Consider the following 72,089-nt stretch of genomic DNA (forward strand, 5'->3'; position numbering starts at 1 on the left):
ATGAAGGTAATTGGCTATTTATATAAGAGTAAAGCTAGATTTTCACTTTACAGAATTCATAAAAGCTAGTTTCAAATAAATTACATAAATATGGAGAAAATTACAAAATATTTAAAGTAAATGTTGAAGAATATTTAATCCTTCAGGATATGATAGATCTTTTGAAATCAAACACAAAAATCTCATGAAGGAAAAAACTAACAAATCTGGTAACATCCAAACTAAAATATTCTGCAAAAGTGAGGATACTACAAATAAATCAAAAATAAGTAATTCACCAAAGGAAATATTTGCACCTTGTTTAAAAGAAAAAAGATTAGTAATCATAAAATAACATCCATAAAACAAAATAAGATTATAGTTTAAAGGAAAAAATAGGTAATTTACAGATGACATGCAAATAGTCAATTTACATATAAAACTTGTTTGATCAGATATAATATATACTCTAGGCATAATATTGAGAAATACAACCAACTTATAGAAAAACATTGACAGGTCATGATCCCACGGTTGTGGGATCAAGCCCTAAATCAGATTCTGAGTTTAGCCTGGAGTCTGCTTAGATTATCTCTCTCTCCCTCTGCCTTTCCCCTCCCCCAATAAATAAATAAATCTTTTAAATAATAATAATAACAAAATACTTAGGAACAAATTTAACAAAACAAAGGCCAAAATTATGTTCTGAAAAACTTACAAAATGTTGTTGAAAGAAATTAAAGACCTATGTAAAGACATCCCAATTTCATGGATCAGAAGACCAAATATTGTTAAGATGGAACATTCCTTAGATCTTTTGATCTATAGAGTTAATACAATATCAAAAGCCCAGCTAACATCTTTGCAGAAATTGATAAGCTGATCCTAAGATTCATCTGGATATACCTACCAGAATAATCTTAGAAATAAAAGTTGGAAGACTCATATTCCTGATTTCAAAATGAACTGCAAAACTACAATTTTCAAGACTGCATGGTACTGACATAAAAAACAGACACACAGATCAATGAAATTGAATTAAGAGCCCATAAATAAACCCATATTCCTATGATCAAATGATTTTTGACAAGAGGGCCAGGACCATACAATAGGAAAAGAAGAGTCTTTTCAACAAATGGCACTGGGACAACTGGATAGCCACATGCAAAAGAATGAGGTTGGACCCCTATCTCACACCATATACAAAAACTAACCCAGAATGAGTCAAAGGCCTAAATGTAAGAGTTAAAACTACAGACTCTTAAAAGAAACACAGGTGCTTATCCTCATACCTTTGGGTTTGGCACTGGTCTCTTAGATACATCCTAAATGCACAAAAAACTAAACATAAGTAAATTGGACTTTATTAAAATTAAACATTTTTGAGGGTTAAAAAATGTTATGAAGAAAATGGAAAGACAACCCATAACCCATAGAATGTGAAATTTGATATGCAAATCACATATATGATAAAAGACTTATATCTAGACTATATAAAGGACTCTTAAGAATCAATAGTAACAAGACAATCAAACTTTAAATGGGCAAAGGTAAGAATAGACACTTCTCAAACAGATATATAAATGACCAATAAGCAACTAAAAAGATGCTTAACTTCATAAGCCATGATATTAATGCTAACTAAAACCACAATGAGATACTACTTTACACCCACTAGGCTATAATCATAGGGACAGATAAAAACAAATGTTGGTGAGGATCTGAAAAAAATCTAACACTCATACCTTGCTGGTAGAAATGTAAAATTGTACAGCCTCTTTGAAAACCACTCTGGTTAAACAGAGTTTCCAAATGACCTAGGAATTGCACTCTTGGGTATAAATCCTAGAGAAATGGAAACATGTTCACATAAAAATTTGTACATAAATGTTCATAGTAGCATTATTTACAATAGTCAAAATATGGAGACCCAAATATCCATCAACTGATGAATGGATGAAATGTGCTATATTCAGACAATTAAAAGTTATTCATCCATAAAAAGGAATGAGGTTATGATTTATGTTACAAGAGAAAAGAATCTTGAAAACATTATGCTAAATAATAGAAGCTAGACACAGAAAGCCACATATTGTATGATTCCATTTATATGAAGTGTCCAGAATGGGCAAATATATAGAAACAGAAAGTTGACTGATGATTATTTAGGGCTTTCAGAGATGGGAAGAAGTAGGGAATGACTACTATTGCATATGAGATTTCTCTTAGAGATGATAAAATATTCTAAAATTGATTATAATGATGGCTTCACGATTCTGTGAATATACCATAATCACTAGGTTGTACACTTTATTTTTTTTTGGATTGTACACTTTAAATGAGTAAATTGTATTATACATGAATTAGAGCTCAATAAAGCTGTTTATAAAGAGATGATAAGAACTGCACGATATACCATACCTCCCCCTCTTTATTACAGTTAGGTGCAACTAGCTTTGAAGCAATTCTCGGGATCCCTGGGTGGCGCAGCGGTTTAGCGCCTGCCTTTGGCCCAGGGCGCGATCCTGGAGACCCGGGATCGAGTCCCACGTCGGGCTCCCGGTGCATGGAGCCTGCTTCTCCCTCTGCCTGTGTCTCTGCCTTTCTCTCTCTCTCTCTCTCTCTCTCTCTCTCTCACTATCATAAATAAATAATAAAAAAAAAATAAAGCAATTCTCTACCATACTTCCTTTGTGATCTGTTGAATATCTGTATCTTCTGCTTATATGTAAAAACTTAGAGTTTTCATGTGCCTATTTACTCATCAAATGACCCGAATTCTTTGTATATTTGATTAGGAAAGAAAAAGAGAATTAGAAAAATATATGGCTATTACTAGAACTAGAAGTTCTGCTCTTCAGTTCCACTGAGATTATTCCAGGGGGGAAAAATGGGCAAGAACAGGAGAAATAGGCTGAAATCTGAATAGGTTACTGCTTCCAAGGACAAAGAAGGGACCATCTGTAACATGCATCTTTATTTAGCAATAACGAGCTTGTTCCTAAGAGGAAAATACCTCTTGAGCTAACCCAAATAGGCCCCTCCACGAGGAGAGGGGATTCGGCCTCCCACTTGACTCTCCAGAAGTGGATTTCACAAGTCTACATGCAACCCAGAATTGAGCCACATTATCTACTCACAATAAAATTGTGGGCCTTAAGTACCCCATTTTTATTCCTTCATCTTGCCTGCCAGAGATTCTATTGATGAACCAAATAATAGAGGAAAATGTGGACGGCTTATGGCTGCTTCCTTGTCAAAAACAGAAAAAAAAAAAAAAAAAAAAAGAAAAGAAAGAAAGAAAAGGTCTCCAATTATACACATTAGCCTTAATTTTGGCCTTTGGATGATCAGATAATGTTTCTGCCCATGGAATGAATTCTTGTGGCAAGTCCATGCTTTTCAGTGTCAAAAATAAAAGCTTCCAATTAACTGTCAAAAGCTTTTCCAGCATCTGGAGACAGGAGTAAATTGGAATCTTTTATATTGGTAGCTTTTGACATTATATTAAACAATCTTCTAGGGTTGTCATAGTCCATTTTTTGTATATATCCCAACTGGTTTGTGTTTATCTATTGTTTTATTAGGAATCTAATATTTTAGCTTCATCTCTACATTTCTTATATTTGAGTGAAGTCGAGGGACACTTTTGCTACCATGCAATAATCTTCATGTTTTCAGGAGTACAAGACCAGGGATATTTTATAGAGTATAAGAGGGGGTTTAGATGTGCTTTTTGTTGTCGCATAGGGGTTTTTTTGGCCTTTTCTTCCTTTAAAAGTCACTCCTGCATAGGGTTACTTGCTGCTGTCTCAGCTTTGGCAACTATAGAATGTGATCTAGACAACGAATCGGATATTGTAGATTGCTGTAATCTTTTCCACAAGGAAAGGTAAATATCAGAGCTATTGATCCATGCTTACGTACTTCTTTTCGAGCCTGAGATATTCTTTTGAAAATAGAAAATGCTGCATGGAAACTTCCCATTTCCTAGTATCTTCTCTACTCTCAAAGATTTTCTTTGTTTTACATTTGAAAAGGTAATCAAGTCACATAAATGAGCTCCGGATTTTTCGTTTGCTCTTAACTCCAAAACTTTTCAAGAAAAGTTGGAAGCAAAGAAGCATCTTTTTTATTTCTTCATATGTTAATATCTGGGGCTCTTTTCTCATTTGACTTCTGTTTTCTTTGTTCCTCTTTTATAAGAATGTCTGCATTTACCAAATTTAACTTGTGTTCCTTTTGGATTCATAAACGCATATATTTTTCTTTAATCAAACTCTGTGTTCCCTAGGAAGCTAAAAATTATTCCAGGCTGAGCGTATTATGTATTAACAAAAAAATACAGTGAAATCATTTGTATTCATTTTTCAAAATACTTCTCAGCCCAGTTTAGAAAGCCTTTACTTTATTGGATTTGTTCATTCAAATTTTTTTTTTCACAAATGTAATTCAAACACACAGATGACCAACCATATAGTCGTGAAAAGAACTGGAGCTAGAAAAGAATTGTACCTAGAGGAGAGGCGGGGGTGATCCGCTTGGAGCAAATTATCAGAGAAAAGCAGTGTGCTGGCATAAACTGCCTGATGCCCTTCCTCCCAGTCTCCGAGCACTTTCCGGAGGAAATAGATGAATAGTTTGCACCTGTCCTGGTCCTTCTCGTGGGGCCAGAACAAACCCTAAAGGTGTATCAGTCAGTTGTTTACACAAAGTCACCAGGTGCCCCAGCAACCAGGGTGAACAAAAACATGTATGGACTGAGGAGGTGACAATCTGTAGCCAAAAGGAGTTACTGGTCCAAGAGCAAAGAAAAGTCATAAGTACTTACCAGATAATGTAACCAAAACTGGAGAAGAGTGGAAAGTGTTCAGAAATGGAGTGCAAAATGGGTCAGAGTCAGATTAGGGAAGAGGCCATGAAAACATTGAGATGATAGCTGATTTGCCCCTGGCTCTGGCTGCATGTCGTCAGGGGAGATTTGAGGGTTTAAAGGCACCAGGCTGAGGCAGCTACCACCCACTCCTGGACTTCTCAGTCCTGACAGGCAAGGGATGCTCTCTGCACACCAGGGCTCTGAAGGTGAAGTGCCAAGTGCTGTGGCTTCTTCTCACTGTTCCTGTCTTGCTCCGCCAAAGATCCCTCTTCACACACTTCTGGAGCCAGTGTTCGAGGGCTCTAACCCCTACCTCGAAACACCCCTCAGCATTCTCATCATTAGCACACGGAGATCCGCGTGATACTGCCCCTAGACCACCTGCACTTCACATTCCTTCTGACTGTGCTCTCTCGCTCTGGGATTTTCCTTCCCTCCCACCTTTGTGGAGACTAAGTGGGTTGAAGGTCTTCTATAAAACTCTCCCTTCATCATCCTCCAAATCCCCGGCCACCAGAGATTCAACCTCCTTTCTCCTTTAAAAGAAAAACAAAGGTGAGAATGTTGAGGATGGGCAAAGTGGAAATGAACTAATGTCTCAATAATTATAGTTCCCCCTTGAGCCTTTTTCTGTAGCATTTTAGGTTATGTTTCAGAAGGCTCGTTAATTTCCTACCAGCCTATGTTCCTAAATTATTCTTAACCGCAAAGTCTGTGATGAGGAACAAGAACCCCATCTTTCTCTATATTTTTTTCTACATAACCAGCTCTTTGGGAACATCTTTATGCATATTACTATTTTTCACTTATGCCAGAGTACGACTCATTTCTTCTCCATGGACCATGGGGCGGGGCAGTTGAAAATGAAGATGATGTCGCAGCTAACATCTATGGGGTACTTACTATGTGGGTCAAACGCTATAGTAAGTACTGTAATGCATGGGCTATCTCAATTAATCCCCACAACTATTATCCTCATTTTATACATGAGGAAACTAAGGCCAACAGAAATTCATTAACCTACCCAAGAGAGTGGGATAGCCAAAATTCAGGGGGGAAAATATTAAGGGAAAATGAAGAGAAGAAACAATGCTTTTGAGAGAGAATTACTACTAATAATGATAATATGCTCCAGGGCCTCATGTTAGCAAAGTGGTGGCCTGGAAGCCTCTCTGCACTGACGTAAGGGTATTTCCCTTGATTTAGCAATGTCACAATACTGGGTCAAGGCGTTGGCAAGCTTCCTTCCGGATGGAGTCAATGAATGAGACCTGGAGAGCTTCTGGCAGCAGGCGCAACTTTTGAGAATAGAAATGTGGTTTTCTGCAAGACCCATTTCCACCCCTGAATGCTCCATGACCTGGATGTGGACCATACACTCAAAGGAATTGTAGCTGCAGTCAGCAGCACTGGCCTGGTTTAATTGTTTAATACAAGAGTGGAGGCCCTGCTGAAAGAATTCATGTGATCAAGCTGTCAATACTTGATCAGTCAAGTGGAGAGTTCATGTATGGCCTTCAGCACAGGGTATAACAGAGAAAGCCCACAATATTTGTCCTTAATACCATCATTAATACTTTCCTTAATACTGTCATTATCATTATGGAACAGTGGATTAGAATAGGACGCTGGAGTCAGACTGCCTAAGGAAGCTCTACTTACTACAGTATATTCTTAAGTAAATTATTTAACATTTTTCTGCCTCCAGTTGTTTGAAAAATACAGGCAATAATAGCATCAAATTTACGAGATTTCTCTGAGGAGCCAATGTGAGTAAACGAATACTTTTTCTTGGCACATAGTTAGCACTCCATAAATAACTAGTATCATCATGATCATCATCACTATTGACAGCATCTCTGTCCCAGGATTTGGAGATGACAGGAAGTGACTGGGTGAGAGCATGCAGAGCTCCAGCAGCAAAGATGGCCATGGATAGCCATGTAAGCTAAACTGTCACAAACCAGACCCCCATGCTCAGACTATGACCCAAGGGGCTCAACCACTTCCCTTTGCCACCATTCTAGCGCAGGCACTCATTACTTCCTACCTGTGTTATTGCAAAATCCTCTTGACTGGTCTCCCCAACTCCGGTCTTTCTTCTCTATCAACCTTGCTAGTATATCAATCTTTCTGCTCAAAGTCGAGAGTTTCTATCTTACAGCCTATCTTCCTCAGCCCCAGACCCCTTGTATTAGACCACACACAGTGGAGATGCCAAGTGAAGGTTTTCTGAGATCACTGTGCGAGTTCCCTTCCCAGGGTGGGAAATGCAAGAAATAATACAAGAAAAAGAGGGACTCTGGTCATAGTTGTGGTGACTTGTTAGTTGTGATAAATTCCACTGTGTCTGTTTCACACTTTCACATGCTCTCAGAGGGAGTCAAAGCAGGTGAAAACCCCATTTTATAGGGAAGAAAACTAAAGATTGATTACAGACACAACTCAGCTAAGGTAGGACTTCATTTGGTAATGCAAATGGGGTCCCAAAACTTCTCAGCTAGAGTCACTTTGTCTCTTTTCAATAACTATTCAGAAAGGACCATGTTACATTTCCTGGTGAATTGTGCCCAGTGTGATGAGAATGATAATAGTAACCATTTATTGAGTAATATCTAAGTGTCAAGAACCATGCTAAGCATTCTGTATGGGTTATATAATTTGATTCTCTTAACTGCAGTTGCCTATTTTTCAAATGAATAAACATGAAATTTGCAGCTATTAAATCACCAGCCCAGGGGAACTCAGCAATATCAAGTGAACAGAGAATGGCTGCCAGTACCTGTGCTCTCACCTGCACCCCTCTTGCCTCCTTGGCACTTGGATTCTCTGGGTTTCTGGCTGTGCCTTAAGCCAGTAAGCAGAGATTACCCTAGAAAATAATTTGGGCTTTTCCCACATCAGATATACCTAACACGAAAATTATGTAATAATTTAGAAATGCCTCTAAATATGCTTTATCGTTTAGAGTCTATCATCTTAACCAAACTCTTTTTCATTACTCAGATTTTTCTTTGTATTTTTTCACCTGTGAATTCCTTATCCCAAAATATTAAATATAATTTCACTCCCCCCAAAATTTTGTGATGAGTGTTTTTGTCCTGTTTTGCTCATGAAACTAATTATTTCTTATTTTAGGTTTGATGTTGTGGTTTCGGGACATTCTTGCCTAGACCATAGCTTTTCTGCTTAGTACAAAAGCTACCAAGTATATCTTCATAGCACTTTATCAATTGTATTTCTTCTTTAATTTGTATATTTTTCCATTTGAATATATTTTATACATCAAGGAGATTAACCCAGTCTCTTATTTGTGGCAACTTTTAAAAAAGTTGGTTGCTTGACACTGATACTGATGGGTTTGTTTATACAAAAAAAATTAACATTTATGGAGTTAAATCAAGGCAGGTTTTTCTTTGTGCTTTTCACCATTGCTTTTATACTTATCCCTCAGAGAGATAATCTTCCCACACTATCTTTAGTTATTTCTATGTTCTTTCTAGATATCCTTGCTTTACTGTCCATTCCTCCAGTTACTTTCTCTCTATTCATCCATTTTTCTTTCTCACTTCCTCTCTCCTTCCCTTACTTTCTTATTCTTTTATCATTTAACTTTTATCTGATTTTGACATAAATCATGAGAGAAGGATCAACATTTCTAAATTGCCAAATAGTCAACCAGTAGTGTGCACTATTCCTTGAATGACTCCTATACTCCCCTTCTGGTTTCTTTTATCACTTTGTTGTATTTCAAATTCTTGTATATTTTCAGATTTGTTTCAGGGTCATAATTCTGAGGTCATTATTCTTATGTTAGACAACAATGTATTTTTTATATTCTTATAACCAGTTTCATTTGGTCATAATCTATTATTCTTTTATACATATCTGTATATGATTTGCTAGTGATTTAGGTAGGCCTTTTGTTTTGTGTTTATTCATGAGTGAAATTATGTATAGTTCAGTGTGTTTACGTGGGAAGAGAGTACCTTTATCAAACTGAATTATTAGTGACAAAGAATAGGCAAACAGCAAAGTTTTTCTGTCTTCTAACATAGTACAAAAACATGGAGATTACATGGTCCTTAAAAGTCAGAATTTCTATTTGTTCATAAAACTGTGGCCAAATGATTTTTTTCTCCCATTTGCTCATGTATTTTTTATGAACTCAACTTTGCTACCTCTTCTGCCGTCATTTTGATAATTCACAATTTCTCTGAAAATGGTTGATATTTGTGCTTTTATACTCTTACTTGGTCCTAGTTTTACATTCACTCTTTGTTTTTTGTCTCATTTGTTTTTTTTTTATGGAAATGTTATTTATGCATTAAACTGTTTAAAAGATGAATTTCTTTCCCAAAGGACCAGATTTTGAAATCATTAATAAGTCCTACTGTTTTGTATTCCCCAATTTATTGACTTCTGACTTTACTTTTATAATTCTCTTATTTTCCATGGACTTATTTCGTGGTTTTTCAGATTTCTCCATTTATTGCTTATCTATTTATTTTCGTGGTTTTTTTTTTTTTTTTAAGATTTTATTTATTCATGATAGTCACATAGAGAGAGAGAGAGGCAGAGACACACGCAGAGGGAGAAGCAGGCTCCATGCACCGGGAGCCCGACGTGGGATTCGATCCAGAGTCTTCAAGATCGCGCCCTGGGCCAAAGGCAGGCGCCAAACCGCTGCGCCACCCAGGGATCCCTATTTTCGTTTTTAATTAATCATGATAGCATAAAAATATTTAAGTACAGATATGAACATACCCTCAAGTTTTGGTATATATTATTTTTAATAATCTATAAGGATAGGGTTTTGTTTAAAGATTTTATTTATTTATTTGAGAGAGAGAAAGCACAAGTCAGGGGAGAAACAGGCTCTCCAATGAGCAGGGAGCCCGGCCCGGGGCTTGACCTGAGCTGAAGGTAGACAATTTAACCTAGTGAGCTACCCACGTGCCCTTTTATAAGAATAGTTTTTATCTCCCTTTTAATCCGATAGTACATAGAAAAGCTCTCCTTTTGTAATTTCTAGTAGAATTGTTTTCCCTTAACTGTTATAGTCAGAGAATTTGACCAGTGAACTTTAACATTTGAAATGAACTTAAAAAAAATTTTCTATGGTACATGAAAGCTGCTAAATTTGATACAAATACCAATCTTAGGATAGTGTCCAAATTCTCTATATTCATATGGATTCACTCCTTTTGCCCACCTAATATGTGAATGCCCATAGGGATCTAACAGATCTAACAACATTTTGTACCACATTTGTGTCACTGATAATTTCTTTTGCTTTCAACACATTTTGCATTGTACACTAATACATTTCACCACTGACTTTTATCAATGTTAAATTATCTTTTTTCTACTAAGTGCTTTTTACTCTGTTTCTGTGTTGACGTATATGCCTTTGCCTTTCCTGCTTCTTTTATGTTTTCTTGGCAGGGTCAGTTCTTGCCCATATGGTTATTTTTTACCTTTCCAAGTTCATTTATTTTAGGTATATCACCAACATCGTGTAATTGCTCTTGTAGTAGGATCTTTTGCCACTGTGTAGAATAAATACGTTTGGCACTTCTGCATTACCTTATTAATTTCCTTTTTTCCCTTTTCTTGCTAAGTTCACTATTTTCTGTCATCTGTTGAATAAGCAGTGTAAAATATATGAAATTTGCTAGATCTACCAAAGATTAATTACGAATCTATTTTTTATAATAAAATTCAAGATCGACATGCTAGCTTCAACTCCTCTCTGTGTAAGAGGAGCTTGAAACTTCCCCCTTACTACTAACCACATATTTTCCCCAATCTTTATCGGAGCTAATTCTTTGCTATTATTTCTATATTAGTTAACTTATATCTCAAAAGTTGTTTTTGATATTCTCCTTCAACCTTGTAAATAAAAAAAGTTTGTCTCTTAAGTAACAACCATACTCATTGATGTTTTTAAAAAGACTTTATTTTATTTAGAGAGAGAGAGTGCACATATGGGAGGAGGGGCAGAAGGGGAGGGAGAAGTAGATTCCTCACTGAGCATGGAGCCCTAAGTCAGGCTTGACCTCACGACCCTGAGATCCTGACCTGAGTTGAAACCAAGAGTCAGATGCTTAACCAACTGAGTCACCCAGGTGCCCCAATGTTTTTCTTTTTTTTTTCCCCCAATGCTTTTCCTTTTGTTTTTCCTGTCACACTACCACTTCCCAAATATCTATAGTGTGCCAGGGTCTGTGCTACCCATTTTACAGACTGTAGCTAATCCTTACAATCACCTATGGGATAGATATTATTCTCCTGCTTCATAGATGAGGAAAGTGAGGCTCAGATAGTATGTTTCTAGTAAGTTGCCATGTAACATGTGACTGACATACAAAGCAGTGATTTTGTTGCAAATAACTAAGTATTGCAATAGAAGAAGGAAGAGGGCACACAAGAGGGTCAGAGAAAGGAGGGACTTCCTACAGGGGATGAGCCAGGAGGTAATGAAGAAATGCTTCACCGAAGAGAAGACACTTCAGCTGAGTCATAATGTATGAATCATACCCCAGGAGAACAAGAAGGAAAAGCCATTCTCAGCCCAGGAACGAGCACCTGTAAATGCTAGGAGTAAAAATGGTGCTGGTTTGAGAAACCTGCAAGTATGTGGCTGGAGGCAGGTAGTTTATGGCAATGGCGGAAGTGAATCTGGAAGTAAGAAGCAGGGGTCATATTTTGAAGGAGATTTTGTATCATGTTGAAGAGACTGAAACTCATCCTGTCAACGGTGGAAAGCTACCAAAGGATATTAAGCAGGAAAATGATAATTCAGCTTGATTGTTGAAAGATTATTCTCTTCAATAAATATAAAGTTGGACTTGGGATGGACTCTCACTGAAGACAAAGAGGTATATGATGAGATTATTGCACACAGAAACCCATTAAAGCAATTGTCACAGGAATGTTTGGAGGTCTCCTAAATAAAACTGTCACCTACTGTTTCCTTTTCTGCCTTGACTGTTGAGTTCAAAGCCATATTTAATCTTCATTTACTATAGCTGTATTAGTCCTCTGAAATCAGTATGGTCTTTTCAACTCCATTCCATGGTGTATTTGTTTTCTTGTTGCTGTAACAAATTACAACCTATTCGGCAGCTTAAAACAACATAAATGTATTATCTCACAGTTTCCATGTGTATGAAATCTGTCACAGGTCTCACTGAGCTTAAACCAAGGTGTTTCAGGGCTGTGTTCATCACTAGACACTCTGGGGAATGATCTGCTTCCAAAATCATTCAGTTACCACGTGATAGTAGAAGTGAGGTCCCAGTTTCCTTGCTGTGAGCCAAGGGTTGTTCTCAGCTGTTGAATCCTTACCTGCGCTTCTTGAAGTGTGGTCCCCTTCCTCCGACTTCTAAGCCATCAAGGCTGGCTGCAGGTCTTTCTTGCGCTTTGAGTATCTCTGACCATCTCCCCACTTTCTGCCACATCTCTGACTCTTCTTTCTGCCTCTCCTACTTTTAAGGGCTCACGTGATTTCACCAAGCCATGCTGAAAACCCAGGATACTCACTTGATTTACAAGTCAGCAGATTCAGAACTTTAATTCTATCTTCAGAATCCTCTTACAGCACACTCCAATTAGTGTTTAATTAAATGTCAGGTAATCGGGATTTTGGAGGGCCATCTTTAGAACTTTGCCCACCTACTTAAAAAAAAAAAAAAAAAAAAGAACTTTGCCCACCTAACTCGGTTTTAATTTTTTTAAATTCAATTAATTAACATATGGTGTATTATTAGTTTGAGGTGGAGTTCAGTGATTCACCAGTCTTATATAACACCCAGTGCTCATTCCGTCATGTGCCTTCCTTAATGCCCATCACTCAGTTACCCTATCCCACCTCCTTCCCCTCCAGCAACCTTCAGGTTGTTTCTTATGGTTAAGAGTCTCTTACAGTTTGTCTCCCTCTCTGATTTTGTCTTGTTTTCTTTTTCTCTCCCTTCCCCCATGGTCCTGTTTTGTTTCTTAAATTCTACATATGAGTGAGATCATATGACCTCTATCTTTCTCTGATTAACTTATTTCGCTTAGCATAATACCCTCTAGCTCCATCCATGTCATTGCAAATGGCAAGTTTTTATTCTTTCTAATGGTTGAATAATATTCTATTGAGTGTATATATACCACATCTTCTACAGTTTTAATTTTTGATTTCCATTTCAACAGTTTTCTTCTTCATTATTTACTGTTTGGACATGAAAGTAAATGGTGTTATACAGAAAATTTGGAAAATAAAAATGGAAAAAATCAATCATAACCAACCATAAACCCATCACTTATATACAGCCACTGTAAGTGGTCATATTTTTTCTCTCATTTTTCTCCTTACATATTCATAAAAGCTGAAGTTCAAACCATATGTGCAGTATTATGTTCTACTTCTTAAATTAATGTCAGGTTGGGAGCAATTTCTACCATTTACTATTTACATAACTGCCACATAATATTATAGTAAGTGTATATGCTGTACTTTATAAAAGTGTATGGGATGTTGCAAATTTATCATTATAAATAACACTGAATCACACATTTTTACTGTTGGAATTTTGGATTTCTTTCTGGATGTATACTGAAGTGTTGAGTTGGGGTATCATGTCAGTCTTTTTTTAAGTATTCCTTATATTCTTCAATATGCTTGTAAACTAAGAGGCTTTTAAAATATGAAGTCAGAATAAACAGCTGATTTTGACCATATGTGTCTATCACTTACAATTCCATTGCAAATATGCAAAAAAATACTTCAGCAGAGTCATCTTTTCTCATAGCATGGCTCCCATTTTTGAATATACTTGCAGCCTACTATAATAAACCTCAATTTACAAAAGTCAGTAAAGGATGGGGTAGTCATTATTTCTGTTCACCAAATATCTGCTGTTCTCTTTACAGATGTATCATAAGATTTCATTTCTCTGTTCCCTTGAGTTTGATGTAGCGAGTTATTTGATTTGGCCAATTACAGGTAACGTAACTGAACATTTGTGTCGCTTATTGGTGGAAGCCTATAAGCTAGTATGTGGTTAGCCATACACTCTTTCCCTGTCCCTTAGAGACTGGTAATCTTCCAGATTGTAGATATTCCACTAGTTTAGGATTTGGAGATGGCACAAGGTAGCAGAGCCCGTAGGAAAGACATAGTGTGAATGAGAAATAAACCTTTCTTCTTTAAGCCACAAGATTTTATTTTATTTTATTTTATTTTTTTTTTTTTATTGGTGTTCAATTTACTAACATACAGAATAACACCCAGTGCCCGTCACCCATTCACTCCCACCCCCCGCCCTCCTCCCCTTCTACCACCCCTAGTTCGTTTCCCAGAGTTAGCAGTCTTTATGTTCTGTCTCCCTTTCTGATATTTCCCACACATTTCTTCTCCCTTCCCTTATTTTCCCTTTCACTATTATTTATATTCCCCAAATGAATGAGAACATATAATGTTTGTCCTTCTCCGACTGACTTACTTCACTCAGCATAATACCCTCCAGTTCCATCCACGTTGAAGCAAATGGTGGGTATTTGTCATTTCTAATAGCTGAGTAATATTTCATTGTATACATAAACCACATCTTCTTTATCCATTCATCTTTCGTTGGACACCGAGGCTCCTTCCACAGTTTGGCTATCGTGGCCATTGCTGCTAGAAACATCGGGGTGCAGGTGTCCCAGCGTTTCATTGCATTTGTATCTTTGGGGTAAATCCCCAACAGTGCAATTGCTGGGTCATAGGGCAGGTATATTTTTAACTGTTTGAGGATAAGCCACAAGATTTTAGAATTATTTGTTGAATAGGGTAATCTCTCCTCATAATCTCCATCATGAGTAGATCGGACACAGCTTCTAACCAACAGAAGTTAGTACACAGAAATGAGCACCCGCCATAACAAAAATGTAGCATTAATTAGAAACTGTGTGAAGAAAACCATCTGTGGAGATGGAAGAATGGTGATCCATGTTATACAGGAAATTTGGTAAAATTTCATGTGCAATATCTTAGAAAGCATACTATATACCTAATACAATTGGACAAGTAGGGGAGTGAGCCAGAAAACAGAATGTTAGTAATGTGCTGGCTGCTATCAGCTCTATATGACACAGGGAGATAAGCTTACAGTAGAGATAAGCTGAAAAACGAACTGGTTAGTTTATGAGCTAGAATAAAAAAAGAAAAAGAAAGTTCCCTAATTCAAGGGCTGGTAGTGTTACAAGAAACGACTACTCTTCATACTTAAACAGTAAAATATGTAATTGAGAAAGAGTTTTAAGCAACAAAGTCTGATTAAAACTCTGCCTAGTAGCTAAAACTAAATTAAGGATATGGCAATAGTGTTAAAAGCTAGTGCTAAAAGCTCTGAGCAGACTTAACATGTGTATTCATTTCCTGTTGCTTCTGTGACAAATTACTACAATCTTGATGGCTTAAAATAATGCAGATTTACTTTTCTAGTTCAGATCATCTTAAACGGCTTTTTCTAGGCTAAAATCAAAGTGTTGGCAGGACTGTGTTCTTTCTAGAGACCCAAGGAGATAATCCACTTTCTTATCTTCTGCAGCTTCTAAATGCTGCCCAACATTCCTTGGATCCTGGTCTCTTTCCACTTTCAAAGCCCGCCATGGCTGGTCAACTATTTCTCATATTGTGTGAGTTTCTGTTAAATTTCCAGAGCTTCCTGACCAACAGGACAAATAGTATGAGGAATAAATACATTTGTTATGACAAGGGAGATATTTGTTACTGTAGCATAGTCTATCGTGACTGATACAGAATACAAAGACTTTTTTTTTTTTTAAGGATTTTATTTATTCATGAGAGACACACAAAGAGAGTCAGACATATAGGCAGAAAGAGAACCAGGCTCCTCCTGGGGAGCCTGATGTGGGACTCAATCCTAGGACCCCGGGATCCCGACGTGAGCCAAAGGCAGACATTCAACTACTGAACCATCCAGGTGCCCCCCCTTTTACTTTGTAAAAGTTTTATCCTGATGTTTCATTAAATATCCCCTAAGATCTATCAGTAAGAATTCAGGTATAGGCCTTCTATTTATACATGTTTTTAGAAATATATCTATTGGAGAAAGTAAGCTATATTCTCCCTATTGCTTTCTTCACTTAGATAAATTTCAATAAATATTTAAGAGATAAAGAGGTAGAAAACTTGTAAGAAAAATGGATTCATTTTATCTAGGGTAGCCCTGTCCTTCACTGCATCAATAAGGATTCCTTGGCTCTATTTAATTATGAGACAGAAGTTTAAGACTTGGGTCTGTCAACTGAGCACTTTTTGAAGGCTGAGCTAGGGAGAATGAGAAACCAACCCCATCAAGCAGCCCCAGGGTTGGGTCGCAGGGTCAGGATTTAATTAACTTATTTACAGAGGGAACTAAAGAGTAAATCTCAAATTATCAAAAATCACAGAAATTAAATCGATTGTCATGGTGAAGGTAAAGGCAAAAATAGTGGGGGAAAGTTATAAAATGTAGGCAATTGCACAACTGCAGCTAAATAAAAATGCTGAACCAGTGTAGCAAGATGAGAAGGTACAGGATTCTTGTGATGAACAGAGCAGAGGCAATAGGACTCTATTATTGGGTGCGAGGCCAGGCTGGTCCAGGTTAAATACACAGGTTGCAGACAGATGGTATCCAACCTACAGATGTCATCAAAATAACTAAACCACTCTCTAGTATATCACTCTAAAGTGATTGCTTCAGATTGTCAATTAATATCTGGGCACTTCTGTGATTTCACTGGAAAAGAGTTGTCTTCATTTGAAATGAAAAAATGTTTAGAGAAACCAAAAGGAGAAGCAGAGGATTGTATCAAGGAAGACAAAAGGAGGAGGAGGTAGAAGAGGTGATGCAGGAGGAAAGGGAGACAGAAAAAGAAATTAGTGTTTTAAAAAATTAAAGGTAAAGAAAAGCTTCATTAGTTCTGGAAACCCAAGGACCAAATTAAGGACACTGCTGAGAGAGCCAAGGGAAGCTACCCCAAAAGGAGGTCAAACACCTGGAAAGTTTGCGGGTTTGGTGGCAATGCAGGCAGTAAAGTCCAGCCTGGGAATTGGAAAACTGGAGGTAGTGGCATCAAGGTATCCAGAACAGAGAAAGCTCAGTGAAAAATATCTCCCAGCTAAGCCAGGGCCAGTTTGTCTTTTGGCTCCTGCTTTTTCACAGCCAAAAGAATCTCTGGGCATCTCTGGGTGGCCCTGAGCAGTCAGTCATGAGCCCCTTTTCACACACAGGAAGAGCCTTATTATATGTGACACAAAGAGTAACCAAAATTCTGAAGAAAATGTAAGAAAGCACATTTAGTCCTTTCCAAAGGTGCCCAATCGATCTCTCCTTGAGAAAGGGAAAATTTTAAAAAATAAATACAATTCATCTTGTGCTTATTTCAAATAGGAATTTAAAATGCCTTGCTTTCCAGTCAATAGCTGGCCTCATCACCGAAGAGCACAGCCACCTAGAACTATACCTGAGGATTTATTCCAAAGCTGGCATAAAACACCTCATTCCAAACCAATCCCATTTGAAATAAAACTCATTTGAGTCCATGAACTGAGGAGATGCAAACTCAAAGTTGGCATTCCTTGAACATTTTCAAAGACAACAGCAGAACACAGGGACTGATGACTTTAACCCAATCAAGCCTGTCACAATGTTGGCGACCCTGCTTTTAGGGATTTTCTAATGGCATTTCTCATTTGAAATATTCTTCTCAGTTGATTTTCTTCCTGTTTCATAAAATATTTTAGCATGAAAAGTCCTCAAGGCATGACGACATATTCTCGGGTCCTTAAAACTTGTAATCAGCCTCTTCCGATGACTTGACAAATCATGTTTTGTCATGAGTTCATTATCACATGCCCCCTGTTCATTTTTTAACTTGATTTGGCTTGTGTAGTGCAAGGAGAACCAGAGTCAAAAGATGTGCCAAGTGTGCTGTCTGGGAATAGACTCATCACTCTGAGGTATAATAACACCAGTTCTACCCACCCCCACCCCTACCCCTGCCAAGTTTTTAGGGAGTATGATATCACATATTAAGTGCTTTAAAAAGAAAAACACCACAGAAATGTAATGCATGTGTTATTATTTGCATTATGATTTTTCTCTTTAATTACAATTTCCATGACTGAAGCTCCAATGCAAGGGATCATAAAAGATCTGTCTGCACATTCAGCCAAGTTCTCATGAACCTGGAAGTCTCCCAAGCATCACGGAGGGCTAATCACTGTCCAGAGAACTAAGACCTTTAAGACACTAAGAAACTCAATTATTCATAACCACTGAGTTAAAAATAAAACAAAAAAACAAAAAAACCACACAGTGATTAGTGACAGAAAAGGAGGGAGAAAGCAGGAAGTTAATCTAATCATCTATGAATGCTTCTCAGACTTACAACATACAACACACATCACCTACGAATCACATTAAAATACAGCGATAGCACTACTGTATATTTACCCCAAAGATATAGATGCAGTGAAACAACAGGACACCTGCACCCAGACTTCATAGCAGCAATGTCCAACAATAGCCAAACTGTGGAAGGAGCCATGATGTCCTTCAACAGATAAATGGATAAAGAAGATGTGATTGCTATATATCACATATATACATATACACACAGTGGAGTATTACTCAGCCATCAGAAAGGATGAATACCTTTCATTTACATTGACATGGATAGAACTGGAGGGTTCAATTGGAGAAGGACAATCATCATACAGTTTCACTCATATGTGGAATATAAGAAATAGTGAAAGGGACTATAGTGAGAGGAGGTAAACTGGGTGGGGAAAAATCAGAGAGGAAGACAAACCATGAGAGACTCCTAACTCTGGGAAACAAACAAAGGGTTGCAGAAGGGGGCGGGGGGATGGGGTGACTGGGTGATGGGCAGCAAGGAGGGCATATGATGAGATGAGCAGTGGGTGTTATATGCTGGCAAACTGAATTTAAATAAAATGAAATAAATTTTAAAAAGAATTATTGGAACTTTCTGATTTTACAGATGTGGAAACTGAGGCCTAATAAAGAGAAGCAAATAAGTGGCAAAAAAGAAAAATACAGATTCTGGTTCAGCAGGACTGTGGCAGAGCCCAAGTCTGCATTTCTAACAAGCTTTCAGATGATGCCTACACTACTGAGCCATGAGCCACATGCCAGGAGAAAGAGAGAGAGAGAGAGAGAGAGAGAGAGAGACCGAGCAAGCAGAATGTATGAAGAATTCAGATAACCAAGAAATTCCAAACAGTAAGCCACAAGAAGTTATCAACAGACATGTTTTCCAAGGCCTGTCACATTCTTCACTTTCCCAAATGATATATTCGGTCTTAAAGAACTATGCTCTCCCTCCGTTCCTTATAAACTGTACATTAAATATAAATGATTTGTTGCTGTGGTATCTCAATACACCAAACTGCTCTATCAGTGAAAAAAGATGTGGAGTTACATTTGTGCACAGGAAATTATGCACCAATCACAAACTACTACATTTATATGTGTACTGTGGCCTGAGGGTAAATGTTACTAATGGGTGTGTCTTATACAGGAGCATTAACTTACAATAAACTTATGTTTATTGACGTCTAGGTATCCAGCACTGTGCTAGGAGCTGGAGTGGCAGGAGTACACAATAGGATATCTGCCTGCCATCATGAAGACTACCAACCAGAGGGTAGTAGGGGTATGTGGAGAAGGAGATAAATCATAATAAAACATTAGCTAGGCTCCTATGGGGGAAAAAGAAGAAGCTGAGCTAGTAGCAGAGGGTACCCACTTTAAATGGAATGGTCAGAAAAGTTCTTTCTGAGAGGTCATAGTGCCAGAGGACAAAAAATTTTTACTACTGTCTGTTCAAGTGAAGGTTCCAGACCAGCTCCATAACTAAGCTGACATCGAATGAAGAATGAAGTCAATCCAAAATCCTAAGATGGTACATTCTAGATATCTGGTAGATAGGAGGGCAGAATGAAAGAAGGGACAATATCAAGTGGGAGAAACAGTATATACAAGGACATGAACATATAAAATAACAAGACGTGTTCTGGGAACCACCAATGGGAATTGAAAGCCAACTACAGAATGGTGAGCCTTGTATACCAGACAAAGAAGTTACATGGTGGGTGATGGGGAGTCCCTGACCCAAGAGTTTTACAATGGCCCTCTTTCTTGCCTTGTCAGCCTGAAGCTGGTTTTCCTCATGCTCATCTCCTGTTGCTTTCTTCCCTACTATTATGTCATATACGAATCTTCAAAGTAGCACTTTTGCACTAAATTATAACTATCTGCTTCTATATTTATTTTCTCCATTATATTGTGAGTTCCTTAAGATTAGGAACAATGACCATTTGGTTCTGCACACCCAATACCTGGCACAACATTAAGTATATGATGTAAGCTCAGCAAATTTTAATGGGAAGTGGATAGATAAATGAGTGGCTGAAAGGTCATAAACATTTTTGAATGTTTCCAGGACTGAAACCAAAACGTTAGCACTAGTATGGGCACATTGCATTTAGATGAGGTTGACAGCAGTTGTTTCAGGTATTTCCCTTGGAATTTCTGATGTCTTTTAATTTCACAGGTTTAGTATTAGTTGCTCAGTTCCACCCAGTCTTGTGATGCTGCCTACATTTAGAGCTTTCTCACGAGTTTTTGACCAATCTCACTGTCGGTTTTCTCTAGCCTGACCACCGGCTCCCTCTAGAGGAAAGTCAGGAATTAGTATTTAGCTCTAATCATCATGCCTATTTTGATCTTTTACAGAAGCTGATCAGAGCATCTCTGGCAACAATTCAATGACTGGTTTGATTCCATGTACCATCCTTCAGGGGGGATCATTACTCAATCTGTAATGCATCAGTGGTTACATACAGATTACTAGTCATCTCTCAGAGTGCCCCTCTTCGGCAGATTATTTAGATATGGAAGAGAGGCAGAGGCTGAAGCAGAAAGAGAGGGAGAAGGAAAGAAGAGACAATCAAGAATGGAGGAAAAAGAGATGGATAGAGGTGAGGGCGAAGGACAAAAGAGATTGCATTTCCTTGCCCAGAAGACATATTTACGCTCATATGTTCATATTTAGAAATTACTGCCCATGACAGTGTTATTTAACCTGTATGTGGCAAGGCTTCCAGATCACAGGTCTAGGGAATAAACCCATAGTAAATGTGGATATGCCATGTCGGCTACATCTGGGCAGAGCAGCCAAGATGGTGCAGTGAACTCCAGAGAAGAACCAACACTGGAAGAAGCAGACAATAGTTCCTGAAACTCAGATTCCAAATCAGTCTTAAGTAATGGCTATCTTTTCTCCCTGATAGGAACTGGATGGAAGAATTCAAGATAGGGAAGAAATATCTTCTCAGAAGAGAGATAATTAGGTACCAACCTATTTGTGGAATATCAGTCGGAGATGGAAAATAAGAAAAGATTTGGTGTGTGACCCTGAGCAGTATTTAACAAAACTGTCTTTGTGTTTCTGCCCAGCCCCCAGGAACTTATGATGGGTTCCCAGGGAAATAAAAGACAGAATAAGATGGAAAAACTGTGTAATATGTACAGCTTAGAAATATGAGAGGTCAAAGCCATTCTGCTTGTAGCTCAGTAGCCTGTTTTAACATCGGAGAAAAGAAATGTCTGCTTCATCAGGTAAGAACAATGTGAGGTTAAGAGAGGCATGTAGGAGGTGGTCAGTACAAGTTCATTTCCTTCCTCTGTCCTTCCCTGCCTCATTGCCATCTACAGGCTGGAGCAACCACACACACACACACACACACACATGCACAGGCATGCATACACACACACACACGTGTGCACACACATACCTCCTCACGAACAAGCCTCTGAAATGAGCAACTATTGCATCTTTGGCCTCACAGATGCAAACCTGACCAGTGGTGACCTCTTCCGGACTGCTCCTCCTAAGCAAAGTTTATTTTGGCCAACTGAATATATGAATGAAAGAGATAATGAGCAAATGAACTTGTGAATTTCTATCTATTCAAATCTGTACTTGATACTCTAATAAGACATCTTATTCATTTGATTTTCAGCACACCTCCAGAGAGGAATTCTTATCTCCCTTTAGAGACGAGGAAATTGATGCTTGTAGAAGTAAGTAGCCTGATTAGGATCATTACACGGGAACTACAGAGTTGAGATTTAAACCCAGATGGTATGATTTTAAGTCCATTTTCTTTTCCTATACAATAAAGCCTCAAGTTATTGCTTATTTCACTCAGCCACAGCATCAATCCTAGTCATTAAAATATAAATGTGGTTGCAAGAGGTGTCAGGCACTGCTGAATACATAACCTGAGACCCATTCCCAAGCACCTCACTCACTGTCTCTGATTCCTTGAAACCAGGAATGGCCAGATACCTGGGTTTTAGCCAAGTGATTCACAGGTTGAAGTTTGCTGGAGTATCTGGAAAGCTCTGCTGTATGATAAAAGAAGTGTAAACCTCTAGCACCATACCTGCCCTTCTACATCCTACACGAATATATGCATGATGTCTGGAGCAGCAGCAACCATATTGAGACTCTCAGGAAAAGGTAAAGAAAATCACAAAGACGCTGCCCCTGACATCAAGCTGCTCAAAGAAGAGCAGTCACCTACATTGTGACTCCTCGATGTGTGAGAAAAATAAAGTATTTGGTTCGGCACTGTTTGACCTATTCTTGTAATTACAGGTAACAAAACAATGGATGCAGGAGAATGTCTAACACACTGACTCTAAAGTATCCAGATTAGTGAGATAACAGAGAAAAACAACTTTAATTTTATAATAATAAATAACTATCCTTACATGAAAAGCATATTGCTAAGTCATAATTTCCTGCTCTGAAAAGATCAAATATCACCCATGTTTAAGTGATTCTAAACACTGAGTAATATGAATGACAAAGGAAAATTTTTATGAAAATGGAATTAAGATAAAGACAGTTACTCTGATTTTTCTAAACAGCCTCTAACACATAGTTGATGCTCAATAAGGCTGAGTGTTTAAAATTATGTATCTTTTTAGCAACCCATCTCTGTACTATCATTTGGGAAAGTTCCTTCTCTCACAAATCAATATTATGAAGAATCAGGCAGCAGGTGGAGGATGTAAAAATGAATCATTTTTCAATAACTTCTTTCAGTGTGGAAGGCCTCATATGTCTAGACATATTTTGCTATTGAATCCCACACTGATATTTAAGGGGTTGCTTCTCCCCATTGCATACAAAATTACCCTAATTATAGCAAAGCATTTTGCTCACACACTGTCTATCCTGAGCCAAGGGATAATAAATTAACTTTTACTTATTAAATAAATAAAGTGTCCCTTCCTGCAGCTCCAGCTAGCACAGCCAGCACCCACCTTGGTCATCAGATATGGGTCAAGTAATAAGACATTTTTCTCTCTAGTTTGATGATGAACACAGTAAGTTCTTTGATTTTTAGAATTGAGTGGAAAAATTACAAATTTCCCACATGGCATTTCATTAAAAGTTGAATCTATTACTTAGTAATAAAAATGTGGAGAATAATAACTAACAAAGCTTTGACTTAAAAATTAATATTTAGGGAGACAAGAATTTGAAAGTACTTTCATGTTCTCATGGTTTCTTGATCATTTGCAGATTATCAGGTGTCCATGATTTGCAGACTTGCATTCATGTCTTGTTTGAGAAATGTTCAGAAAGATAAGCCCAGCAGGATAAGAAAGCTCAGATGCATAATCGTAGCAGGGACACACCTGGATCTGAGAGGAGGAAAGGGAACAGAAAAAGAACAAAGGGCTCTAGAAGACCAACTGGCCAGAATGGTGACAGTCACCTGGGGAGGACCAATAATAACGGCTCAGATCAAGTGACTTCTGAAAATTATTTCAAGGATGCTTGATAGAGCTCATGAGCTATTCCCCAATACACAAGCTCATTATTCTGATGTGTGCAAGAATACATTTTGTTCACTAACAAAAAGGGAGGAATTCGATTTTAAAGTTTCTAACAGGTCACAACATTGCTACTAAATACCTGCTCCCATTATCACGTCCCTGCTCTCCATCTCACTTCATTTAACTTCCTCTTGGCCTGTACTTGCAATTACTCCAAATAAGGATAGAACGCTACTCTGGGTTGTGTGTAGGTGAATAGGCAGTCTTCTTTTTTCCATGTGGCCCCCAGGATTGGACCATTATTAGATATTTTGACATGTCCAAGCAGTAGTCCTCGACTCAACTCTCTACTTCCCTGGCCAAATGACTGCTTAACTCTCTCTTGAGACAATGTTATTTCAAGGACTCTGTTGGCCACCAAGGTATTGTATTGTGCAACCGCCTTTAAACCCAGGCTAGTCCACACTGCAATAATGGGAAGTGTTTGGGACTTGGTCTCACGTGCTTTGGATCTAACCCTAGCTCTGAAACTACCAGGTCTAGGAGTAGAGGGAAAGTACTCAGCTTCCTTGAACCTCAGTCTCCCTTTTAAAACTAGGGGTCTTGATACCTAACTCACAAGGACTGTTGAAGGGCAGAATGGGATGGTTTGGTGGAAAGCAGAATGGGATGGTTTATAGTGGAATCCAAAATAAACTTTCACTGGATCTGAACTGTTTATGGAAAGCAAAAAACAGGAACCCAGTAACTTCCTGGCACCCAGGGACTTAAGTATGCCATGCATGAGAATACAGATTCTTTTGTGTTTATATATGCATTGTTACAAAAAAAAAAAAATCCACCTAACAAATGTCACACATCCACCTAACAGCACTGGAATGCCTGACAGATAGCACTGACCTTCTCCCAGGAAATCACAGATTTTCAAAACAAGCACTTTTTAAAATTACATAAGTATGCAGTATGAATCAGAAAAGCATGAGGCTGTGTTTGCTTGTTTGATCAACATTTCATTTCCTGTAGTTTCCATCTTTTTACTGCTGGCCTGCTATCTCCCTCAATAGAAGAAGGCTACTGGGATGTTTGTTATAATCGTCTGCTTAAGGTTCTTTGGCAGATCACATGTTTTACTTAATTAAATAATGTCCCAATTAATTGATTTGTTTGTAGACATTCTTAATTTAGTAAACGCTGAGCAGAATGCTAAAAATACCATTATATTTCTGACAGAGGCACCACTAAAGTCTGATAATTGATAGCTTTGCTGTTTTTTCTGATGGCCTGAAAAGCTTTTAAAGCTAAATTCTGTAATCATGTTCATCTTTGGAAATTAGTTTTGTGAAACCACACATTTAGTTCTTGCTGAGAAATCTCATTTTAGTCATTTTAACATAATTTATAATGCATAAACTAAATTAGCTTTTGTAGCTAAGCCAGCACATTTTTCTTTAATTTTTATCTCATCCTAATATATTTTTGACCTTGAAAACTGTAATGTCTGTTGGATATTGAAGCCTCTGAACAAAGAAAATCATTTCCATTCCATCACTATGGTTACACTTTCCTCGCTCTCCAGCACTGAACAGCGCTGAAAGTGTTGAATCTGGATTCCTCAGGAGGGCAAGGGGAACTTCACGTAATATCATTTAGTCCTGATTAAATAAACACATACACATAATGGAACCCAGGAAAGTAGCAAACTGCTCCACTCTGTTTACATTGCATATGATATGACTAATGGTAAGGGGTGATATATCACCCTGTGTTATTCGCTTCAGGTTCTGCTGTATGTGCTTTCTCCCCAGGCAGTTATACATACATATTCGTCTCGAAAAACACAGTCAAAATGCCAAGCAGCAACTAGCACCTCCGGTCCTCCTGAAGTCAAAGTGGTTTCATCCCTTTCGAACACCAGAGAACTTCAAGTGTGAATCATATAGTTCCCTGTCCACCAGAGACAGGTTTCAGATGTGCTGGCGACACGTCTCTCACCATCCTAAAATGGCTTTGGCTGCCCTACAAAAAGCAAGAGAAGGAACTGGTCATTCAAACAAACACTATTCTTGCTGCCCATGATAGAAAAAAAAATACTCTTTACAGAGTACACTGTTTGGTAAAATGTTGCTTGAATTTCTTTTATTACATGGCTGGTTCATAATGTTAACTGTAATAGGTTTTCTGTTTTTTCTTCCTGGAAGTTCATGAATCAATGGCATCTTGCAGGAAACTGTTGGCAATAGTCAGTATCTTCAAGTGGTCATAAGTGCTCGGAAGAGTATATCCAATCAGTATTGTGGCAAATTAAATCCACATAAGCTGAAATGGAATGTCTCACTCCTAAAATTCATATGCAAACAGATTTCCAGCTACCTTGATTGGGTTGTGCAAAAGCAATGCAGAGCTATTAATTTCAGCAGCAAATGATTTTTAAAAGTGGGTAAGGGAGGAAACACTTGGCGATATGCTAGAGCTCAAATAGAGAAGAAATCTGCATCTTTAATAGTTTTTGGGTACAGAGACCACAGTAATCACCCCTGTGGCCTGGCTCAGGCCTTGCCCTACTGAATCCACAGTAAATGCCAGTGGTGCTGAAGAACAGGTAGATGGATGAACGGCTCACTGTTTTATAAGACAGATTCTTTGATGGTGGGACACAACACACTGGCACTAGGATAGATGAAAGGCAGGACTCTCTGTACCTCAGGGTTCCAAATGAGAGAAAGCAGTCAGGCGGGGTCATTCAGGGGTTGCACCCAGGACAAGGTAAGAGCGAGCTGCGGCTAGAGGAGGCAGCTTACAGACGGCAGACAGAGTGGGGTTCCATCCAGGGGTGCTGGATTCCTGCCAACTGGCTCCAGGGCAGAGGAGCTGGTGATCTGCTAGCTGCCCCCTGGGTAATTAGGACAGGAGCAGAATGGTCTAGGCCCCTGGAACGTGAGAACCTGAGGAGGGAAGTGACTGGGGGTCAGGATTTCATAAGCTGCTCAAGGATGGGGTTTGACTTGCTTATAGGCCTATAGCCAGGGCCTCAAAACTGGATCAAGAGAGCTTTTTTTTTTTTTTTTTTTTTTTGAAACGTCTGTTATACTCACCTGTCCCTAGAAGGGGAGAATTCAGCTGAAATTCAGAAAAGCATCACATGTCATTTAAAAGCAACTAAAACTGTCAATAAAGTGTCACAGGGAGTGTTTAACCAAAGCTAACCAGGCCCTTACTTGCACTAACTATAAACATAACTACAAAATAATTCAGTACAAGTCTCTCAGCAGGATTATCTAGTTTTCTTTTCTTTTTTTTAAAGATTATATTTGCTTTTTTATTTATTCATGAGAGACAGAGACAGAAACAGAGGCAGAGGGAGAAGCAGGTTCCCTGCAGGGAGCCCAGTGCAGGACTCGATCCCAGGACCCCAGGATCACAACCTGAGCTGAAGGCAGACACTCAACCACTGAGCCACCCAGGCAGCCCTGGAACACATGTAACTCTAAAGCAAATGTAGCAGGGGCTGTCCAGCTCAGGAGGGACTACAATCACATAGTATGCTGCAGCAGAGGCAGAAATCAAAAGACAGCTGTGATGGGCAGAGCACTCATCCCCCAAGGATGTCCCTGCCCTAATCCCCAGTGAGGATGGTACATTACATGACAAGGGAAACTGAGGTTGCAGCTGGAATGAAAATTGCTAATCAACTGATTTGAAAATAGATTATCCAGGTGGGCTCAATGTAATCACAAGGGTTCCTAACAGCAGTCTAGGAAGACAGAAGGGCAAGTCAGAGACAGGAGGAAAGAAGGGCCCCACCCACCATTACTGGCTTGGCAGATGGGGCAATGGGGATGGGGGGGGTGGGGGGGTGGGGAGCGGCCAGGACCTAAGTAGTGTGGGCAGGCTGTAGATGCTGCAAAGGTAGGAAATGAGATTCCCCCTGCAGCCCTCAGCAAGGAGCAGTGGCCTGCAGAAGGCTTGATTTTAGCCCAGTGAGTCTCAGGCTGGACTTCTGATGCACAGAACTGTAAGAGAATACGCTGGCGGGTTTTAAAGCCACTACATTTGCTAGATTTTTTTATAGCAGATATGAAACTAATGACCAACCAAACTCCCAAAGCATAAAATTGTTGCTACTTTTTTTCCCCCAGATTTTCTCTTCACCCAAAGTTTTATTTACTGAGGAAGCAAATCCTCAATGATTTGTCCAGATTCAGCTGATTTTTGCTTTCGTTGAAATATTTGCATGTTTCATATATAATTCATGACAACCTCATTCTGAAAGCATTTTCTGTTAATGTACCATCCTTCATCCTCAACTATCAACTCCCTTTGAATATTTATATTTAAAAATAATAAAACCTAACCTATTTTGATTTTGTAGAAGGTGACACCGGAATAGAAGCAGTTTGCCTCTCAGACCATATCCACTTTCAGGACATCAAATGCCAGATAATATTCAAGGAAGATAGCCATCCATTCTGCCATTAAAGTGATAATTCTTACTTTCCTTCTTCATATTCATTCTTGTATACTCAAAAGAATACAACTCACCCTAATCCCCTTAGTTAGATGTGGAAGATACCAGAATTTGCACCATGTTTTGAACAGAATACATTGAACAGGAAGCCAAAGTGGTTTCAAGGTCAGTGCTGAAGAGTTTGATGGGACAGGGAAGTGGCTAGAAAAATGCAGGGTGGCTGAGCTGTTGTAGCATGGCTCCTTCATGGGAGGCATTATTCTAAGCTGTTTATCACAGTTAATGGGTAAATATCAAGAGGTGCATAATCTAGAGAGCAGATCATTACGTAGATGTTGAGATCAAAGTGAATGTCAATCTCAGCTTCGCTCCCAAGTATTTTGGCAGGCAGTGTTCAGGTAACCTCCTTCTGTTTTTGTGTGACCTTCCTCTGTTCCAACACTTAAATCAAAATGCTTCTGTATCTTGCAGGGATACCCTATTCCCTTTACTTCCCATTTGTTTCCCTTAATGGAGTTTTGATTTTTTGATCTATCTCTTCTGCTTTTTTCCTTTCTGAGTTCAGAAAGCTTGAGTATCTGATTTCCCTCTCCTTTTTCTCTCTTCTCTTTCCAATCTAGTTTTTAAAATGTCACTTTTAGTCAGGGGTCTTCCCGTTTTTATTTTGGGCTTGTCTTATTTCCCCTTTTCTTGAAAGGAAAGTTCTTTAAAAATTCACTTTGTAACTGCTGTTTAAGTTTGTTGTTGTTGTTTTTAATAACAAAATTTTATATCTCAGAAGAAGTCATGATAATAAAATCTCCAGAGGCAAACTTGTTCCCTCTTTCAGCACCTTTTCTTTTTTTTTCTTTTAAAGATCTTATTTATTCGTGAGAGGCAGAGAGAGACAGAGAGACACAGGCAGAGGGAGAAGCAGGCTCCATGCAGGGATCCTGACATGGGACTCGATCCTGGGTCTCCAGAATCAGGCCCTGGGCTGAAGGCGGCGCTAAACCGCTGAGCCAGCGGGGCTGCCCTTTCAGCACCTTTTCATTGAATGCCACCTCACTTCATGATAAACTTCAGGAAGGAAGGATAAGAAGATGAATAAGGCAGTCATTACCCTCAAGAAATTCACCCACTAGTAAAGAAGAAAACAACTCTATTACAAACAATAACTCAAGGAATGGGATGACCAATTCCCAAAGGACGCAACATACAGCATTCTATGATGCTCTACCCCTCCTTTCTTACCATCACTCCTGAACACTCAGAATAATACATCTCAGCCCAAACCCCCTCAACCTAAAGAGAAAGGTAACCAAGCAGGCATCCAACCCAATCCCACAAATACCTGAACTTCAAATGTCATCAGAAAGAACAGCAAGGTGCGCCTGTGGAGCTCTTGATCTCAGGGTTGTGAGTTTGAGCCCCATGCTAGTAGTGGAGACTCCTTAAAAATAAAATAAAATAAATTTTTTTAAAGGAATAGGTAGCACTAAAGCACACTAAGTACTCTTGAGACCATTCTTGGTACACTCACAATGCTAAAATACCCTTTGAAATCACTGAAAATTAGCCAGGAAACAGACACAAAGAAGTTGAAACATGGAAACAAGTGAATTCTGATTACCTGGAGCCTTTAATTAATAAAGAAACTTATTTTTCTTCACACTGGAAAAAAAATCATTTCTAAGCAAATCTGAGAATCTTCATCAATACCCTTATTCTCCTCCCAAAGTCTTTACTCCCTTCATTCTTCTCACTTTCTCCTAATCATCTCAAGGCCATCTTCACCTCTCTTTATCTCATACTGCTCCTTCAATCGAGTTACTAACTGATGCTGATTCTACTTTAGAAATATCCAAATCTACCCTCTCTGTTTAATTGCTAAGGTCAGTTTCATTTGATGGCTATGATACAATTTTTCCATTGTCTTGTTGATGGCCATTTGGGTTGTTTCAGTTTTTGGTTTTAATAGAGCAGCATGAATATTTGTATAAAAGTCTTTTCTGGACATATGTTTTCATTTGTCTTGATTACATATTTAGGAGTGGAATTATTTGGTCATAAGGTAGAAGCATGTTTTAACTTTATAAGAAATAGCCAGTTTCCAAACTGGTTGTACCATTTTGTACTCCTGCCAGCAACGGAAGAGAATTCCAGTTGCTTCACATCCTGGCCAACATTTAGCATTTAAGCCATCCCATAAGTATAATGATATTTTAATACTAATTTGCATTTCCCTGATGACTAGTAATGTGCAATTTTTCAGGTGTTTATTGGCCATTTATAATCACTTCCTTTGCAAAGTGCCTAGTTTGCCTATTTGTCATTGAGCTATTTTCTTACTGTTGAATTGAAGGTGTTATCTTTTAAGAAAGATTTTATCGAGAGAGAGAATGTGAGAGACAGAACATGAGAGAGACAGCACGAGTAAGAGGAGGAGCAGAGGGAGAGGGAGAAGCAGACTCCTCACTAAGCAGGGAGCCAGATATGGGGCTTGGTATTGGGACCCTGGGATCATGACTTGAGCCCAGGGCAGACGCTTAAATGACTGAGCCCCCCAGGTGCTTTGAAGATGCTCTTTATATACTTTACATACAAGTCCTTTGTCAGATATTTATACAGTATTATATTTGTTCCCATGATTACCTATTTACTTTCGTATTTATTTATTTGAGAGAGAGTAGGTGAGCACACAAGTGGTGGGGGTAGAGGAGCAATGCAAGAGGGAGAGAGAGAGAATCTTAAGGCTCCACATCCAGTGCCAGCCCGACTGGGGCTCGACTTCATGACCCTGAGATCATAACCTGAGTCGAAATCAAGAGTCCCAAACACAACCAACTGAACCATCCAGGCACCCCCTACCTATTCATTTTTTTTTCCAATTCATTTTCTTAATGAACACTTTCAGTGAGCTGAAGTTTTTTTTTGAAGGTTTTTTTTTTTTTTTAAGATTTTATTTATTTACACTTGAGACACACACACAGAGAGGCAGAGACACAGGCAGAGGGAGAAGCAGGATCCCTGTGCAGAGCCCAATGCGGGACTTGATCCTGGGATCATGACCTAAGCTGAAGGCAGACACTCAACCACTCAGCCACCCAGGTGTCCCTAAAGTTTGTAATTTTGAACAATGTATCCATTTTTTTTCTTTTATGGTTAGTGTTTTCCAAGAAGACTTTACCTGTTTCAGAGTTATGATGATATTCCATTATATTGTTAGAAACTCTGTACTTTTAGCTTTTGTGTCACAACACATCTCGAAATAATTTTTGAGTAAAGTGCGAAGTTAGGGCTGAGTTGGTTTGGGGGTTGTTGTTTCCTCATTGTGAATATCCAATGATTCAGCATCATTCCTTGAAAATACTTTCTTTTTTTTCACTGAATATAGCTTTGGCTCTTGTGTCAAAAATCACATTGACTATATAATCGTTTATCTATTTCCAAACTTTCTGTTGTTTCATAGACCTTAAAGATCTATTGTTAGCCACTATCACACATTCTTCATGATATGTTCTGAAATCAGGTAGTATATAACTTTTACCTTGTTTCTCCTCTTCAAGACTTTTTTTTCCTTTACCTCTTCTTTTTTAAAATATTCTAAGTCCTTTGTATTTCCAAGTAATCTTAGAATCAGCTTGACAATCTTTAGAAGGAAAATGCTTTGGGATTTTGAGATTGCAGTGAAAATCTATCTATAGACAAATTTAGGAAATTGTACATCTTACATTAAATTTACATTAACATAATTAATCTCAAATCCATGAATATTGTATTTATTCTCTTACACAGATCTTTATCTTTGCTCAGTAACTTTTTTAGTTTTCAATGAGGAGTTCTTCCACATACTTATATCTAATTATTTAATGTTTTGATGCTGTTGTAAGCAGTGGGTTTAAATTTAATCTTCAAATTATGTGTTGCTATTACATAGAATGCAACTAATTTCTGTATATCAACACTATATTCTCTGACCTTGCTAAAGCCACATTTTGGTTCTAGGATCTTTTTTTGATAAATTCCATAAAATTTTCTATGTATACATTCATATTGACATTTTTCCTTTTGTCCTTTTTTTTTTTTCTTTATTAACACTAGCCATTACTTTGAGCATAAGGTTGAATGGAAGTAAGTAATAGAAGTAAGCCTTCTTTGTCTTGTTCCAACATCATACGGAAAACAGTCCTTCACCATTAAATATGTTAGCTGTAGATTTTATCAGATTGAAAGACCTCCTACTATTCTTACTTTGCTGAAAGTTTTGTTATAAATAGGTGTTGAATTTTGTATTTTTTTCCAAATTTTAGATAATCACATAATTTTTCTTAATCTGTTAAGTGATATATTACTTTAATTTCATTAATGTTATTAAATTCATTTAAATAATTAATTTTAAACTGTTGAAACAACCTTGCATTCATTCTCAAGATAAACCCCACTTTGTCATATATATTATCCAACTATGTATTTCCAGGTTCGAATTTTAATATTTTGATAAGATTTCTGCATACACACACACACACACACACACACACACACACGTTAATGAAGTTAAAGTTTTCCAAGTAAACAACCTGCATCTGAAATTATAGGAAAGTCTTAAATTATAACTTTAACTTCTTTCCATTCAACACAGTTATAGTGTTATTGTTAATTTCATGGCATAAAGATAGTATTTTCTTACTAATTTTTAATGTTCACAGCATCTATAGTGATGGCCCCTTCTACATTTCTGATAATGGTAATTTGTAATTTCTATTTCCTTTTAACATTTTTCAATACAGGGGTGCCTGGTGGCTCAGTTGGTTAAGTATCCAACTCTTGGTTTCAGCTCAGGTCATGGCATGATCTCTCATACAGCAGGGACTTCATGTGAGATTTCTCTCCTTTCCCTCTCCTTCTGCCCTTCCCCCAGCTCTCTCTCAGATAAATAATCTCTAAAACAAAAAATAAAATTTTTATCAGGGCAGCTGTTCTCAACTAGGATTCCACAAAATAATTAAGCCCTAATGCTCTAAAGCATCAATCATATAAAATGAAATTTTTCTATTGATCTAAAATAGTATTGGCTATGTAACTTACTTAGAAGAATAGAGAAAATAGTCCAATAATATTAAGTCTAATTCTCTTGCAGAACTCCAGTTGAGAAAGATCAGTTCTCAATTTTATTGATCTTTTCTGATAATCAACTTTTTGGTTCACTGATTTGTTCTCTTATCATTTTGTTTCATTAATTTCTACTATTTATTATTTCCTTCCTTCTGTGCACTTTGGTGTAATTTTCTTTGCTTTTTCTATCTTCCTAAGGAGCAAATATGGACGGTTGATTTAAAACCATTTGTTTTTAATATAAGATTTGCCATTATAAATTTCCATCTAAACAATATTTTACCTGCACCTCAAAAACTTTGCTATTTTGTTTTTGTTACCATTTAGTAAAACATTTCTCAATGATCTTTGTAATTCTTTTCATTTGGTGAATATATTATTTAGAAGTGTCTTTCATATTCTAAATACTTTCAAATTGTGTCAACATTTTGGTATTGATTTCTAATTTAATCCTTCATGGGCAGAAAATATGCTCTATAGGATTCATTAAGGTTAAATTTATAAATACATTTTGATGGTCTAGCAAATAGTCTCCCTTGATAAATATCCCATGTACACTTGAAAGTGTCTTACAATTGTTGAATAGTGTGCTCTAATTATCTAGTAGGTCAAGTTGGCTGATAGCAGCATTCAAATCTATAGCTTTTAGTCTGTTTGTCAAACCAGTTACCGATAGCAGACATGTCAAAATGTCTAACTCTGATAATGGATATGTCTATTTTTGCTCTCAGTCCTTTCACTTTTGGTTTATATGTTTTGAGGCTCTGTTATAGATGCACTCACATTTAAGACTTTGTCTTCTTAATGAATAATAATTAATTCATATTTCTATCATGAAATCTTCTACTTTGTCTCCGGTATATCTTTTACGTGAACTCTCCTTTGCCTATCCTTGATGTAATTACTGCATCTTTACTATGATCAATGATCTTTTTTTCTCTTTTAACCCATCTATATCTTCATGCTTAAAATGCATCTCACATAACTTATTAGAATGGTTGAAATAAAAAATAGTGACAACATTAAATGCTGGTAAAGATGCAGAAAAACCAGGGGCACCTGGGTAGCTCAGTGGTTGAGCATCTGCCTTCTTCAGCTCAGGTCATGATCTTGGGGGTCCTGGAATCAAATCCTCCATGGGGCTCCCTGCTCAGTGGGGAGCCTGCTTCTCCCTCTCCCCTCTGCCGGTCTACCGGCTTGTGCTCTACAAAATAAATAAAATCTTTTTTAAAAAAGGCAGAAAAACTGGATCACTCATACATTGCTCGTGAGATTATAAAATGATAAAGCTACTCTGGAAAAGAGTTTGACTGTTTCTTATAAAACTAAACATGAAACTACCATAGAGCGCAGCAGTTGTACTGTTGGGCATCTATCCCAGAGAAATGAAAACTTATGTCCACACAAAAATCCCTGTACACAAATGTTCACAGAAGATTTATTTGTAAAAGCCAGAAAGTGGAGACAATCCAGAGGTCCTTCAATGGATGAATAGTGAAATAAACAGTGATACATCCATACCATGGAATACTACTCCATAATAAAAGGAACCAATTATCATTACGTGCAACACCTTGAAAGTATCTCCAGGGAATTACATTGAGTGGAAAAAAGCCAATCCCCAATGACTGACTACTGTATAATATTATTTACTACATTTTTGCAATGACAAAATCATAGAAAGAGAATAGATTAGTGGTTGCCAGGGGGTCAGGGATGCAGGACTGGAAGGCAGGTAGGTGTGGCCAAAGCAAAGAGCAATAAGTCTGCTAAATTCAAGCTCTGTGTTATTTCTGGGTCTGTTGCTATTGACTCCTTTTTCTCCTGGGTAAGTGCCACATTTTCATACTCCCTCACATGTCTTCAAATATATTATGTATACTCAATTATGGATTCTATGCTGTTACATAAGTCTGAATTTTAAGACTGTTGTGTTTTGTTCTGGAAGGCACTTAATTTATTGACAGATCAGCTTTATCCTATCAAGGTTTAATTTTAAGCTCTTATATGATGAATCTAGAATAGCGCCACTCTTAAGATATAAATTTTCTGGGGTCTCAATTGAATGCCCAGGGTATTTATGAGGTCCCTTCATGTTGGATGGCCATCACTCCATCTTCCTATACTGTGCAACCTCCAAGATTTTGTTCAGTTCACAGTTGTCCAATAACTGTTCTCTGCCTATTTTTACTGAATCCTGATCTATGCATATGCAGCTTTCTATTCACCCAAACCTCCAAGGGAACCTGATGCAGATTTCTGAAGCCATCTCACGTGTGCACCTGCCTGCTTTTCAGTGACCTGACCTGTTACTTCCTGCTCCATCAGCAGCCCCAAACTCTATTCTCTTCTCGCCTCTACCCAGTGAGTCTATTACCTTAAAAAGAAACACACTTAAAAAAAGACGAGGCTTAACTTGTTTTCAATTGGGCTTCACTTACTTCAGCTGAAGTTTGGATGGTGGTCCCAGGCAGAAAGCTGTAGTGAAATATGGTGTTTTCCTTATCTCAAGCATCACAGCCCTGTGCTATCTGTTGTCCAACGTGTGAAAACAGTTTATTCATACATTTTGTCCAGTTCTACAGTTCTTCACAGCAGAAAGGTTCAGTCGCATGATCATTTCTCCACGATGGCTGCTATCACATCTACACTTAAGATCTGAGCTTTATTTCACTCTCATAAAAACTCCATGAAATAAATACTCTTAAATCATTTTCTGGCTAAGAAAGAAGACCAAACTTAGATAAGTTAAACACTTTCTGTTATTCTTTAAACCCTTCAAGGGTAAAAGCAAATTTTATTCACTCTGTTCTTCATCGCACTTTACTCGGTCCTTTGTACACAACAGATGCTCGATAAATAAACTAACATTTTGGTAGGTGCTATTTTCAATGTTACACACACGAAAAACCTACATCTCAAACTAGGGAAAAAGGAAGAAACAGAGCTTGGATTTGCAAACTATACAGATCACAGGCCCAAAGTGACCCACATGTCTTTTTTAAATAAAGTTTTATTGGAACACAGCCATACTCATTCTTTTACATATTGTCTCTGGCTGCTTTCAAGCTATGATGACTAACTTGAGTAGTTAGGCCTGCAAAGCCTAAAATATTTACTATCTGGTCTTGGGCAGAAGTTTGCCAGTCCCTGATTTAGTGTATGTTATATGCCAGGCAATCTGCTCAGCACTGTTACATACTTTTCACCTCATTAAATTTCCCAGCCGTGTTGTGAAATAATAAATAATGCCATTATCCAGATGTGGACTGAGACCCAGAAAGGTAACTTGTCCCAGGTTTTATGGCTCGTGAGTGGCAGAGCACAAATTTGAATTCTGATTTGTCAGACTCTGACACCTATGCTTTTTTTACTTCTAACAGTCAGAGAACCTTGACAAGAAATGGAAGATGCTAAACGGGAGGGCCCTTTTTGTGATTTGCATATCATCACATATGGGCAAGTGGGACTACAGCTAAAGTAAGCTGAAGAGCTGGCTTTATATCCTATAATAAAAATAGTTAATACCATTACTGTAAGAAGTGTTTTATATGTTAACCCCTGTACTGATCAAGAATTATGTGCATGTGGGATGTGTGATATATAATGTTGTTATGTACGTATGTATGCGTGTGTGTGTGTATCACACAAATATATAGGTAAATATATGTATTTAGATATGTGTGTGCATATGTATAGTTTGATTTTATTTCTTCATATTCCATGAGGATGTCATTTTAGGTACACAGAGAAATGCTGAGTAGGTTTATATTTCAAGATGGTAACTTAACTAGTAAATCAAATGTTTAACTTGTTTTTTTTTAACTCACTAAGTACATACCTGCTTTCCATTCTTTTCAACTCTCTCCTAGGTTTTCATGACTTCAAACACCATCCCAGGGCAAGGAGAATATCTTACAGGTCCTCTCTGGTCACACAAAGTACCACAGGCCCACTTGTCAACAGCTCCTCTGGGCTTCCTTGGCAATCTTCCAGCCCTCATTCCCAGCCCTGTCAAGATGTGATGCGTTTTTTTCCTTCTCTCTTTTTAAGTGCTTTAAGCTCTGAGCCATCATCATTTAATTTTAAATTATCTTCTGATTTCCTACGTGGGCCGAGAATGAGAGTAGTCTGGGGAAAAATGGTAGTGACAATAAATGAGAAGGGAAGCATTTGTGAAAATCTTTTTCTTCTTTTCAAGAAGAGCTGTAATAGTGTTTTGTATCAACATGACTCCTGCCTTCAGCTGTAACAAAGTTAGAGAAAATGTTGGTGCTATAAATTGAGAGTTCAGGAGGTAACTCTATTGACCCAGTCTTTTCAATGGGATTGGTATTATAGGTTTCCCGCATAGAAACCAGTGCAGAAATATTTCTAAAGTAATTTCATCTTTGCCAGTAGCCCTTTCCTCCCCCCTTATGCCTCTTCTCTTTCCCAAGGTGTTCCTAAGTTCTTCGATCTCCTGGTGTCTTCTGTTCATGCTCTCCTTCCAAGCCTCTGCAACTTCCTGTGGTGCCCGAGATCAAATCGCTCAGGTGGCAGAGGTAGGGATATAACTTACCATTTGCCAAATTGGGTTTTCTTATAACTAGTTCAAGAGAGCTCTCTCATAATAGACAGACTAATAAATGTTATACAGACACAGAGAATGTCAGATCTATACGACTAAGAGTCTGATGAAATATAAGATGCCATGTCTATAGATCATTTTCTTGGAGGAGTTTTGTTCATGTAAAGATAAAGGGATACGGGTCACAATTACCCTCATGGGTGCTCCCAATAGGGTCGTTTTAGTTTTAGAGATGTTCCAAAGGTAAGAAATGGCAGTGGAGTAAGCATGTAAAACCTGAGTGCAAATGTGACATCTATAGGCCAGCCAGAAAACTCTGGGTGCTTTAGGATTGTGCAGTCATTTTTCCAATAACAGACACCACACTACACTCTATCCCAAAGGGAGCAGGATTGGGATTGACAGCCTAGGGGAGACCAGGAGTCAAAAAATCACAGCAGAGAAGTGAACCACTAACTGGGATTACAATCCCACAGAGACTAGGAAGCTGGCCATCATTTCAACTACATTTTCACCAAACGTTTTTAATTGAGTCTACCGAGAATGTTCTTTTTTCCTTGGGGGGATACATCCTTGATTTTATAATAGCAGTTAAAAGAAACAATTGGGTTCATTTTATAACCAACAGCTGGCATACACCTGTTCCACAGAGCAAAAGCTAACTGTCCTTCCAATTTAAGTTATCATGTAGAAGCTTCCACCATGGATTATGCCTCTTCTGAACCAGCTTTCTTCCAGCTTGCCCATTTACATAATGCCATCTTCTCTGTCATCCAAACCTTAACTTTGCTTCCCCTTTGTCCTTCATTTCCCAAAATCCAGCCTACTGGTGGATGCTGGCCTTACTGCCAGCATCGATAGTGGATCAGGGTTACCTAGAGACACAGCAACTGTCAAAGACGATTCCAGCGTTAGCAGTTAATGATCACTTGACCTTCACCATTTCTCTGCTCCCTGACTGAAACGTCTGTGAAAGAGGTAGGGAAAGAAGATTAAATGAGAACACCATGCTCTTCTTTACTGCTGGTCACCTGGCTTAGGTTGTTGGGTCTGAGCTGGAGAAGGGGAAAGAAATGAGATTGGAATCTGAGACTTACACAGGCTTGGCTTTGTCCTGACTGGAAAGGCCTAAACAGCAGTGGAATCCTCTTAAAATGTTGATAGAGAACAAGAATGGAGTAAATTGGCAGACAGTGTTTCAGATGGTGAATGAAAAACAAGTAAGGCCTTCCCAGCCTTGTACTCCACTGAATTCAGACTTGTAAACAGATTACACTGTTTTTGTTACTTAATTTACATAGCCAAGACCCAGGCCAAGGCGAAGAAAACATTTTTTGGAGTCATATAAGTCCAGTTTCAAATCTTTGTCACTTAATACCTGGGTGAAGTGGATTACTTCACTTTTTTTTTTTTAATTTATTTATTCATGATAGTCGCACAGAGAGAGAAAGAGAGGCAGAGACACGGGCAGAGGGAGAGGCAGGCTCCATGCACAGGGAGCCCGATGTGGGATTCGATCCCGGGTCTCCAGGATCGCGCCCTGGGCCAAAGGCAGGCGCCAAACCACTGCGCCACCCAGGGATCCCGGATTACTTCACATTTCTTGAGTGTGTTTTTGTTTTTAAGATTTTATTTCTTTATTCATGAGAGGCACAGAGAGAGAGGCAGAGACACAGGCAGTGGGAGAAGCAGGCTCCCCATGGGGAGCCCGATGCAGGCAGGACTCAATCCCAGGACCCCAGGATCACAACCTGAGCCAAAGGCAGACGCTCAACCTCTGAGCTAACCAGGCGTCCCTCTTAAGTATACTTTCGCATCTATAAAATGACTACTGCATCCAGCTTCTGCACAGTCATCACGAGGATGACTTGGAATAATGCACGGCAAGTGACCAGCACATTACTAGACACAATAAAGCACTCAACAAATCCTTCTATTGTCATCACATGGGCTTACCTGTAATGTCTGTTTCTCTCATTTCCCTCAATTCAAATGCCATGGCAGGTTCCACCTCTTTATGAATCTATCCCTAACTATATTTGAGAGTTTCGTGCAAGTATTGGAAAGTGATTGTCAGGAGAAAAAAAAAGAGAAAGTGGACATTCTGTATTGCTCTCACCGGGCAATTTTACACAGAAATAAAAAGAAACAGATTTGAGTTTAGTATCTGAAATAGGCTTCCAACAATTTAAGCTAATCAATAGCAGATTAGAAATAGTGAACTCATCTCCACAAATGGAGATGCTGCTGAATGCTGCCACATAACAGCATACAGAAGCTTTGGTAGATGAGAGATCAGGTTTTAAATCCTGAGTCCACCACTTCCTGGCAGCAAGACCCTGGCCAAGTTGCGCAGCATCTCTCTGTTCCTTCAGTTGAAAACCGGTCTTAGTAACACCTATGGTGTCAGCGTTGTTCTGAAGATTAAGCGTTTACAAGAACCTCCACCACCGAGACAAAACACTGTCCTGGCTGCCCTGGGGACTGAGGTAACAAAGATAAGGAAAGAGGCCTGTTGGACTCGTAAGCCTGAGGAAGGTGGAGAAACATCGCAGTGCCTGCCAAGATCACAGAGGCTGGCAAGACAACAGCCAAAGCCCAGACAACCTTTTAAAGACAAAAATCTTTTCTTACACTGGCAAAGATTTCATGGTATTCTCGAATAGTAGCCCCCACTGCAATAATATCCCACATGCAATGACTGGATTACAGGGGCGCTTTCAGAAGGAATGTTTCGGGTGCTGTGTACCAATTATCTGGAACAACGGTGCTCTCTGCAACTTCCCTTATCAATATGTTGACGTGACTACCCATTGTACCAAAATCCTACATATTTTTCCGCCTTCACTAAGATATGAGTGACATCCAGCATTGTGTAAGTTTGAGGTGTATGATGTGTTGCTTTGATACGCTTCTATATTGCGAAATAATTACCACCATAGCATTTGCTAACACCTGCATGATGTCAGCTAATTATCATTTCTTTTTTGTGGTGAGAACATGTAAGATCTACTATCTTAGCAACTTTCAAGTAAATAATTGTATGAGTGTGATTACCTATAATCACTATGCTGTACATTCGATCCCAGAATTTACTCATCTTATAACTGGAAGTTTGTACTCTTTGACCAACATTTTCCCCTTTCCCCCACCTCAGCCCCTGGTTAACTACTATTCTAGTGTCTGTTTCCAGGAGTTCACCTTTTTTTAGGTTCCACATATAAGTGATATCACACAGTATTTGTCTTTATCTGTCCAATGTACTTCATTTAGCGTAATGCCCTCAGGGTCCACCCATATTCTCACAAATGGCAGAAGGTCCTCATTTCTCGTGGCTACATAATATTCTATGTATCAGGCTGTTTCCATGTTTTGGCTACTGTGAACTTGGGATGCAGAGATCTCTCTAAATCCCATTTTCAGGGATGCCTGGATGGCTCAGTGGTTGAGCATCTGCCTTCGGCTCAGGGCGTGATCCCAGAGTCCTGGGATTGAGTCCCATGTCGGGTTCCCTGCAGGGAGCCTGCTTCTCCCTCTGCCTTTCTCTGTATGTCTCTCATGAATAAATAAATAAAAATCTTTAAAAAAGAATAAATCTGTTGGGTATATACCCAGAAGCGGAATTACTGGGTCATATGGTATGTCTATTTTTTCTTGAGAAATGTCTGTACTGTTTTCCATAGTGGTTGCACCAATTTACATCCCCACCAACAGTGCTCACACAAGGGCTTGCTTTTCTCCATATTCTCACCAGTATCTGTTACCACTTCTCTAATTGATCTGAGCCATTCTAACAGGTATGAGGTGATTTCCCGTTTGTTACGGTCTACGGTATTTTGTTATTGCAGCCCAAGCAGGTGAAGCCAGTCCTCCTGGGACTCTTCAGGAAGACAACTTACGTATGCTCCTGCTGTGGACTCTTATGATGGTATGACAGTCCTCAGTGTAAGGGAGTCCCTTACCTTGGTAGCAGCCTGGGCATTGACTGATGGAAAAACCAAGCTAAATTTTTCTTTCTGTAGTTGTGCTTTTATGAATTATTTAACTGGGCTTTGTCCCTCCCTTTATTTAATTGCACTCACAGAGAAGTATGGGACTGTTGGCATTAAGAACCCTCTAGAAGACAAAGCAGTTGATTATTCTTATCATCAAAATAGGCTCTCACATTGGTGCAGTAAGAAGCACTGCACAGAAACAGCTTGTTGGCAGAATTACACTCTCAAGGGTGAATATCTTCAAGCCATCCTTGACTCTCTAGAGAGAAAGACAACCACGTACAATGCCGAGGAGTGGGGAAAATGTTGAACTGAAGGCAGAAGGATCTCATGTGAAACTGTGAGTGGCCTTCAATGACACCTGTCAAAGAAAAGATTCACAATGATTCGCTTTCCTTTTCCATAATGGAACTACTATCCCCAGGAAAGCCCTGTCTTCTTCCTGACTTGAGTGTTAACTGATGGTATAAGTGAGCACAATTTTTTTACCTACTTGTCTTCGCACATGGGGTTCCTCTGTCAGGAAGGCCTCCTCACCAAGCTGGCCTCCACCCCACCTGGTTCTTCTGGGGAACCATTCCTCCATGGCCTTCCACACCTAAACAGTAATCCTAGCAAGCACTTATGTAGTGCTTACTACATACCTGGTGGTATGGAGGGTGGAGGATGGGGTAGCAGGAGCATCTGCTTCAGAGGCAAGCCATAAGGAGCTGGACTGTTGATAGAGGATTTAAAAATAATAACAAAACCAGGGCAGCCTGGGTGGCTTAGCGCCATCTTCAGGCATGATCCTGGAGACCCGGGATCGAGTCCCACATCGGGCTCCCTGCATGGAGCGTGCTTCTCCCTCTGCCTGTGTCTCTGCCTCTCTCTATGTGTCTCTCATGAATAAATAAATAAAATCTTTAATAATAATAATAATAATAATAATAACAACAAAACCAAAAAAATGAGTTTGCTTTTTCTGACTACTGTATGTTGGCAATTCTGAACAATGTATAATCAAATGCTCCTCTCTGCTGGCAGACTTCCTCCTGAGCTCCCTTCTTCCTTGGTTTCTGGTGTGTCCAGCACCTTTCTAAGCATTTATATATAATAACTTCCATAATTTAACCCCATTTTACAGCTGAGAGAACTAAAGCACAGAGAGGTTGTATGACTAACCTCACACAGCTTCATCATACTGCCTAGCAGGTAATTGATGTGCCCAAGGTCTCAATCCAGACAGTATTACACCAGTTCATCCACTTCACCACTGAACACATGCCTCCCAGATTATCTATTACACATATAAATATGCCTCTCTAGGAGGACACCCCTGATCCTCCTACGATCTAATAGCTCCCTACACGTGTTCCCAGCTTCTGTGCTGTTGTATAGAACTATAATTTATCCATTTTCCTTGCTGTATAGCACTCCACCATGTAGACAAACTAGAATTTACTTATCCATTCTACTATTCATGAATATTTTGGATAAATACAAAGAAAGCCATACCTTGTGAATCGTAATAAAACTGCTGAAAAGATCAAAGATATCTATTAAAACTTACCCACTTATTTATTTTTCCAAAAAATGCTAATTCTCTTCCCCCTTTCTGGGAATTACTCCTTTCTCCAGACTCCAGCTTATTTAAATCCAGTAATTTCTGAGGAATGTTGAAGGTGGTAAGTTTTGTCAGCATAAAAGAATAAACAGTATCAGAAAAGTGCTTTATGAGTGGCACAGCACTGTGGAAGCCTGCTCAGCATCTTCTTCAGTGTGGGCCTGTCTTCCACTTTAAAGAATCCTCTCCCTTGACTTTGTACCCCCAAGCCTTGGTCACAGAGAACTGCCGGTGAGTGACGTAAGCCTGTGTTCTGGCTTCAAGTACACATGCCTGGCACATAGAAAGAACTCAACAAATAGTTATTTTATAATTGCTACTCAAATTCAGCACCTACTACTTAGCTACAGGCTCCTTCCTCATTTGTGGGTGATTACTTAACCTGTCTACCAATTGCTACTTCAAAATCTAATTCTTCTGAAATCTGCATTCTTACTTGATAAATAATTCTCCATCCTATTTTTTTGTTTTTTTCTATTCCCATTACATTTTGTATTTTTTTATTTATATTCAATTAGCCAACAGAGTACATCATTAGTTTCATATGTAATTTTAAATAATTCATCAGTTTTGTTTTTTTAAACATTTTTTTAAGATTTTATTTATTCATAGAGACACACAAACAGAGAGAGAGAGAGAGAGAGAGAGAGAGGCAGAGACACAGGCAGAGGGAGAAGCAGGCTCCATGCAGGGAGCCCAACGTGGGACTCGATCCTGGGTCTCCAGGATCACACCTCAGGCTGCAGGCGGTGCTAAACTGCTGTGCCACGGAGGCTGCCCAATTCATCAGTTTTGTATAACATCCAGTGCTCATCACATCACGTGCCCTCCTTAATGTCCATCACCCAGTTGCCCCATCCTCCCACCCATCCCTCCACCCACCTCCCATTCCATTTTTAATGAGCAATTCCAGAGATTCTCTTCTTCATTCTAACACCTTTGTTTATCTATTTTTTTAAAGATGTATTTACTTATTTATTTATTTGGAGGGGGGGCAGAGGGAGAGAGTGAATCCCAAGCAGACTTCCCAATGAGTGTGGAGCCCAATGTGGGGCTTAATCCCATAACCCCGAGATCATGACCTTAGCTGAAATCAAGAATCAGATGCTTTCATTTTTAAAAAAAAAACTTCAGAAAAAAAATAAATAAAATAATAAAATAATAAAATAAAAAAAACTTCGGGGCAGCCCGGGTGGCTCAGCAGTTTAGCGCCGCCTGTAGCCCAGGGTGTGATCCTAGAGACCCGGGATCGAGTCCCAAATCGGGCTCCCTGCATGGAGCCTGCTTCTCCCTCTGCCTGTGTCTCTGCCTCTCTCTCTCTTTCTCTCTCTCTGTCTCTGTGTCTCTCATGAATAAATAAATAAAATCTTAAAAAAAACAAAAACAAAAACTTCAACCTTCATTTTTACCCCTTTTCCTTCTTTCTAGCTCAAAGGAACTGGTGTCCTTTTTTCACTAAAGCTAGATCCCATCTGAAAGATAGTCGCTATATTTACTCCCTCTCTGTGGCATCTTCAGACTCTCTCTACATAGACTTCCAACCCAATGTGTGTGTTTCTTCTTCACCTTGAAAGATAATCTCAGTATGACTTTGGTGTCGGCTCTAACTACCATCTTATTGCTCCTCTTTTACTGACATATTTCTTAAAATGAAGCTCAAGGATACATTGATCACCTGTCTTGAAACCTTGAAATGGCCTCTACCCACTTCGAAGGCAAGTCATTCTACCTCCTTCTGGATCGATCTCTTCTCCACCCCAGGCTTTTCTCCTCCCTCCTGTCCCCCAACTCTGAATCTTGAGCATTTCTGAAAATTCAGCCTGGGTGCTGAGTTCTTTCTTCTGCTACAAATGTTCTGTCTGCTTCTTGGATCATATCTGCACAAGTGACACCCAGATCTATACCTTCCACCTTGGTCTCCCACTCCATTCCTGCTGTGTTGTCTTTGATTCCTGCTGAATGTTCCTGCTTGGCTGTTCCATTTCCTTCCCTCAAACGAACACTTGCCAAACTGAGCTCATCCTTTTCCTTACACGCACACTGGGCTCAGCATGCTAAATTCCTCTCCTCCATCAATAACACCAACATTTCCCCACTTAGGCAGGCTTGAAAACTCCATCATCACTGACATTCCTATCTTTCATTACACATAGTAATCAGTCACTATGACTCAGGGAGATTGTTCTTTGAAAAGACTCTAGCAGCCATGCTTCTTTCTCCTATTCCCACATTCATCCATGATTTATATTAGCTGATGACATTACAAAGCTCAAGAAACACATGGCATCTTCCTTTTCTCCTGTTTTCCCTTCTTGATAGATCTGTAATTCTTTTCTCTCTCTGAAATGCATTTTTAGCTCTAAGCTATTTTCAGAACCAATATTACTGACCAACATGAATTCTAGGAATGAGGAAGTCTTCCATGGCTAACTGTCCCAGATCTGCTCATGTCCCTTCGGCTCTTAATAATCCTCACTTAGGAGATTCTTCCAAAGGAGGGAATGGGGATAGATTCTAAATCAAAATTTTACAAAGTCATTACAAGATACCTTAAACCATTTGACAACAGCCATCACCGCTCTCACCCAGAAAAGCAGAGATGGTTCCCACATCTTATCTTGGTAGTCAGAAAAGCTAAGTACTTATTTCTCCATAACAGAAGAAGTACAGAAGTTGTGTTGACCATTCTGTAAATGTTGCAGTACCTAGCTCCAAACAAACACATTTCTTATGGTTCTGGAGACTGGTGGAGGTCCTCTGGCAGACACTACCTTCTTGCTATGTCCTCACATGGCAGAGAGGCAGCTCTGGGGTCCTCTTCCTTTTAAGGGTACAATTTCATCATGAGGGCTCTACACTCATGGGCTTATCTACATTTAATTCCCTCCTCCAAAGCCCCACCTCCAAATACCATCACATGGAGACCAGAGCTTCAGCATATGAATTTTGGGGAGACATAAACACTTAGACCATAGCAAGGATGCCCAGACCCAACTTGTTATTTCCTCAGTTCTCTCCCACCATTTCCATGCCCCAGCTTTCCTCCTCCTGCTCTGATTTCCTTTACCTCAGGGAACAGCGTGATCACCCACTAGGGCTCAAGCCACACACCCACGAGTCCACTTCCATGTCACTCTCTTGCCTGAACACATCCATCACTAGGACCTTTAAAACATGAATATACCATTTGTATCCACTGCTCTCTAAGCACACTGCTACTGACTGTCCTGGGTTCAGCTGCCATTAGTTCTTAGCTGAACCACTGCAGGAGCCTCCTTTCACATTTCAGTGTCCACGTTTGCTCCAGGCCAGTCATGCTCTACAAAACCTCCAGAGGAATCTTCCAAACTGGCAAAAACCAGTGAAAACACATCCCCAATAAAATTTACTGTTCTTTCAAGGTATTTCCTTCTCCTCTCTACTCTCAGTTCCAAGTCCTAGTTTCTGTTCTCCCTGCATAGAATCACTGCAGGTCACCAAATGTCCCATGGGTTAGGCTCATGCTCTTTCCTCTGCTCGATATTCCTCCATCAGTTTGTCTATCCAAAAATCTCCAACTGATGCTAGAAAACCCAGTTCAAATGCTGCCGCCTTTCAGGTACCTTCCCTAACCTCTGCAGGCCAACCTAGATGCTGTCTTTCACAGTTTTGTGGCATCCAACAGCTCCATAAATCAGTGTTCTCATCATTTCATAAATGTTTGTTTACAGGAATATCCTCCAGCACCTCGACTAGATGCTGTACACCAGGACAGTAACAATGATAATATACTAATACTAGTAATGTTATTATATGTATTATGTCACATATATACTATATTAACATTATATATACTATGCTAATGATAATACATTGTTAAAGTTTTTTCTTCTGTTTCTAAAAATTGTTATTAATGTGAAATCTTTGATAGAATTCAGGTACTTTGCTAAGCCATTTATTAGTATGAACCATGTAAAATTGCTATTTTATTGGTCTAAATGGTCATATATTGATGATTTCATGTAGCTTGACCTAAAACATTCGTCTTTCTAATTTCAGTTTCACAATACCCCTAAGAGCTGTTTATTACCTTCACCATATAGGTAAAAAAATTGAGGCTCAGAAATTTTAAGTACCTTTGCCCAAGATCATAGAAATAAGAAAGTGAAAGAGCCAAGACTCTAATCCAGAATTGCCTGACTCTTGGTGCTCTTACCTATAACTACATCTTGACTCCCAGAATTGTTTAATTGTGTAATCAAGCAGTGACATGGGGGCCCTGGAGATATGATGATGCTCAGCTACATAAAGATGTCAGTTTGTGTTCAGCAAGTCCAGAGCAGACAAATCCTAATGTTCCTATGGCAGTTGAAATAGGTTTCTCTGCAGCAAGCAAAGGATAGTAAATACCGAAATGAGTTAATCAGGAAGGTTACAGAATCTCCTTCAAGGGAAGGATTTCTTCACCCGATGGAGGATAGATTCTCATCTGTCTGAGATGGTTTAAATATAATCCTTTGTGAAGGTCAATAAATTGGGCTCACAAAGTCCTTTTCAGGCTCCTTATGATACTCAGACATACCAGCTTAATGTGGATCAGCATGTAGCCTGAAAATAACGGGAGGGTGCTGATCCCCCAGCCAGAAAAAATCCCTCTGCCTTTAGCTTCCTCACCCTCTGACTTGGCCTTCTTTGGGACATATGTAGTGATTTGTGTGTGTGTGTGTCATTCTGCTTTCTTCAAGAGAAAAATACATGGAAAGTATAAAACACGAGTGGTTTGTTTTGGCATCTTCAAACATTTAAAATTTTTGATTAAATAGAAATTCTTTCCTCTTCAGAGAGAATCCTGTAGTATCAACTGAAAAGAGGTCTCTAATTTTTGTCTAAAATCTATTATCAGGGGCAGCCCGAGTGGCTCAGCGGTTTAGCGCCACCTTCAGCCCAGGGTCTGCTCCTGGAGACCTGGGATCGAGTCCCACATCAGGCTCCCTGCATGGAGCCTGCTTCTCCCTCGGCCTGTGTCTCTGCCTGTGTGTGTGTGTGTGTGTGTGTGTGTGTGTGTGTATCTCTCATGAATAAATAAATAAAATCTTTAAAAAAATAAAATCTATTATGAAAATTCAGCAATTCACACCATGAGAACAAAGTTTTAAGTGTGCTTTTGTGCCCATTATTATCAGGTATAACATAATTGTTTCTCTTTCCCTCGGTATCATTTTAAAATATGGTCATTCGGATGTTAATTCCCGCTAGGTAAAAAGTCTGAAAGATGAGCCAGCATTTCAGTCAATAAGAGAGAGATCTAACTAGATCACTAATAGAAAATAACACATTCACACATACAGTAATTCCTAGTTAGAGTCACTAACATCTCAAAATAATACTAATGGAAAAGTTTCTTCCATAATTGTCACTCCATAGAAGCATGACTTTCCACAATGATAATGAATAAGTGCAATAAAATACTGCCCTAGACCCTTATTCTCAATAAAAATAACAATAATAACTACTTGTATGGAACATTAAAGTAAAAACATCTACCAAATGATCTAGCTCACTCGATCCATATAACAATCCTTACCATTTATGTCACCACTTTAGAAGATATTTACAGGAAACTTGGATCAGAGAGATGAAGAAAATTGCTGTGAGTCACAATGCCAGGAATAGCAGAGTCTAGACTAGAACCCAGGCATTTTCCTGGTTCCAAATCTCATGATCTCTCTACTGCATCTTTCTGTCCACATGGCCAATCTTAAAAAAAAAAAAAAAAAAAGCATTTCCAACTCAGCAGCATAGAAAATCAAGAGCCAAAGAAAAATGGCCAATTTGCAAAAAGAGGCACATTTTCTTAATTTTGGTAATTAAGCTTGAACATTAATTCCTCACACTTGTAAAAAAAATACCAATACTAACATTTATTGAGCACTGACATCTTGCTACCGTACTAAGTGAGTTATGTGGATTATCTCATCTCATCTTTACAAGGAGTCTAGAATGTTGGTCCTCTTCTGATTTTACTAATGTAGAAACTGAAGTTTAAGGTATAAAACTTTAACTTTCTCAAGGTCACATGGTTGGGAAAGTTAAGTGGCAGAGCTATGGTTTGAACCCATATCAGCCTGACCCAGAGCCTAGGCTCTTAACCACCATACTAACCTGCTACCGCAGTGGTTCTCAAAGTTTGGTTCCAGACAGGAAGCATGGGCACCCCTGGGAACTTGTTAGAAAAACAAATTCTTGGGGCACTTGGGTGGCTCAGTGGTTGAGCATTTGCCTTCCACTCAGGTCATGATCCCAGGGTCCTGGGATGGAGTCCCGCATCAGGCTCCTGACAAGGAGCCTGCTTCTCCCTCTGCCTATGTGTCTGCCTCTCTGTGTGTCTCTCATGAATAAATAAATAAAATCTTTGAAAAAAAGGAAAACAAATTCTCTGCCATACTAGACCTACTCTGGAAGTGGGACCCAGCAATCTACATTTTAACAAGTCCTGTAGGTGCTTCTAAAGCACACAAAAATCTAAGAACCACTGTGCTAGACTGAATCAAAACTGAATGACACCCATTTGCAAGGATTAAGTATATGCTCTGTGCTATCAGAGAATACAAAAAGGAAGTGAGAAAAGTTGAAGACAACTATAAGGTTGTTGAAAATGAGAATCTTTGAGGGATAGTAAAGCCAGAAAGTGAAGAAATAACCTTACTAGTGCATGCAGAAGCTGAAAACAGCAATGATGAGCAATTAATCACGCAATACATTACACTGTAATCAAGGATCAGAAAATTCCGGAAGGACTAAATGATACAGAGTTTATTACTGCACGTTAAATGATCATTAATAACACGTGGCTGTTAAAAGAAAGAGATGAATAATCACATAAGGAAAAATCAGCTGTAGAAGGAATAACTTGTGGTCTTAATCACATGGAAAAATCATAGGTATGGACACAGAAATCAAAATAAAATAAGAGATTAGCAGTCAGAACTGCTATCAGAACCTAGCACAAAATTGGTAGCTTTTTTTTAATATAAAATCAAGATAACTACAAAGATACCATGTACTTTGATCTGGCTAACATTTCAACTTAACATTTCAACTATTAAAAACAATGAATTTATATAATTTTAGTAGCACACTGCATCAATCTCTACCTGTAGTAATAAGAAATTACTTTGTTGGACTTGCTTAAATGTAGATTACCTGACTTGGGAGTGATCTGGTTATACCCTGGATTTTATCTGACTGATGACCTCTGCTGATCTGTGACTTTCCTAAAGGATTAACTCTGCACTTGAGTGCTTCCAAAGAGAGGACCAAGAGCAGCTTCCCAGGGCATGCCATTCCAATATTCCTTCATTATATCTCTTGAGAGGGCTGCTTTTTCAAAGTGCAATGTGGAGGAACTGAAAAGTGATATCAAGAACAAAATACCCACAAGTGAGTATAAAAAGAGAAAGGATCCCAACAAAGACACCAAAAGTGATTAGACAACAAAACAGTGGGTTATTCCTTTCACTTGGTAGCTAACAATTTGCCGTCTCTCTCTCTTTTTCAAATCTCTAGTAGTTAAGAAGAAGGAAATTAAAGAGGACGCATTAATTGAAGCTATCAAAGGAAATATTAAAATTGTCTAACTGGATTTTATAAGAAAATGTCGTCACTTCCACTATGGAGGAAAAGGTATGTTGTTCTCTAACTTGATGTTTTGTTGCAATTCTCCCATTGTCATAGCAAGAAAAATTAGCTGAAAGTAGCTAAAATGCATTCACTACTCCCTGTGTGCCAGGAATCACATATGTATTATTGTTGTCCATTTGACATTCTACACATAAAGATGAAGGCAGAGTTATTCTCCAAAGATAGCCCCAAATAATTCAGCTCCTCCCTCTACATACAAGCTGCTACTCCCATAAAGAGGTGGAGCTTACACTCCCTTCCTTTTGACTCTTTGCTGGGTCTAAGACTGATCTGCCCAACAGAATGCAAAGAAAGAAATATTATGAATCTTCCAAGCCATGGATTAGTACAGACTAGCAGAGATCCAGCCATTAGGTTGTGAGAAGCCCAAGCAACCACATGGAGAGGCTCATATGGAGAATAATCAGGACCCTGGTCAACAGTTTCAGTTGAGCTCCTTAGTAAACACTCAGCACCTACTAGTTAGTTAAGTGAGTGGTCCATCTCGGGAGTATATCCTCCAGAATGAGTCAACACCCCGGCTGATGGCACGTGGAACATAGATAAACTGTCTCCACCAAGTCCTACTCAAATTGCAAAATCATTGTTGTTTTAAGCCACTAAGTTTTGAGATAGTTCATTACACAGAAATAGGTAACTGAAATACTGAACTACCTCATGTTGCACCGTGGGACAATCCCACATGAGGCAGGCCATACCTTTCACTTTCAAATGAATTAAACTGCAAATGAGAAGGTGCAAAGAAAGGTTTCCAAACAGGGACAGGGATGAATGGATGACGTGCTTACATGGGCCCTTTATTCAACAAATAGTCACTGAGAACCTGTGAAGTCTCAGGTACTGAGCCCAGGCACTATAGATGCAAAGATGAATGATCAAGTCCAGAGTTCTGAGCTGAAATTCCCTACAAGGCCACTAAGACAAGTGACAATACCAGACAACATGATCAAACAGATGGAAAATAACAGGTAGCTACCTGAGACTACTTGGTGACTTGAGTTAATACTCTTGACTCTTTAAATCCAACCCAAGGCAAGGAATCACAGGGCAAGATTTGGAATGAGCTTAGAGTTGGGGTAAAAGAAAAGTGCAAGGAAAATTGCATGATAGGTCAACAACAACGTGTGTGTGTTGTATGTGAGTAAGGAAGGCAAAATACAATAATGAGCATTGGAAGAAAAAAGTTTCCATCATTTAAATTTCTCTTTGTGAACACACCACACATGTGCATGTGCACGCACACACACACACACACACACACACACACACACACAGAGGATTCCTTTGACAAAGTCACACTAACATTCTGACCAAACTGAATGTCTAAGAGTTCTTTAAAAACGGTTACAGGACCTCTAGTTCTAGGATGGAGGAGCCCATTTCTCCCTTTCTCATAGGTGGAGGTCCTCTTTCTCGCAGGTGAGAACACATGAACATGGAAGCACAAACAAGCTGAAAGACTTTGAAAGGTGGGAGGATGAACAGAGACTGCTAGGAACCTTAGGACTTGAGGAGCCACATGCCCCCCTACACACCCTCTATAGCCCAGACAAAGCTGCAGAAGCCTCTAACTAGAAACCACCAATATGCACAGACAAAAAAAAAAAAAAAAAAAGCCCACACCAAAACCCACATATACAACTCTAAGAAGAGTCTATTTTCCCTAGCCAAAAGACTAGGAAAAGGGTAGCCTATCAGCAGAAACCCTGTTTGGCAATACTGCCTTACTCGAGGAAATTGGAAAATTTTGAAAGACTACATTCCTCCTGCATCCATAGTTTTAGGAGGGTTGTGCAGGGAGCCAGTCTCCCCCTGCCGCTCCTGCTCACTTCAGTAAGTGTGCATGCAGATTCCCTCACCAGGGGAGCCCATCAGGTCCAATGAGCTGCAAAGCCTTCCATCCCTACCAGGCAGTGAATCTAGGACCCCTCCATCGTGTCAGGAGCCCTGTGGGGAGCTGAACCTCTGTGCCTACCTGGCGTCAATGAGGTGGTAAGAGGAAGTATGAGGTGGGGGGAGGACAAGGGTGGTTAGTCAGCACTAAGCACCTATCCCCTGAAATCAAGGATGCCCAGCAGGGAGCTTCTGCCCCTCTCAGCAGCAAAAAGCAGGTGAGTCAGCCTGCTGCTCCCCCCTCCCTGGCGTCAGCAGGGTACAATCTTACCAAGGCACAGAGAGGCAGTGGAGGCAGCCCAAGTTGATGCCCCACTTCCTCCAAGAAGGTGTCTGCAAGGACTAAATGGGGAGCTGAACTTCCACCCCACGCTCCTGCAAGGAAACAGTGTGAATCATCCTTCCAGTTCTGGTATTGGCAGAGCCCTGCAGGAAGCCAGACATATATACCCATCCAGCCCTCCAGCTACATCTCAATGGGGAGACTACCAACCAAAAAAATAAATAAATAAATAAATAGGATTCAGTCTCATAAAAAAAAATTCAGAATGTCTAGGGTCCAATAAAAAACCATTTGTCATACCAAGGACCAGGAAAATCACAACTTAAATGAGTAAAGACAATCATCGGCCACCAACACTGAGGGTAATCGGATATTAGAATTATATGACAAGAATTTTAAAGCAGGCTTCACAAAAATGCTTCTACAAGCAATTACAAATTCTCTTGAGTCAAATGAAAAACTGAAAACGATTATTAACAACGTTATCTCTTATGTTATTAACTTTATATAACTGGCAATTATGGCTATGTCACCTTTTTCCCTCAAGGTACACAAGTTGTTTGCTCCTTAATAATCAGGTATCACATCCCCTGAAAGTATTTATAGTGCTAGCCCTCATTTTCCAACGAATCTCAGAGATTGTTATGCAACTGCATCTTCTACGGGATCCACGGCCAACATGATGCTGTTGGAAGAGGTCACTGAAAGGACATGACTGCCAGTTGACCTCAGAGCTAGACCCAGGCAGCTGGAGGCTCCTCACCCCTGCCCCTATCCTTGGAATGTAGGATCCACCCACCACTCCCCCACTAGGAGCTGTTTCAAGGACACAGCCTTAGAGAGTAAGGTATTATTGAGACCATAAGAACCGACCACAGTTAAGGCCTCTATATGCACTTTTAAGATTGTGAGGGGCAGGTATAGAGATCTACTCATCTTGTGGCTGCTGAAGACAAGGCCAGCTACAGACAGCACCAGTTACAGATTTCACCCAGGAAATTCCTGAGTTTGTGAACCAACAGATGCACAACATATGGCCAGTAGTTAATTTCACTGTTTCATGTTAGTCGCTTATGAATTTCCCACAAATTTCACTGTATGTCTTCATTTGGTTAACCTCTATCTCAGAACTTAAAATCCTCTAATAAAGAGGCTCTAAAACACGATAAGTGGAAGAAATACTGAGTATTTTTGGCTTGACATTGATTTTTGTTTAACCTTGACACTGATAAAAATGAATTTCCTTCTTTCTGAAGATAAAAATTCGTCAGACATTTACTGTGAGATAAGACCTTAGAGAGAGGAATGCTTCCAATGACCTTCCTTCATTAAGGTTTTAGGCTTCCTTCATATGAAGCAAGTGGTGCCCCCCCACCCCCAGGCTATCTTTGCCTAATTTCTGCCATAAAGCCTGAAATTACATGACCAAAGTCTTTACATTAAGCACTTTTCAATCTTCTCAGGCATCTTCTCTAGAAGTGAAAATACTCTGAGGAAATGCATCTCAGGGATAAATGCCCTGTGAGGCCTCAAAAGACAGAAGTTTGATCTGACTCCACTGTTGACTACCCGGTGCGACTCTGGGCAAGTCTTTTTTAAAAAAACTTCTCCAACCCTGCTTTATAATAGTAGTAAAATGTGGATAACTCACATATCTGGTCCACTTGTCAGAGTTAACAAGAAAAATAAAATAATGCATATGTGGATACTTTATACAATCAAATGCACTATTACAAATACAGGTGATTAACTCTTAGCAGGTAAATTTTTATAGAATTTTGTAAAAAACAGTTCTCATGTCAGAATAAACTATTCAGTAACAAAGCATACAAATAGGATTTCAGAGGCTATGAGAGGGCTAGTAGGTATATCAAAAGGAGTTAGAGGACCATGGGAGAAATAGTGGGAGGCCACCAGGGACATTTTGCTACACCTTGATGCCCCTACAGCAGTACAGAGTTGGAATGAATGGTCCTTACAACATAACCAGCGTCGTGTATGCTCAGGACTGAGAGGTGACCCGCAGCTGAATGTGTTGTTTATGCACATGATATACAAATCTATAAGAATTTGGGCAACCTCCAAAAGTGCTCAAAAATTAGACACCCAATTCAGTTAATATATTTCCCCCCCATAATCCATTTTTCTTAAAAAGTTTTTCTCTCTCCTACCACCCCAAAACCTGACAAGCTGTAGAGGTATAAAGAAAAAGTGAGGGAAAGAATATCCAAAGGGTGGATTCTAATTTGATTCCGTTACTAACTTGCTGTGTAACCAACCCTGAGCAACCTCTTTTCAACACTGAACTAATATTATATGTTTTTACTATCTGTGGTTGGGAGACTTTTTTCAGATTTACTTTCACTGGCATCTGCTTTTATACAAAAAAGTAAAAAATAAAAATACTAGTCTTAGGAACTATTTCCTGATGCAGAGTTTCATTTTCTTGCAGCCAAACTACATGTAACACCACTTAGAGTAGTGACTCGCACTACAGTTTCTCAAGTGTGTATATGTGTGGATTCTGATAATTTTGTACCCTGTAGGAGAGGAAGAGAAACACAACTCAAGTTGAGAAAAAAATTACTCTCAAAATGTTTCTTTATAACTGTTTTTAGAGACCTTTGTTAAGGGTAAAGTTTGAGATGGTGCTAAGGTAGTAACGTGTGCCAGAAAACAATGGTAAAATCTCAAGCTTAGCAGTCAGAGAGACCTCGCTGCAATCCTTGGTTCTGCTACCCACTGGCTAAGTGACTTTTTTATAATTGTAAATTGGGATAACATCTAGTTTGTAGGTCAGATTTTCTATGGTGATTAAAAATAATGGAAATAAAGTCCTTGCACATACAAGAAAGTCAATAAATGCTGCCTTTATTCTGATGATAGTTTTGATGACTGGGGGCAAAGAGTAGGCATAAGATCACCCTCTGCTACTATAGCAGCAAAGTCATCCTCAGCTCTGTAAAGCCTTCCAAGAGGGACTGGAAGCCTGGCTTTCGTTTCGAGAATTCCAATCCGTGTCCTCTAGGTTCTTGGCAATAAACCATAGTGTATCCTCTAAGATGCCAAATTGTCCCCAGTAAGCTTCTCTTGAATGCTGTTTCCCCCATGAGGAGTAAAACAAAAACAAAAACAACAAAAAAAAACAAAAACAAACAAACAAACAAAAAAAAACACCTTCCAAATTCTGGGACACAAGATAATGATCACAGCTATCATCACCATCATCTTCACTTATTCACTCATTGGGTCCTCTCTTTAAAGGCCAAACACTGTGCTAAGTCCTCTACACGTATTATCTTACTCAATCTTTTTTCCAGTTTTGTGAGGTATTACTGCTCTATTAAATGACAAGAATCTCAAGACTCAAAGAGGTTAATAACTGAAAGAGCCAAGATTCAAACCCACTTGCTTATTCACTACTCTATTCTGCCTTACGTGATGCACTAAAATACTTAGCCTTGTTAATACTTAACCTAGACTCCCTAGCTGCTAGGAATTTATGATAATTGTATAATTAGAATTTCAAATTTAGGGCAGTGACTGAGAATTATTATACTTCATTATGTGACCTTACAAAAGTATTTACTATAATAAATTTGTCTGCACTATCTTTTGGAGAAGTCTACAGTCTTCTTAAGTAGAGTCACACATACTTAAACAGAAAAGAGAAATATGAATGAGATCGTATCCTTGACAAACAAGAAGGTGCTCAAATTAAATAATTGCAAATATTATCATTGCAAATATATGTAAATACTAGATAATGGACATAATTATAAGCATTTTCCATATATTATTTAATCTTCACAACAATTCTATGAAGTAGGTACTATTAAAATCCCCATTTTACAGATGAGGAAATAAAAACGGAAGTGTCAATAACTAATTTTGAAAGGGTTGATTAAACATCCAGGACAGGAAAAAAGTCTTTAATGAGTTAAGAACACAACAAATGCAAATCCAAGAATCGGTCTTCATTTTTTAATTCGCAACAGTAACAACAATGGTAACAGCATAGGAGTCGGGCCTTGATTAAGGGATGCTCATGGTCAATTTACAAATAAATTGAATTTGTATATCCCAAATATGTTGGACTTCACACCCCTGAGCCAAAGTCAGTGACCCCTTTCATGGTGCTAATACCTCAGAGGTCTGAGGCAATACAGAGATTGCGACCGCATGCATATATCAACATTTGGCCTTAGGCCTAGCCCACTAGTTTCCGTACTCTGGGAATTGTCTTTTAAGACTCGATGCCTAGGTTTCATAATACATTTAATCAGTCCTTGGTTCTTATTTTTCTCATAAAACTCAACAAATGGGTTGTGATGCATTCGTTTATGGAATGGACCTTCCTCTAACGAATTAGGGAGACACATTAAGTTATCTGACTACTCCACAGTTAACTTTCCTCTTCTTTTTAAATAAATCAGTACCTGCTTATGCTGCTTTTAATGGGATTAAATGAGTAGAAACCTGGCCTTCCTTTCTAACAGGGGGTCAGTAGTTTCAAATATCCCAAAAGTGATCTTGAATCTGTGAGATACATTGTCTGCCTTCTGTAATAATTCTTAACTGGAACACTATTCCAATAATATGGGACATAGCCTGAGTGGTGCTCAAGATTGGCATTTGAAAATGAAATTAAACAGATTTTTAACAGTTAGCTAATTGCCCTTCTCTGCTTTCCTCAAAATTGTGCTCGCTTTCATATACCTGTTTCACAAATATAAATACCAAATGCCTACTAAAACCTAGGCTTTGTGCTATGCGCTGGGGATGCAAAGATGATTAAGACATACCCACAAAGAACTGAATAAGACAGGGCACCAAAGCCACTCAGCTGACTGCCATCTAGAAATTCTGGATCCTGTGTATCACTTATCACTCACATTTTGTCCTCGCCTTTCTGACAGCCGGCATGAATCTCCCTTTCCTGAGCCCTGACCTCCCCTCTCCTCATCTATTCTTCCACTGCTGAACCGGAACAAAGGTCACTTGGAATGGAAGCAAAGCTCAGCTGTAACCAAAGGCGCAAAGATCAAAGCTGGCAGCCACACCGAAGTTCAGATTAAGAGACTTCCTCTTTAAGATCAAAATTCCAGATGATCCAAATATAGGCAAATGAGCCCCAGCAGAACACTCAGCTTTCTGTGCTGAATCCAGGAAAGAAGCAGAAATCACCATAGAAGCAACTCAGTTTCACTCTTTCCAACCCCGTGGGCTCGATGCTAATTGCCTACCCCAACAGTGAGATCGCATTTCAAAATATGGTCAAACACAAAACAGCCAAGTCAATCAAGCATTAAGTATTCAAGCACAATTATCCCAACACATGCCCAAGTACCAGCAGTGAAGCAGCTTAATTTGGGAGCAGCTCCGTAATCATCTCTCTGGGCAGCTGAGATTTTAACCTCTCCCCTCGGGCCTCCCATTCTGGGCGCTAGGCAGGCTCCCTCAGTGTGGGAGATCACAAGGGGAGCAGCGGCCACCCCCCAGTTGTGGGGCCTCATTGACATGCATGCTGGAGGTGGGGGAGGGGAGGGGCAGAAGGTCTGCAGAAGTCCCCATTGTTGGGGGGAGACGTGTGGGAGCAGATGGTGAGGCTGGTCACTCAGTCTGGCTGTCAGACGCGCTCTGTCAAGTTCCCTGGGGACCTTGGGCCTTTCTTTCCACCCTCGGCTCGGGTCCTGTGTGTTTTCCCAGCGTGAGCAAGGGGTCTCTTTCTTTACCGCTCCTCAGACTTCCAGAAGGCTGAGTTGTCTCATCTACCCCCACTCCTTCTTCTGCTTTCTCTGGACCAGCCAGTTCTGAGCCTCCGAGGGCCCACTCGATGCAGAGTGGGCAAGCGATTTCCTTTGTCTCTAATTGATGCTGCACTCTCATCCAGCAGCTTCTGACTGGCACACTCACTCAGTTATTTAACAAATTACTCCACAGTCCTCATTAGGACTATTGACATTTACAGCTAACCAGCCCCTACAGTTAGGGGTGAGGTGGTGACTGACTTTCAAGGTCCTTCTTCCTCCTTCCCCCATGTCAGCCCTGCAGTGGAGTGAGCAGACGGACCTTTGGCACTCTGGATCAGCCTTACGCCCACCTTTTATAATAGGTCAAGATCTAAGAAAATAAATAAATAGAGCATGGATTACAGATGTGCCTCTTATTTGTATCCATAAGGGACAAACACAGAGTCAGCTTTTCTACATATAACTCTTGTCTCCAAAGCATTAGCTGTTGAACATAAATCTTGGCCTCAAAACCTGCTCCCTTTTAAGATTCCACACAGCTTATGCCAAGGCAGCTATTCCTCGCAGTTTTCAGTGAAGATTTCCTCCAGCTCAGGATGTTGTTAAATTTGTTTTAGTTTTTAAACCATTCTGGCAGTCCAGTGCTCACTAATGATGCCTCTGTGAGCTGGGTAAAGTCAACAGTAGCCCAGAGAGACTGGTGTCCGGGGCTGGGTGGCAAACTTAAAGTCATTTATTCCCCCTCATCTGCCTGAGATTAATCTTTTCCTCCCTGGGGCTATTCTCTAGACATAAATGCTTTCATGTTTCATTTTTCACTCATCGACAGAATTTCAGGTTCACGTTTATCTCCCATTCTCTGCAAAATTGTGAAAGCCTTCTGAAGGCAAAGATTGTAGTATTCATATTTATCAGTGCAGGACTCAATATTCTCCTCTGGTACATTGGAGCAGCTCAATAAATGTTGAATACATGAATGAATAAAAAATTAACAAACGGTAGAAAATTAACAAAAGGGAATATAATGAAATCTGAAAGAAGAGTGTCTAATCTAAATGTCAAACCTTTCCTCCACACCCCAGCTATTCCAGATATTCCAGTAGCTATGTAAAAAACACATTTTACTTGGAAGTAAAATGGCTGTGAGGAATTAGAAAACCTGAAATCACAAAATACTCATGATCTAAAACATCAAAGAATTCTAACTGTCCAAGTGCTAATATCCCCTGGAGACAAATCCATCAACTGGAAATTTGCACAAGTAGTTTTGCAAGAAATAGAGTCAGCACACATATGGGACAGAAGCCTAGCATGGCCTCTCAGACCTCATCCAGTCCCCTGGGTGATCAGTCTTCTGTGTGACAGGGTCTGCATGCAGAAGCAGAAATTGTGCATTCATTAAGTGCAGGTTTGCCTTCATGCCCAGGATACAAAATATGACACAGACAGTAGAAGGTGGGGGCTATCTCCCCGCTAAAGAGCACTTCTATGGACCCTTTCGGAGCATCAGAAAATGGCATCCTTTGTACCAACATCCAACAACTTCTTCTGTGGGTACCTGTAGGAGCAGGATACCATTAAGTGGCTTCCCAGCACATCAATGTAGGTGGAGGGCTAGAGAGAAAAGGCAAGGAAGAAATGAACGCATCCCACTGTGGGAGAGAACACTGTGCAAACACCCTCAAGGAAAATTAAAAAAACAAAACAAAACTGAAAATTGTAGGCATATATGCCCTACTTTAGCAGATAGAGGCAAAAGCTGGGACATATTGATTGTGTACATTTAAACACATATTTTTCTTTTCATTGCCTGTAGACTTAAGCACCAGAAAACCCATCTTTCACATACATCAATGCACCCTCTAATTTGAGATCATAAAACACTCTGCTTAGGAATGTGTATCTTAGTTTGTTTTCCATCATTTGCCTAAGAAAAGCTCCCATAATTCATTCAGGCTGCCATTTTGTACCTTTAAAATAAAGTTATTGTCTGAACAAGAATTAAAGAGACTATAAAATAGGGTAGGAAGGTGCATTATAGGTACACTGTGCTTACTCTTTCTCCTACCCATTACAGATATTGTTAATCAATCAAGGCCTTAATTATAGCCTTAGAATCCTAATAAAGCACAACAGATCAGCAGCCTCTGCCAAGCAATCTGTGCTGGTATCTGAGGTTACTCTTTATTTGTCACCTTGACTTTAAAGATAAGAATCATATGTCCTAAGCATTAAAGTATAGGAAATTAGCTTCATTGTTTAAGAGGCACTCAGAAGACTCCATGATGCAACCTTTACTATTAAAAGGGCGCTGTTTCCCACTGCTGATTTTCAGAAGAAGCCATGGGATACAGCCTGTGGAACTGGAGTAGGGGTTCATCACGGGAGGAAGAGCTCGTATGGGCGGCAACTCAGTAAACTCACACTACGTGTCTCTGTGGTTCTGGCACTGCTTTGGGGAAACTGAGGAGGCCTATGGCAATTTCCAAGGAAGTGGTTTCCCAGGCCACAGAAGAGGAATAAAAAGTCCATTCTCCTTGGCCATCTCTTTCTAGAAGTGGTAAGGGCAAGCACTGCATCTCATTTCCTTTCTCCTGGGACATGGCCTTCATAACATATGAAAGTCCTCAGTCTGTATGCTGAAACATTAAAACAAAACAAAACAAAAAAGCCCATAACAGAAACGAACAGAAAAACACCACAACATAAAGAATGCCACTGGCCAGGGCACCTTCTCAGCCTTGTCTTCACACTGCCTAGGATATGAAATTAGAAGAGCAAGGTGATTTATTTTATGGTTTTGGTTTTAGCCATCAATTCAGCATAATCTATTTTGCATATATGTTTACTTCATTTGATCTCCCTATAAATTAGCTCCATTTTTAAATGAGTGCGCTAAGACCCAATGAGATTGATGCACCCTGAGTCACAGCACCTGAAGTGGCCAAAACAAGATTCAAATCGAGTCTGTCACAACAAAGACCCAGAGGACTGGACAATATTTTAAAAACCGGGAGGGCGTAAAAATGATACAACAGAACACTGGCCCTAAATATGGAATAAAACATGACCTGACAACAACTTGATTGCATGTTTTAATATGTCAGGAGGAATGTGTTGGTCAGAGGAGGAGGGCTATTAGCTAGAGCATGGACTATGGAGGCAAATGCCAACATGAGTGCCCTTCCCAATGCTGATCTAAAAGAGGTCTTGAAAAATAATTAATTAATTTTTTTTTTTTTTTTAAAAAAAGAGAGATCTTGGTTCACTCAGCAGGATTAACTGATGGTGGAGACAGACCCAGCTGGCCCTGAGCCTACCTACATCCATTAAACATTCAAGCTACAGAACTAATCCTTCACTCTGCTTCCACCTATTTTAAATTTTATTTTGTTTGAACTTCTACGCTGCTTTTTCTCTGTGAAACAGCTAAGATGAAAACATTTTTATACGAGGAAGTGCATGTTGAGGGAACTTAGAGGAGTAGTGGATGTCTGTTACATCAGGTTTAAGTCCCACAATTAACCCAGATACTGGGCAGGAGTATATTCTTTGGAAAAACTTTGATTTGCCCATGCTTCGTATTTTCAACTCGGGAGTCTCAAAGAACTGTTAAGAGTGATACCAGCCAAGTTTGACATTAAAGCCGATAGTTATAAAGAAAAATAAGACAAGTGGAACCATTTCCCAAGTGCTGGTAACACTGAAAATGTAAACAGGTTCAAGGAGGGTCTGATAAGTCCATGGATGTCAAATCTGAGCAGATTAGTGTCTTCTCGAGTCCTTCGAGATTTATGTGATAGAGAGAGACTGTCTTTCACAAAGATGGTGCTGTCAAAGGGGATTATTAAGCTGGTAGAAGGATGACTCTGACCCATGTGATGATATCCCTGTGGGATTGTGGAGGTTAGCGGCAGTCAAAATAGTGGACAGGACTGACCCCACACAGTAGTTCCTAAACTTCGAACCTCTGAGTGGTCCAAATATGAAGGGTTTTAATACAGGGGTTCAAAAGCTTGCACAACAATTGGAATAGCTGACAAAAAAAAAAAAAAAAAAAAAAAACGATAAGCATTGCTAAAGATCTCTGCAGCAGTGAAAACAGGTGGTTCCCAAGAAGCTACTGCAAAAGTCAAGAACCTTCAGGAAGCCCCTGCTGCCTAAATCAGCTGGCGACACTCAATCAAGGATTCAGAAATAGCCACACTATCTCCACTGGCTAGAGGACAAAGCAGGTAACTCACAGGAGCTTGCCAGAAGCTTCTGTAAGGCTTGAATCTGCCACCTGTCCACACATCTGCCTAAACTCCTACATGGCCTCTTTTCTACCCCATCTCCTAAATCTCACCTGGGTTGTTCTCACTGGCAGACTCTGACTTGGAAGCTCAAAGGGAAGGGGATCCTGGGACATATGGTTCCTTTCTTCTCCTCTATAAGACCTTTGAAGTGTAAGGAGGTGATTTCAAGCTGAGAACAGACAGCTCAGCACAACAAGTGGAGGCCACATTTGAATAAATGAGTAAATGGACATGAACTTCCACCCCTGGATAGGGTGAAGTAGCCACATCTCTATGTAGCCTTTCACAAACTGGCAAAAACATTCTAAAGTTCTGGTGGCTGAGAGAATCTTATTTGGGGACTTCCTAAGAGAGAGACCTCAGCTGATCCCTGAAACTGAATGGTTCTCAAAGTTATGAAAGAGAAGAACCCAGAATAAAGAATGCTCTTTGCAAAATGTCGTGCTCTGCCAACCACCTTAAAATATCACCGTAGTGAGAGCTCCATCAGATGAAGCACGCACAATTTTACTAGGAGAAAAATTCTATATGTGGAACTGGGAGCCCACATGTCCACAAAGAAACAAGCTGTCAAACCAGACATGATCAACTGTTTCAGAATTTTCCCATTAATATTCATTCACTGTTTGTTCATTTCTTGGGTCATCTGCTAGTGCTTGCTAGCTTATAAGACAAGGGGTAGCAGGCACCAAAGTTTAAGAATGAATTTTGGGAGAAAATGCTCAGGAAGTTATTTTCTTTCAAATGGTCATTTTTCCCCCTGTAGATTTGGAAAGAGTCACCACTACTCTGGATTAATGCCAGGCCATCTCAGCCCTATGTTCCGCAGGGCAATTGGCTATAATGCAATGGGTCTCCAACAACCACCTGAAAGAGTATTAAGGTAGAGGCCTAACAAGATTTTAAGAGGAAAGCAAAATGGTACTAACTTGCCACCCAGTTACCCCAATAACCTGTTCCTACTAGAAACAGCATTTAAATGTGGAAATCTTTAAGGATTTTTCCAAACCTGAGATTCCATAAACTGTACATCTCTAGAGTTCCTGTGCCAGGAAGTTCTTATCAGTGGCTCGAAATCACGGAAATGTGCTGAACCAGCAGACAAATGTAAGCAATCCTATGCTAGAAACCCAATGCAGGAAGTAAAAAGAGTCTTCTACCAGAAAAGCCGAAGATGTACAGACATTTAGAGCTGAGAGAGCAAGAGAGAGACAGAGAACATTTTATAGGATCATGAACATAATATTTTAAGCAGTTCAAGGATATAGTCTGGAGGACAGGCACTAAAGTATGATGTCCTTCCTTTATCTATTGGTATTAAGGGGGAAATGAGGAATGTGACCTTGACTTTTCCCAGGTGAATGTCAAAAACATTTATTTAAAAACTGGTGTGATGGATTATATTGTCGTAACCAAAAGCAGATGATGGAAAAGTAGTACATCGTGCACTGTCAGAAAGGAAATTCTCCAGAGGGCGGGGCTCGAGTATGTGACCTACACAAGCAGTGGCAAGTTCAGTGGACTTACAGGCAACGTGTATGTTGTGTATCCTAGAATGGGAACTGCCTCCGACCTGCCAACCTGGTTCCAGGGACTTTTCATTACCCTTATAATAACATCCTCACCATGGCCTGCAAGATCCTAAACGACTGGACCTCCAGCCCCTAGTCCAGGCTCCTTCCCATTTACTAAGCTATAGTCACACTGGCTCAGCGTTGCTCAAATACACTAAACTTATTCCAACCTCAGCAGCTTTATACCTTCTATTTCCTCACTTCTTCACCTGCCTGGAGGCCTTTCCTCACCATCCCACGTAAGAGAATCTCTATCATTCCAACCCAGTCAAGTTTTTCCTTTTCTCTCCTTTATTTTCTTCAAAGCACTTACCAACATCTAAAGTTAAAGAATGTACATATACATTTTTTAAAAGATTGACTGATTGGTTGGAGGGGAGGAGAGAGCCAAAGGGAGAAAGAGAGAGAGAGAATCTCAAGCAGACTGCATGCTGAGCACGGAGCCTGATGCGGGGCTCAATCTCACGACCCTGAGACCGTGATCCAAGCAGAACGCTTAAGTGACTGCACCACGCAGGGACCCCAAGAATGTACATACTTTTTAAATCTGCCTCTACCACTAGCATATAAACTCTATGAAGCTGGGACTCTTCTTTCTCAATTAGGACACGAATGAGGTGAAAGAGTGTATCACCATGAGAGAGAACCCTTCAAGGCACATGCACCACCGACTATATGCTCCTTTAGTCTTTCCTTCATTTAAAAAACATGTTATTACTAACCTGCCCCCTGCGTCAGGTACCATTCCAGGTGCTGAGGACGGAGTGATGAACAATATCCCTGAACATGCGGAGCTCATATTCTAGCACGCAGAGAGAGCCAATAGAACAATGGCAGGTCCACCATGAAGAAGAAATAAAGCCAGGTATGAAAGATATTTAAGTTGGTATTTTATATGGAATCCTCAGCAAAGGCTTCTTCTGTAAGGTAGTGACATTTAAGCAGGGACCTAAGAGAAATGAAGGACTAGGTGACACTGGACAAGAATAGTTATTACTCCATGCAGAATACATACGAAGCCCAGAGGCTCTGAGGTGGAAGGATGGTTGGCACAGCCGAGGAACAGCAAGGAGGCCAAGGTGGCTGAAATAGTATGTGTGAAGGGGTCTGTGACATCCCCATCCACAGACTGAAGCTGTGGTGGCTTCTGCTTCGGTCTCCAGGGAATCAAGCAAGGTCCCGGGGGAAAGCAGGAACATGAGGCCTGGCTCATCTCAACCTCCTGCACTCACAGGGTTTCAGTATGAATCTCATTTCTTGCCCAGATGTCCACATTTATGGCAGGCAGCCTTAAGGGCCGAGTTACAGTTTTTCTTTTCTTTTCTTTCTTTTTTTTTAACATTTTCAATTCTCCAGGGAAGAGGCAGCAAATAAGGAGGAGCACTCCTTCCTACAAGTGTTGCAAACCTGGGGGACCACGGGAAAATCTGGGGAACATGTGGAAGTAAGAGCCTTTGTGACTCAGCAAATAAAGAAACCAGTCTTACTGTGACCCTATTTAGGTAATCCCAGATTCATGAGAACCTGGGATTTGTGAAACAGACCTAAGAATAGGTTTGCACGTGTGCATGTGTGTGAATATACTCTGTTAAGCCTCACACATAATTTCTGACATCTCAGTGGGGACAAATGAGTTGACACCCAAGTCTTCATTTGACAGGGAGGAAAGGAAGGTGCAGAGAACCGAGGTCACATGCCCAGGTGTGCATGAGTGTTTAAGAGCTGATGTCTCAAAAAAAAAAAAAAAAAAAAAAAGAGCTGATGTCTCACTCTGCCTTTGTCTTCCCCAGTCTGAGCTCCTTTAGCACAGGCCCCTGGTAACATCCACAATCCACATGTTTAGGCAGATGACATCCCCATCCAACGAAGAGACAGAATTCAGCAAAAGGGAGAACTCTCTGAGCTGTTGCCTTGGTACCACTGAACCAACGAAGAGGACTGGTGGCAATAGCTGACGCTGTATTCCAGTTGCTCTCTACCACACTCTTCCTTCCTTCTACACTTTAAGGCTAGTCAGGACACCTGAGTGGCTCAGCAGTTGAGCGTCTGCCTTTGGCTTAAGGCATGATCTCGGGGTCCTGGGATGAGTCACACATCGGGCTCCTTGCATGTAGCCTGCTTGTCCCTCTGCCTCTCTCTCTCTCTCTGCTTCTTTGTGTCTTTCATGAATAAATAAATACAAAAATCTTTAAAAAAATAATAAAACAACAACAACAGGGTTTAGTTAGTGTAGCCCAGCCTGTGTGACTGAGGGGTGCACTGTGCGTGTGTCTATGTTGTGCACACACACCTGTCAGCAACTGACTTGTCACTCAGCATCGGCCCGCCTTCTTTGACGAGCTTCATAAGGCCAAGCCTGGAGAAGATGATTGGCCTAAACAATATGATCATGTTCTTCTTCCTCTTCTCACACATTTAAGTCAATTTAAATCTGGTTGTGAGGATATGCTTGAGACAGAGGTGATGCTACTCAGGAGTCACTAACATCCCTCCTCTTCTTCACACCCTTTGTACAGCATTAAGTTTCAGTGTTCTTTTCACTCTCCCCATCCTATCTGCTCTCATGGTGTGTTAGTCAGGGTTCTCCAGAGCAACAGAACCAACAGGATAAATACAGATATAGATAAGAGGAAATTTATTATAGGAAGTGCCTCATGCGATTACGGAGGCAGAGAAGCCCCACGTTCTGCTGTCTGCAAGCCTGAGACCCAGGAAAAACCGGTGGCGTAAATCAGTCTGAGTCTGAAGGTCTGAGAACCAGATTGAAAATATGATACTCCCAGTCTGAGGCGACAAGCCTAAGAACCTGGACCGGGGACAAGATGTGGTGGGGGTACAAGCAGCTGGTGTTAAGTCTTGGAATCCGAGGCTCCAGAAAACCAGGGGCTCCAATGTCTGAGGGCAGGAGAAGATGGAGGTCTCAGGTGAGGAAGAAAAAACAGTAACAGAGAGAGAGAGAGAGAGAATACGCCCTTTCCCTACCTTCTTGTTCCATTGGGCCCTCAACAGATGAGACGATGCCCACCCACACTGGTGACTGGTGAGGGTGATCTTTACGCAGTCTACGGATTCAAATGCTAAGTCAACTAGAAACACCTCCAAAAATGAACCCAGAAACAGCACCTTACCAGCAAGGCGGGAACCCCTTTGTCCCGTCCAGCTGACGCACAACAGTAGCCACCACACGTGGTTCCTCTGATCACTTCCTCCCCAACTGCCGACTCTGTACCAGCAGCTCACAGCTCCCTCCTGACTCCCAAGCCCAGAGCAGCGGGCCTGTCGTCTCCTGTCCCGACCCCACTCCCTCCGGGAAATCGATCCTCTTCCTCCCAGATTCAGTAGGAAGCTGTACTGCCGTCAACACCGCTTCCCAAGCTGGAATCGCTCCCCCCTCACCTCTCTCACTACGTTGTCCACGGCGTCTGCCCAGGCCTCTACCACCGCCGCCCCTGACCTTAGCTCATCTCCTGCCCGGCCTTCAACAACAGAATCCTACTCCTCTCGCCACCACTTGTCAAACCCAACCTGCAGGAGGGGGTAACTCACTGTTACCGGGTCTCTGGAGACCGAGGAAGGATGTCCCCAAACAGGAACCCAACAAGACCTGAACACGCACACTGGTTGGAGAACAGAGCCTGCCAGGGTTTCTGCCCTGAGGGTGACGGTCCAGCGGGTACGTGTGTTCAAAAAGGAAATGAAACTCACCCCTTTTACAGGCACATGCTCCATAAAAGGGCAGGAGTGTCAGTACGCTCCAGATTCTCGACATCATTTTGGGGGGACTCTCTCGTTAGAGGACTTGTAAGCCAAGTGACCTCTCTGAGCTTTGATCTTCTGCCCGCTTGGCAGCATGGTTGTATTGAGTGTGTCCACGTGTGCAGTGCACGCCTCTCTCTGCCTAACGCAGAGTAAATGATACGAGATTCCTTTTCTCCCCTTCGTACTGCGTCCTTCTTCCCTATCCACACTCACGCTCCTCCTCAGCAATACCTGACCCGAGCATGAGAGGCTGGACAACGTCGCCAACATGCTCAGCTTGCGGGGGTTTAAGGTAAGCAGCCTGTTCTTCGGAGTCCCTAGCCTGGGTGTCAGGCACATGCTCCCACCGGCTGGCTGACATATGTGGCCTGCTGCAGACTAATTTCTTCTGACATGTTGCCTTGAATGCACAGTCACAGAGCATGTGCTGAAGTGCTAAACACCCCCAAACTGTGCACTTTCCAATCTGTGAAAGCTTTTTGGTGGGTCCTGGCTTTTTTTTCTCAACCTGAGGCATTATAATGGAGAAGCACATGGACACTTCATTGAAGCAATCTGTCATCTTGCAAATGCTTAATAGCAGCAGCAGTACCTGTGTGTCCCGCTCAGTGAGCTAGACGCCACCAAACAGCTGCTCTTCTGTGCGAGTTGTGGCTGCATTAATGAGCTTTCAGACAAAGAACTGACTGTGTGGTGTGTGGCTCGGGCTCTGCATGCAGGCTGGGGTAAAGCACAGAGCAAAAAACCACACTCGAAAATCCAAGTGCTTCATTTATAGAAATTGGTTTGTGGCCCAAATGAGCTAATAGGATTCTTGCGACTTCAGCTCTTGGGAAGGCGAGATCATCCCTCTGTCGTCTTTAACGATCACGATGGTCAGCTAGCAGTTTTCCAGAGCTATGGAGTTTACCAAGTGTTGTCACACTCTGAACCTCACTATGACCCAATAAAGGTATTATTTCACAGATGACGAAATTGAATCCTTGAAAGATACAACAACAATCGCAGGTTCACGTGGCTAGTAAAAGGCAGAGGAGCCCTCAGATGGAGCTCTGTGTGATTCCTGGTGTCACGACTCCCTGAAGAATCATCACCAAACTTACTCCCAGCTCCTCCATTTACACTGAGATGTCACTCCAATAGCTAAAGAGCAAGTGTCAGAGGGAAAGAGCTTCTCCTTGAAGATTTTAAGTCTCTTATCTGCCAGTCAAGGGAAAATGCTGGGGCATCAGACTTTTAAAGAATCTTACCACCACATCATAAAGGAGGTTACTCCTGGGACTTGCCTATGACGATGCTGTAGAAACACAGTAACCTCATCAATACCCTATGCCAGCAACACAGGGGAGTAACCACTGAAAATAACAACGTATAGAGAACAGACACAGAAACCCCACCCCCAAACTACTACTTCCTCTTCTACTACTAAGGCACTGATACAAATAAAACAGAAATAGCAAAATTAATAGTATTAGTAAGCAGCATTTCCTTAGCCTCTGCCGGGTGATACCACTTGGTGCTTGCATTCATTATTGGATTCTCTACACAATCCATCACACAGGTACTTTCAGCCCCTTCGTATAGATGAAGATGCTGAGGTCCTAGAGAGGTTGAGTAACTTACTGGAGGTCACAGAACTTGTACAGGGTGGCCTCTTGACTCCAAGGCTGCTGTTTCCACTGGTCTGTGTGCCTGTCTCTAAAGGAGATACGCAATCTCCAGATTCATGAGTTGTGTCCAGGAGGTTAGGACATACCCATGACCCAGTCTGCAAGGCTAGGAAAGACTAAAGAGGTGCCCCGTTGTTCCTTCGGGCCATCTAGTAGTAACCGTTATTCCTTGACATCTAGAGAACGGGTTTTAATCACCAGCTTTTCACCTTCTGGTTACCCAGAAATAGGGGACAAAAGAACAGGTTCTAAACAAAACAAAACCAAAAACCCAAAAGCAAAAGCTGGCCTCAGGTATGAGTTCAATCGAACCCTCTGACAGTTGTTTTAAAATATCCATATATGTGCACACACACACCCCCATCTGTGTCACACGGATGGAGGATGCGAGCAGAGAACGGTGGGCTGATTACGTGTCCTTTTCTGTCTCCTGACAGCTATGAAACCACAAGTGGGTAGATTATAGTTGAAGATAAAAATAGGCATTATGCTGCCGCCTTCCTTCTCAGCTTTTTAGTTGCTCCAGCTTGAAAGCATATTGTAGCATTTTATTGTAGTCTGGGCTCTTGTGGCTTCTCTTGATTGTGATTCCTTTTTGGAAAACTAGAAACGTTCCCTCTCCATGGAGAAATGAAGTCAAGTGTGAGCGAGAGAAAGGCGACAGAGTGTGTGCGCGTGTGTGTGTGGACGTGTGTGTGTGTGTGTGTGTCTGCGTCCCTCCCAGAGCCTCTGAGAGAAGAGAGGAGGCAGAGTGTGAATCTGAATAGAGCGGAAATTGGAAATTGACACAGCTGTTTTTGTTTAACTGTAACCGTTTTTAGAATTTCAGGATGCACTGCTTCCAAATGAGACAGCCCACTCAACCTTGGTATCCAACATTAGGGGGCGGAGAGGATTCGAAGCACTGGACGTATCATCCCAAGGTCTAGGAGATATCCCTTATCCCAGCCAGCACTTCGGGTCACTTGGGACTACACATGTTCATCACCCTCTAAGTCTGGCAATTAAACTGGATTCTGCAAAATACTTGCACATCAGGTCTCATCCCAAACCCCTTCCACTCATCACCTTCATTCTTTCTCCACAGTTTTTTTTTTTTTAATCTCAGGGTCACTTCAAACACAGCCAAGAACAGCATTCAATGTATCTCAATTCAGGCTCCCTGAACCACAGCATCCCTACATCACTGTGTGTTTCATAATACACATTCCTGTGCCCCCTCCACAGGTCTACTGGATTTGAATCTATCATGAATATGAATTTTTCAAAAAGCTCTCTGGTTTATTTTCACAAACACTAAACTTTCCAAATGCCTGGTAAAGTGGCCAAGGAAAAAAGACTTTGGTGTTACACTTGCCTGGTTTTAATGCAGGATCCATCACTCTGTACCTAGGGAGAAAAGAAGAGACTCAGAGATGCTATGTATTCTCAACCTGTTTATCCAAGTTGTATGACCTTGGCCAACTCACACTTTCTGTAGGCTCTGAACATTCATCCACAAAATGATGAGGAAATGGTATCTGATATACAGGGTTGTTGTACGAATTGAGAAAACACACATATTTAATATAGGACAGTGGTCCTCATCTGGGGATGGGATGATTTTGCCCACCAACGGCAATGTCTAGGGACAGTTTTGGTGGTTACCTTTGGGGTAGAGGTGAT

At 40.1% G+C, this 72,089-nt stretch overlaps 1 long non-coding RNA gene across 2 annotated transcripts; it reads right to left on the bottom strand.

The window, feature by feature from the left end:
- Nucleotides 1-18,851: 18,851 nt before the first annotated feature.
- On the bottom strand, nucleotides 18,852-42,482 carry LOC102153334. 2 transcript variants are annotated; one of them, XR_005366843.1, is made up of 5 exons: nucleotides 42,079-42,482; nucleotides 37,185-37,474; nucleotides 35,785-36,063; nucleotides 29,583-29,681; nucleotides 18,852-25,800 (listed from the first exon to the last, which is right to left on the bottom strand). It is a non-coding gene; the product is annotated as an uncharacterized LOC102153334 (long non-coding RNA). The 2 variants fall into 2 exon arrangements; XR_005366842.1 differs by lacking the exon at nucleotides 42,079-42,482 and having other exon boundaries at nucleotides 37,185-39,286.
- Between the last annotated feature and the right edge of the window lie 29,607 nt (nucleotides 42,483-72,089).

This window comes from Canis lupus, chromosome 11, assembly GCF_011100685.1.
Source record: "Canis lupus familiaris isolate Mischka breed German Shepherd chromosome 11, alternate assembly UU_Cfam_GSD_1.0, whole genome shotgun sequence".
NCBI lineage: Eukaryota > Metazoa > Chordata > Mammalia > Carnivora > Canidae > Canis > Canis lupus.